This window comes from Lissotriton vulgaris, chromosome 7 (genome assembly GCF_964263255.1).
Source record: "Lissotriton vulgaris chromosome 7, aLisVul1.2, whole genome shotgun sequence".
Lineage (NCBI taxonomy): Eukaryota > Metazoa > Chordata > Amphibia > Caudata > Salamandridae > Lissotriton > Lissotriton vulgaris.
Genome location: NC_141695.1, coordinates 1,644,516,597 through 1,644,588,685, shown reverse-complemented (window position 1 = coordinate 1,644,588,685; position 72,089 = coordinate 1,644,516,597). Strand labels below are relative to the sequence as shown.

General features: G+C 43.4%; 1 long non-coding RNA gene and 8 other non-coding genes across 9 annotated transcripts; all 9 read right to left on the bottom strand.

The window, feature by feature from the left end:
- Nucleotides 1-50,433: 50,433 nt before the first annotated feature.
- Nucleotides 50,434-62,916, bottom strand: LOC147706189 (uncharacterized). The gene is made up of 11 exons (XR_015297621.1): nucleotides 62,867-62,916; nucleotides 60,388-60,480; nucleotides 59,965-60,049; nucleotides 57,818-57,928; nucleotides 56,855-56,985; nucleotides 56,117-56,200; nucleotides 55,684-55,764; nucleotides 52,737-52,848; nucleotides 51,867-51,997; nucleotides 51,063-51,157; nucleotides 50,434-50,555 (listed from the first exon to the last, which is right to left on the bottom strand). It is a non-coding gene; the product is annotated as an uncharacterized LOC147706189 (long non-coding RNA).
- Nucleotides 50,664-50,754, bottom strand: LOC147706197 (small nucleolar SNORD12/SNORD106). Its single transcript, XR_015298755.1, has one exon. It is a non-coding gene; the product is annotated as a small nucleolar SNORD12/SNORD106 (small nucleolar RNA).
- Nucleotides 51,236-51,325, bottom strand: LOC147706196 (small nucleolar SNORD12/SNORD106). Its single transcript, XR_015298754.1, has one exon. It is a non-coding gene; the product is annotated as a small nucleolar SNORD12/SNORD106 (small nucleolar RNA).
- Nucleotides 52,179-52,268, bottom strand: LOC147706195 (small nucleolar SNORD12/SNORD106). Its single transcript, XR_015298750.1, has one exon. It is a non-coding gene; the product is annotated as a small nucleolar SNORD12/SNORD106 (small nucleolar RNA).
- On the bottom strand, nucleotides 52,917-53,006 carry LOC147706194 (small nucleolar SNORD12/SNORD106). Its single transcript, XR_015298748.1, has one exon. It is a non-coding gene; the product is annotated as a small nucleolar SNORD12/SNORD106 (small nucleolar RNA).
- Nucleotides 55,845-55,937, bottom strand: LOC147706193 (small nucleolar SNORD12/SNORD106). Its single transcript, XR_015298749.1, has one exon. It is a non-coding gene; the product is annotated as a small nucleolar SNORD12/SNORD106 (small nucleolar RNA).
- On the bottom strand, nucleotides 57,164-57,254 carry LOC147706192 (small nucleolar SNORD12/SNORD106). The gene has a single exon (XR_015298753.1). It is a non-coding gene; the product is annotated as a small nucleolar SNORD12/SNORD106 (small nucleolar RNA).
- Nucleotides 57,999-58,092, bottom strand: LOC147706191 (small nucleolar SNORD12/SNORD106). Its single transcript, XR_015298747.1, has one exon. It is a non-coding gene; the product is annotated as a small nucleolar SNORD12/SNORD106 (small nucleolar RNA).
- LOC147706190 (small nucleolar SNORD12/SNORD106) lies at nucleotides 60,128-60,220 on the bottom strand. The gene has a single exon (XR_015298751.1). It is a non-coding gene; the product is annotated as a small nucleolar SNORD12/SNORD106 (small nucleolar RNA).
- Nucleotides 62,917-72,089: the final 9,173 nt, after the last annotated feature.

Sequence of the window (72,089 nt, the reverse complement as noted above, 5' to 3'; positions counted from 1 at the left end):
GTTTAATGCGTGAAAGTGGCACATATTTACATTTCCATGAAAAGCCACGTGGCTTTGCATGGCCTTGTGAACATGCTGTGGCACTTTACGCAACCGGAATGTTGAAACCATGACATCACAGTGTTGCAAGAGTGCCACTAGGATAATCGAGGAACTCCCACAATTCATCCTTAGGAAAGTCAACGAAGCCATGGACCTTATGCCATTGCAGCTAGGAGCAGCAAGGAGACAACCACCACCACTCCTGACATGCATCGCTCACCTGGACAACTGCTTCGTTCTCTTTGAGTGACGACTAGACCTGATCCCTCTAAGGGGGTGTGACACAACTGCAGCAATGTGTGACTTTAGCGCTGACAGATAACTCAGGATTCCAGAAGTATCTGTCATTGTTTGCCACATGGAGAGCAATACAGCAAATATGGAGCAGCCATGGTGTAGAAAGGAGGGCGCAATGAAAAGTGCCAAATCGCTGTTTGATCGAAGTCATGCGACACTTTTCATAAATGGGGCCCTTTTCTTTTGGCGCAAGGCAGTGTAGCAATATTTCTTGCAGCGCTGTCCAGAGCCCAGACATCTTATATATGGGCCCAAGTGTTTGCACCAATGTTAAGGCCAGCTATTTTCTTGTCTTGAAAAACTGCCTCTAATTTGAGTTAACAGCAGTTTTGGGGGGTTATTGACGTACTGGAATTTCATTGTAAATATCGAGAAGTGTGGTTAGCAGCAGTTTTTTCACAGAAACACCTACCTTGCATCTCGTTTTTGTTAAGTCCTGCTAACAGAAGTGGTGATCTTGAAAATTCACTTTTATGCTGGAAAAGTGCCACTAACTGCAGTTAGCGGCACTTTGTAAATAAGGCAATAAAATAAAGCTGACATAACATCAGAATGTTAATGCTATAGGGACGTTAACTTCTTGTAAATATGCACCATAGGGGTTTTTTTTAACCAACAGTTTTTTTCCTCCCTGGGTCTCATTCTTGTGGGCAGCTCACTGCTCCATGCCTCTTAGTATCAGCAGCTTCATGACTACTGGAGGTAGTCACCCATACCTCTGGCAGTCCGAAAGTAAGGAGTTGGGCCAAGGTAGACGGCATCATAATCCCAACCTTGACACCCATTTAGAGTGATTGTATTCCACTGAAAACCACAGTTGGTCTCACCCAAACTGGTGAGGGGATTCTAATCTTAGACTTCATTCAAGAAAACACTGAAACATTTTTCTATTCTAGCATCCTAGCTTTGCTAGTTATTTGAAGGTTTCCAGTAACACTTCCAAGTCCTACCAAATACATTCTTTTTTTACCTCATTTCTAGGGTTCCTAGCAAAGGCTGTTACCCCCTCTTGCAAGTTAAGATATCAGACACCTTTGAGGTCTGCAATTGGAATCAGCCCTTCTGCTTCCTTTTCATCCAAAGAACAGGCAGGTCATGTGCCTGCCACTGAGAAAACAAGTACAATAATGGCCATACATAAACTGCATTCTATAGTATGCAATTTTGTAGTCCTAAAAAAGCACTACTAACATACTACAAAATGCTATTCACGAACCTGTGGCAGGAGTCCTGTCTTTCTCTGCAGAGATCTTGGCTATGTTGGCGGAGTTGTGCACACAGTGAGACATAATGTAATAGCTGTAAAATGGGAAATACTTTCTACTAAATGGGAGTGGTTTAAGAAATTGGGGGGGTTCGAGTGGGACTTGCTAACAGAAGACATACCCACAAAAGAGTAAGTAAGACCTTTGCTATTCACAAACTACACTTCTAAAGTTATTGCAGTCCCAAAGGTGTCAAAAAGACGTAAATGTACTCCAGCTTAGACAAACACCACACATGGCCACGCACAGGTACTGCAACACTCACATAGAATACAATACAGGCAGGTAAATAAAATAACACGCCATAGAACTACTACTGTCAAAAAAGAAAGAATATTAAGTTCAGCACCACACATGCCCAACCACTGATACTGCAACAACCTCCCAATGAAATCAATGTAAATCAATTGCAATCCCACTGAAATCAATGGTTCATGAAATAATTTTAAATTAAAATAAAATATTTGAAACCGTTCCCAATATGGATAAATACAATTAACACCTTGCCTGCGGCGCCGATTCTCCCCCGGTGCTGAACATTCCATTTGCGGGTGTGGTCATGATGGAACGGTTCCGTCATGAGCACAGCGCGACCGATGCTCATGACGGAACCGTTCTGTCATGAGCATCGAAGGGGTTAAACAAAAAATATAATAAAACATTATTGTAATATAAATATTTTACCTTTTTTTACATAAAAAATTAATGTAAAATTAAATTTAATTAAATTGCCTCTTATGCTGTGCACAACACTTACAATTATAGTGTACAACAAATAAATGTATTTTTTTTTACTTTAGATGGGAGATAGTTTTTTAATTTAGACTTGTGAAAAATAATTTTAATGTAATGCAATATATTTTAAATTAATGTATTTTTAATTCAAAATTAAGGTAGTTTTGTAGCACTTTTTCTTATTTTTTGCATTCAATATACATTTATATAATTAATATATATGAATATTTAACATAAAAATACATTTACTAATTTTTTCAATGTTTAATAATCGTTTTACATTTTCCCTATACTTTTTCATATGGAGATCTCTATCAATAGGGTGGAGCTCTCCCTAGGTTAAAGTATAGATAAATGTCTATACTTTAGGGAGATCCTTGCCCAGACTGCGGAGTACCCCTATGGCAGAGGTCTTCAATATGTGGGGCACGACCCCCAGGGGGGCCTTGTAGTCCTGAAAAGGTGGTCGCGCATTCCCCAGCTTCATTTATGACTGTAATCAAAAACATTTGGTTTTATTTTGGAAAAAGACAGCTGTCTGGGACGGCTAATTTAGATCGTTATCAGCTGAAGTTTTACCAACTGAGTCGCTAGTGCTGGAAAAGCCTGCATGCCAGTGTACCTGCATGTCTGAATGAAATGCAAATGTGCCTATCAGTTAATCTGCAAGTGTAAAAGGTGCATGGGAGTCAGGTCCAGATTTAATCGTCCAAATCACTCCAAGCTTTGTGATGACAAAGATTTGTTTTTTGAGTGGTAATGCAAAGAGTTAACAACTGGGCTGTGAAGTGCTTGCTTTTAATTTTAAATGTGTTTACACACCCTTTAGTACTGCTAATAGGGTGTTGAATGGACAGTTATGTAAAAAAAATACTTTACTTTATATTCTGGTATTACTGAAATCTACATTTTAGAAGCACTATTTTATTGTAAAACTATTTACACATTTTGCAGCACTCTATCTTACACTGTGTGTAATGCAAGTATAAAATAATTACTTACATATTCCCAGTGCTTTCTGCGATAGGCTGTGACCTCATAGCAGTAAAAATATACGTCACTATTCTCCACTGCACCAATCAAGGTTTCATTCTGTGGCTCTCTGGTTAAGCATAGACCTCTGCAGTGCATTAACTAATAAAATCTTCATAATGTCCTTAAGTGCATTTCCCACTAAGTACCAACTTTTTAAATTTCTTTTTCATTAAGTTGCCCATTATTGATGCTGAAAGACCAAAAAAAAGTACTGAATATTTTAGGGCTTATTTATGAAAGTCTTGCATCGCCAGAGGAAGCATCTCAACCACACCTATGAGACGTTGCAGAGTCACCCTGCATAGCTTTGCAAGGCCTCATAGATATGGAGTAAGACATAGCAGTACGAGTCATTGCATTGACTTACTCAGCGCCAAGGAGGTGTTCCGTGAGCTTTGCGTGGGGTTCCCACGCAACAGCTATGGATTTTTAAGCTGCTCCATATTTACAATATCAAGTAATCCTGGGGCAGCTCCAAAAACCGGCTCCTCCCCAGGGGAGGCATACTGGGGAGAAATTCTTTCATTTTTTCTTATTCTTTCCTCTTTCCATGTGTGCGGCATTCTGCAGCTCAAACAGAAAGAAGAAAACAACGCTTGGGGTTGTTTTTGTGAAGGAAGGTGCCCCTGTGCCTGTGTTGGTGCTAGACAGCAATCTGAGTGCCAACGCAAGGGAAAAGGACAGGAATGCACTGTATTTCGTAAATATGGTTAATTCCTGCGCTCTTTCATTGGCATAGAGCAGCGCCGTTTAATATAATTTCCCTACGTTAACATCTATTTGGTGTGGGAATTTGGGGCGTTTATGATAGTTGTCGATGATGAGGAGTACCAGGTTCTAGAAAGTTTTATCAGAAGGGGGTCCTTACGCCTAACAAGATTTGACAAGGGGTCTGAGCATCAAAAAGTTTGAAGACCACTGCCCTATGGTAAAGTATAGGGAAAAGTATAAAAGTGTATTCAATTTGAAAAAAATAGTTTAAAAAAATGTCATAAATTAACACTTCTTTAAAGAATACTACACCATGACAAAGTAACATTCCAATTCCACTTTGAAAAAGCAGCTTCCCCTACAATCATTTACTGACTTTATCTCTGGCTACTCGGACTCTGTGCAGAGCTATGTTGCCATTCGGCTAGGTTCACCCACATTAATGCAACTTAAACACATAGCTAGCGAAGCAGCTGCGAAACTATTCTGTAGTGTAAAGCAAGCACATTAAGGGAACACAAAGTGAAAGACATTGTACGCAATTGTTTCATCAATGATTTCATCATGATTTGGTTTAACATCTAGGAGAGGGTGTAGCCTAACAGCCAGAGCTGCAGAACCAAGTTCGAGTCTCGGCTTCGGCCCAACAATCTGCGATTCTGGGCAAATCTCTTAATCTCACCAAGACAACAAAAAAAATGAATGTGATATAAAAACTGCACACAAAAAAACTATGGAAAATACCTTTAACATAAGCATATCTTTAACCTTCTACGGCAGCAAAGCAGCAGTTGCCCGGGCTCATAAATGCTAATACCCGGCTTCACGTTGTCGGTGGTGACTTCTGTCGCCGCCAGAGCCTGAATCGAAACGAAAATGATGAGCAGCCCGTGGGGCACTGAATGTTTGATGCGAAAAAATCATGAAGGAGAAAATAGATTGACTCAGAGGATTATATACTCCACAAACAAGTCTGACAGAGAGGATTTGATAACTATTTGCGCACAGCGCCACCTGCAGGCAAACAATGGCATATAAGTCGCCCAGAAGAAAGATTGTTTTAAAACAAGATTAGCATTTGTCAAAAAATGTTTTAAAAACAGCGTTGGCAGTGCGTCAAAAGTATGGAGCATGTGATTCTGAAACCAATAGAGCGAGGGCATTGGGTGTCAGGAAGGGGCCATAGACGTAGCATAATAACCAATACTTTCTGTAACTATTTTGTTTTTCAGTCAGGTGATGGCATTTAAAATAATAACGCAAACTCTTTAAATGAAAAATAATCTAATGGATGGCAAAGCACTGCTTATTAATCCAGTTTGGTTGCTTATTATTCGTTATTGGTATTTGTCTGGTACACTCTAGCAACTTCATGCATTTCCTCCAGTTTCTTTGCGGTAGATTACATTAATATGATTTAGGTGTGATCCTAAGCGGGGAGAGGGGTTTGTTAAAGCTGATGGTTGGTGGGGTTTCTAGAGGACATTAGGTGGTGGTCCCCCTATATATACGCATCCAGGAGTACAACGTAGGACCACTACATCACATTTACCTCTACAGCAAAGTTACAATGCGGTAAGTTATAGTGCATTACATGTATGAAGCAAATAAGATTTTAAGGGCCATGGGTGAGTAATTAGTGGTGTTGAAAGGGGTTTTATGTTGGGGAATGGGTGGTAGTTAGGGTGTTTGGGGTTCCAGGATGGGTAGTGTTAAGGGGGTAGTAAGGGAGTTTAGAGTTCAGAGCTAGGTAGTGGTAAGGCGTATTAAGTGGTTTTGGAGTTTAGGGATACGCAGTGTTAAGTGGACGTAAAGTTTTTAGGGTTTAGAAATGGGTAGTGAAAATTTTACGATTCAGGGATGGATAGTGGTAAGAGGTAGATAAGAAGTTTTTAGAGTTCAGGGATGGGTACTGGTAAAGCCTACAAAGGAAAGGAAGAGGAGTGAGGTTGGGGGTGTAGCCTCTTCCTTCCAGAAAGTAAAACTAAAAGATTAAGGTTGGGGGGGATTTACCCACCAAAAAGGGACGGAAAAATGTGGGGGGGGGGGGGGGTCAGGGTTGAGAAGTGCATCTCCTTCAAATCATTTTTGTGTTCTGGGATAATTTAATTTTGGTACTCTGGGTGGGTATTCAGTTTTTACAGGCTTGAGCATTGATTGTAAATTTTATCTTTGTCTAAAACAAAGTAGTTAAATTTCTAGGATCAAGATGTACGGGTGATGGGTCCCCGAGTTAGGAGTTAGTTACTTTTAGGTATTTCACTTTGGAGAGGCAGATTTCATTTGTGTTCAGAGTCAATTTAATTTAGTGGTTCATGGTGGGTATTTATTTTCAAATAGTAATATACATTTTAGGAGGTGGGCTGTAAGGGTGATAAGGGCCTTGAATGGGAGTGTATGATTTTTTGGGTATTTATTTTGGGTTGAGGGCATTCTTTTTGTTTTCAAAGTTAATTAAAATTTAGTGGTTCACGGTTGGTATTATGGTGTGGGTATTTTAGGTTTTTAAATTAGTTTTTAAGTTTAGATTTTAGGAGGCAGGGTCTGTTGGTGCAAATTGTAGGTATCAAAATATGGGCTATTAAAAATATATATACTATTTTAGTTGAACTAAAATTTGAGAAATTTAAATATATATTCTTAATAATGTAAGTTATTGGCTTTTAAACCAATGTTATTTTTACATCAAATGTTAACTATGTGTAAATTAAAATTGTTTAATTGTCTTTGCAGTTGCTGTATAAGCTTTCTTGTGGTCTCCTCAGCAGTGAGACACTCTTATGCATCTGACCACTTTTTATAGTTTCTGTAATAATAAACTTTTAAAAAAGGGTTTAATGAATGCATTTTGCCTTGAGTAGCCATGAAAGTAAGTATTTTATTTATGGTCTTTAAAGTTCATTCATGTCATTATTTTGGAAGCCGAGATGGCCCAGGTAGCCATAATGGTGCCAGCATTTCGATTGTCCTTTGTCGCAATGTAATCGTTTTTGCTGTCCCTTGGTAATGTATCAAATATTCTTTTTACAACAGATTTTAAGTTTAAAATATAGGATATTGTGTTGTGGTTTTCTTTGCAGTTGTATTATTAATACTAAAACGGAAATGCAATGTAGTGGTAAGTATGGTAAAGCTGGTGTTGTAAAAGTGTATGTGGTAGTTTCTTAGATTGTATTAACTTACAATTGTATAGGTATTAGGACTATGATATTCAAAGAAAGGTTGCGATCTTGGAAGGGATTTGCAGAAATACAATAATAGAAATGAAGGCAAACATACATATGACTTAAGAGTAGGTTGTGCCCGGAGAGAGGAGGCATGCTGATGGTGCAAGGAGAGGGCCATTCGAAAGTAAAAAGGAGAAGCAACAATCGAAAGGTCATAGTTTCACAAAGGGTTTTAGGAATTTAGAGGATGCTTTCTTATAGCAACAGACGAGGATGCAAAACTGTAGAAACTACAATATGTCCATGTGAAATATGGCTATATTAGGTATTTATGAATCCTAATGGTAAAACAATAAATATGAATAAATACAGACTAAAATTTAAAAAATGCATCACTATAAAATCAGTAGCCCGATGTATGATAGACACTAGAATGCGAACAATGGGGCATATTATCAAGAAAGGGCGTTACATTATCGCCGATTTTATCGGCAGGAAACTGCCGATAAAGCGTCGATAATGGGCTTGATAATATGCTCTATGAATTCCAATCGAAGCCCATGTTAGATGTGAAGACATCTAACATGGGCTTCGATTGGAATTCCATAGAGCATATTATCAAGCCCATTATTGCCGCTTTATCGGCAGTTTCCTGCCGATAAAAGCGGCGATAATGTAATGCCGTTTCTTGATAATATGCCCCAATGTCTTCTGCTAGGCTACTACTAAACCAGCACTCCGAACAGGTCAGCTAGTTAGCTCAGGGGATGGAAGCATAAAGTAATTGCTGGGCGCATATATAGGGAAACATTGACTGCTTTAAATTTGAGTATTCATAGTGCTACAAGTTCATAGCCTGTCACAGACAATATTGTGTTTAGGCTAAAACAAGCACTTTTAAAATATATTTTTAGTAATACACATACTGCACCTAAATCCCAAAAAATGATAGGTGCCATTTAAAAACACTCATTCCAGAATGTAGATTGTAACACACATACATTACTCCTCATAAAGAATAACTGTCACTGTGAATCTTCAAGTTAATCCATCAATTAAAGCCTGTGCTAGAACCTAAGCAGCATTTGATTACGGTTTAACCACATTTACATTTCTTTCAGGCAGGAAGCATCATGGAGAATGGGCTTGTTTTCTCTTTAGATCTCTCCACCTTCACGGGCTTCACAGCACAGGAGACTGCCCACCCTTCAATTTCAGCAGGAGGAAACTTCAGGTTGGCGTTAACCATTCAGGGTGGCTGTATTTTTTTTTTAAAGTATGGGAGCAGTTTTTGTAAAAATTAAAGCATGTGCACATTGTCCCCCGAAGATCTTACCCACTTCGACTACTGTTTAACGCCATGCAAGCAACTGAGAGCTTACTACTGGCACCCTCCAACAAAGAAAAGAAAAATCTTTGTTAGCGATGAAGGCTGCTTAAAATCATCAATAGGCATTCCCCGAATATTCATATGTTTTTGGGAAGGCTGCTTGGCCTGCAGGACCTAGAGTGACATTCGAGGGGTCTCTTTCAGGGGCAGCTCCTCCATTACGGCAGAGGAGCGTCGCCCCACTACTGAAACTAGCATGAAAAATACAAGGACAATAAAACTATTTTATAATTTAATTTTTCACCCTTTTGGGACATAATACACAAACATCTTCAATTGATTTTTAACCTCCGGTTTCAGCTTTCTTTCCCCATGATTATGTTAGGTCCACTTGCATCTCGTACTCCACTACCCTTAGATTCCCAACTACTAGATTTGTTATTAACTATTGCAGTGAAAGTAATTCTTATGGAATGGAAATCTTTTTCTTCGATCTCTTATCACACTTGGTGGGCTTGGGTCTCTTTCTTAAGAGGTGCACACACCTCAGTTGAGGATGCTCATCTCTCTCCTTCAATTTCTAAAGGGGTCTGGAAAACTTTAGACTCATATATGGATCTATCTTCTAAGGGTTTGGTTGCTCAATATCCATTTGATTCGGCTGTGTGAATTTTGTCCTTCTGTATGAATGTAGCTCCCCAGAAGATCTTTTCCTTCTTCTTCTTCCTCTTCTTTCCCTACTCTTCTTCCTCTCTTTTTCTTTAACCTCCTTTCTGTTTCTCCTTCTTTTCTTCCTTTTTCTCTCTGCTTTCTTCTTTTTCTCTATATTTTTCTTTCTTTGATAACCTATGGTGATGCCATTGTTTTGGTTCCCGGTTTTTTAGATTTCATTTTATATTTTATCTCAGATATCAACTTATGATGTATTCATACTTTTTATTTTCTCTTATGTATCACCTCTATGCTATTCAAATGTTTATATACTCTTTTAAATTCTAATAAACTTATTGAACAGAAAAAACATGTATCAAGGTCTAATACGGACATCTCTGGCAGCATCACGCAAGAAATATAACTTAGAAACTGAAAAAAGAAAAAAAATAATAATAATAATTTCATTTTTCACTTAGCCGAGTCGAGGCAGCGGCGGGGTCATGCTCTGCATCAGCAAACAGGGAGGACTGGTAGGTGCACTACGAGTGCGCATGTCTGTTTGGCCAGCTGTCTTAGAATGGCCAAACAGACATGCACACTCACATTCATTCAACCCAGCTGCCTTACACAGCTGGTTGGGAGAAGAGGTACAGGCTCCATTGCCCTAACTGAGCAGAATTTCCACCAGCTCTGACCAATCCCAGCACTTGGAGTGGCGGGTACTTTTAAAAAAATTATCATTACCCCCTCAGTGCGCACTGCCCCATCATGTTTTAGGGACGGCAGCAGCCTCTGGTCTCTTTAAAATATGATCGATCACTCTTATTTTCCAAACAGTGCTCAATTGTAACATGTCGGAGAGCACAACATTGGACACGGTCTAAGAAAGCAGCCATATAATGGAACATTAATAGCACCTATGTTTTTATTCAACAGTAAGTTCCATTAACTGTGCGACCCAACAAGTTAGTAGTCAGGAAATGATCCCCTCATTTGAAATAATCTATTTAAGGACATTGAGCAAGCAACCCCTACTCTTCCTAGAAGAGATTAAGAGTCTCCCAACAAAACAACTTCTACAAAAGACAAAAAGTCACATTTTACAGCAATTTGGCCTCACACTAAGGGCCTTATTACGGTGTCGGGCAGATGTTAAGGATCATGTTCCCATCCAAGGCTGCTCCAAAGCCATGCTCCCAGTCTTCATGGTCTTGATAAGGTCCGCAGCATAAGTCAGGTTGGTGTCCACCAAAGTCTTCCAAGGATGAGCAGTTGACAGCGGAGTTTGCAGGCACCCCTAGCTCTTCACACAGGTTCTTCTTCACATACGGTCCCATCAGTCCGTGTATGGTATCTATACAGATACTTAATCAATGCTGTCCAGAAAAAAAGCTCTTTAAGTGCACTGAAGTCGAAGATGTTTCTCAGCAGGTTAGCATATGCTTCCAAGAAATCCACAATTTCAACTGTAAATGGTTGGAACTTGTTTGCCAAATCAAACTGCTGCTTTCCAGTTGTGCTATGATCCTCTCGTAGGTCTGGACAGATGGCATATTCTTCAATGGTTTAGCTAAGCTGGAAGATCTGATCTGGGATCGCTTCAGGGGCAGGGTCTCCATTGGAAGTATTGAACTCAATTCCAAGGTCACCACTGGCTCCACCAGGGTTGTGGCTGGCTGTTAGGATTCCACCAATAGCCTTTATTTTTCTAATGAGGCGCAAACCAGCAGGAGTAGAGACACTCCCATTCTGCCCAATGACCAGGTGACCAATCCCATTGGCAGCCGCAATCTGCGCGATGAGCTGGACGGCCTCCTTCATGAGGTAGCAGCAGCCATCGCCCACCAACGGCATGCAGTTCGGCTGCTCATTGGGGGCCAAGGTGGAGATGAATGCAGGCTTCTCGAACGAGTGTCTCATGAGCTACCCGTAGCTCTCTAGCTACCTTCAAGTAGCTCTCCTTTGTTCAGGCCAGTGTATTTAGTTAGAAGCTTTTGCTTGGTTGTATTAGGTATATGTATGCCGAAATTGAAACATGCATCTTCGAAATTAAAATGTGATTTTAAGAATTCATAAGCCAATGTTTAAAGGAAAAAGGTTGTATTTCCAAAATATTTTCAAAGCTTATATTTCAGCTATAAAAAAATCGAACTAATTTTATTAACTTGGTGCTAAAAAGCCATTGCCGCAATAGTAGTATGCATTAGCCATGTAGAAGCACTCCACATTGACAATTTATTTTTTCCCTAACTCCTGGCAACTACGCCGGAAGCACAAAGGTGATCCCTACTGTATTCATGCATATGGTGACCACTTTCCAGATGTGGTAACTACTGCATAGCTAATATTAGTAGCTCAGGAACTTTTTCACTGATCAGTAGCTCTTATTAAAGAAAAGGTTGGAGACCCCTTCTCTACAGTATCTGTAAGCCTCACATTAAGCAAAAGAGCGCAACATTATGCCAGGTCACCCCAAATGCCTAGAATGTTCACAGTAAGCCAAAGAGTGCCACTACAAAATGTAGAAAAGAAAAAAAAACAATCTCCACCACCTCACTCTTTGTTTCTTGTTCATCATTCACTAATTTTTAGTAAAAAAAAGAAACACCTGTCAGTTTGACACCCTCTTATTCCTAGTTTCTTTTAGCCTGAATCACCAATATTCTCCCTCTTAACTCTGAATTTCCCGTTTCCTATGGTAACTTTTTCCCTCTTGGTATTACTATTATTTCGATTTTATTTTTTTCCTTCTTTCTTTTGTTTTTACTTTGATTCTTTTCGGTTCGTTCTTTTATTCCTTACTTCCCTGCTTGCCTTCCCTCTTTTCTTTCCAACCTAATTATCTTGCTATTTTCCCCTGATCATTTTTTCACCCTACCAAACTTTTCTTTTCTCCTTCACACACACCTAGTTGTCCGACTATTTTCATCAATGCTATTTTCTGTTACCTAACATGGTTTCTTTGGCAGGACTTGACTCCAACCCCCATCCCCCCCCCCCCACCTCCCTATTCTTACTGTACCATGTTCTGTATGAGCATCTGTCACAAAACAGGAATATCTACAACAAACGCTCTCCCTTCGTTATGAAGCAACACTCCATGAAGGTTGGCGGTAACGCCAATTCATTAACTGAGGGCTTGGATGGTTTAAAAAAAGCTGGTGAAATAAGTCAGTTTTTTAGGACTTCTGGATGCTGACGAAGGCTTACGCAGTAGACCTGGCATGCTGTGACCTACACACACATGGGCACAACCTCTTCCAACATGAATGCTGTTCGGACACATTTAACTTGCTCTATGCAGGACAGTGTCACAGCGTGATATCCCCCACACACCTAGAGTACAGCTAGCCTTCTTAGTATTGATGGATTTTGTGGCAAAGATGAGAATAAATAAGAGTGTCTGCAGGAATAACTATTTAGGAGCCCTGATCAAATAGGACAATCCACCTTGTGTGGATAGACTCATTGCTAAATAGTTATAGTCTGTATTCACAGGAGTTAAGAATCTGTATTGCCGTACTAGGCTGGAAAACCCTGCATCAGTATTAACGTAGGTTTCAGCTCATGGGGAAATTGGAGCATTTCTTAAAGTAAATCCGTTTGCCGTTTCTCACATCTTCAGTATATTGAAATTAAATTGGGATATGCTAGGTTTTGTTTTACTATTACAAAATCTCCAACATGCCCTTGAAAGAGGACCTTTTCTTGTATAAGGATTGGCTACTAGGTGACCCCACAGAGCAAACTAATTGAAACTTGTGTAATGTCATTTAAGTTTAAAGTTATGTAGTGTTTATTTACACTTTCTCTTCAAAATTATCTCTCGATTTCATTTGTAATTTGTAAATGGCATCTTGTAGTAGGCACTTAGGCGAGAGTCAATTTTATCCAGACATTGAAATACAGGGCCACATGTCCGCTTCTGAAGGGAGTGAAGAACCGGGTTTTCAAGTACCCAGCAGCGTCAGGGACATGCCCGAAGTCCTCTAGGTTCCCTTGCCTTGGTATACAGAGACACGGAATACTTCTAGGTGGCGTCAGAGATCAAATTTATTAGCTGCAGCTAGTAGCAGAAATCCCAGCAATACAACACGGTGTACAACTCAAGAAACTGCTCAATTTTACTAAGGCGAGACATCCCTATTTATACACAAAATGGTACATTTAAAATGCACGCCCCTGCACCAAAATTCAACCAATAGAAAGTACATGACATCACACAGCATCATACAGTAAAGCTCATTTTACAGTGTCCCAACCCACAAGTTAATATTTAGGCATATCTAAATAATAATCTGGAAGGCCCGAACAAACCCTTAATTGAAAGCGTAACCCATGAAATGAAGAAACAGTCAAGAAAAGTAGTTTCAGATAATGTGCCAGATAACAGACACGTAAAGAAACTTAAAAGTTAACAAATGTCTTGAATAGTGGTTGGAAAAAGTAATTAACGATCTTGCAGGGAAATTGGCTTGGCAGGGTCAATTCCAGAATAAAGGACAGCTTCTGAAATTAACTCCAGCGCACGAAGAAATCCTTGGTTAATGTATATATAGATGATTCACAATAGGTCAGACTGCTTTGCTCACAGACTAACTTCTGAGGCCTACATAAAAAGTAACACCAGATGGCAGTCACGACACATGGCAAAAACCCATGTTTCAGAAAAGAACGTTTTAAGGAAAGAAACCATTTAGATATTGTTAAGGATAAAATATGCGCACGGAAACTAAAGGTTAACAAGGTCCTGAACAGTGATTGAAAAACTCAGACAATGATCAGCTAGCGAAACTGGTTTTGCAAAAGGTCAGTTTCAGGTGAAAAGGGTTACTCTCTCTGCAGTGCATTCAGAGTCAGAGAAACCCAAATTAATATATGCACGAACTCAGAAGGCAAAGCCACTTGTTCGTTGGGCCTACTTCACTGGCCTACGTGAGGGCAAGACTAAAATGCAGTCAGGTTTGAGAATTACAGAACCACAGGAGTCAGGGTGTTTTTTACATGGAGCCCTATATACAATAGATGTAATATATAGTCTAATCAAAGAGTTTCAACCATACAAAATTATATTAAAGGGACAAATTAGAATGGACATTAAATAAAGAGTGCAATTCAACACTCAAGAGTATATGCAGACACAAAAGATAAAAATTGAATTCTCTAAAAGAAAATGATAGAATAAGCATCAGAGCTAGGCAACTATGCAAACAATTCTACCAGGAACAATGCATTGTGCTACTTTTTTGGACTGAAGATTAAGAGAAAGATGAGAAACATGTAGTTTGTACAAATGTCACATTTAAAATGTAAAGAGAATCTGCAAATAAAAGCACTCTTTACCTGCTGTAGTTTTGTGCTCTGGTGCCCCCATCCCAACTTAAATGTTGAGGAGAAAGACATCACCCATTTTGACAAAAATGTTGTATATACACACAAGTATAGGTTTCTTATAAAATAAATACACAATAGCATATGTATATAGATTTCCCACAGAAACGGTGCTATACATTTATTAAGAGTGAAGAAAAACGTTGAGTAACAATACTCAACACATTTTCATTTTATTTTAATTGCATTTATATATCACTTACTACCCCTGACGCAGTGTTAAATGCTTTTTCAGAAAGTAGCAGGCTACTCCGGAGCCCATAAAGAATTAGTGATGAATTAGTAAAGTAAAATATAAAATTAATTTTAATAGCGGCTATGTTAGTCATTTATTTGGGCTGAGAAGGATAATGTAGGGCTAGAAGAGGGGAAAAAATTTGCATTTATAAAGCGCTTGCTACCCCTTATGAGGTGAAGCACATTTTCCGCGAGTGAGCTTTAAAATATATTGTTAAGCTCAAAGGGACTACAAACCAAATATGTGAGGGTGCATTTATATATGGATAACTTGTTTTAAAATCTAGACATTGAAATATAGCATGTTTTTTCCAATGTTTGCAACAATATTGAGAGCTAAGTGGTGAGTGGAGGAAGATATGTTTTTGTTTTAGATATTTAATTATATAACCGCCCGCTCCATCCATTAGATAATGTAAACACAACAGGCAATAAATATCTTACCAAAGTATGGCACATATTATTGCATCAGTAGTCCTGAAATTAGCATTAAGGAAATAGACCTGCTGCTTAGGATGCATTTTGCCCGATGAGCAATATAATTAATGCATAAAGGAAAAAGCAAGGAGTTAGAATATTTGTCACTCATTCAACCAGGGTACAGTAAAGTATGTTTTTGCAATCGCTCCATTGGGGCCTTCTACAGCAAGGTGATGCCCCTACCTGCCAGAATGTGGGGCCATTTCAGGAAAAGGCAAAGGAACAAGGGCCTATGTTCTGTTTGAGCTCTAACTGCTCCAAGCCAGGGCACAAGTTACAAGAAATCAGAGACTGTACAAAAAGTGAGGAAGGAAAATCAAGTTGCACCAGTGTACAGAAGGGAACACCCTTTACTTTTGATTAAATGGCTTCACCTTAACCCCTTCACTGCGGCGGCTATTCCGCCGCAGTGCTAAGGGGGTGGGGCAGCCGCATGCTGGTGATGGAACCGCTCCGTCACCAGCGACGGAGCGGTTCCGTCATCAGCAGGCAACGGGTTAATAGCTTACAGCAGTAGCCATCTTGCCGCCTCGCCCCCCCCCCATACTCCTTTAAGGCTTAAATCTATTGGAATCTTCAAATTTAACTACACAAATATGTGTTCTAATCAACTGTTGACTCGCAGTAGGCAAGCTGCCTCATGGTTGAGGCGTGATCACCTACTTTCCGCTGGATTGTCTGCATATCTGAGTCTTCTCACTGATGCTGCTTAGCCAGTCCGCTTTCCTGGAGTCTCCATAAAACAGCCATTAGGAAGGGAACAGAAAACGGGGATATGGTGCAATTAGTGATAAAAGTCCTCAAAATTCACCTAGTTATCCATTCCAAGCAGCCCAGAAGCAAACATCCAAGCAATCAAATTTCTCAGGCCCCAACATTTGTTAAATTTTTTCTTGCATTCTTCCCCACTACTCCAACCTCACTGGACATGCAGAATTTTACCTCCGATAGCGTGCATACAGCCCCAGACATCTAAGGGCATCACAGACCTGTTATTCGGACTGATATAATAATGTAATTCAATAGACAGCTCAAACCATCACACTATACTCCTTAAAAAAGATTTTCAATGATAAACAAAGCCCTCCAACATGGATTTTTTTATATATTTTATTAAGCAGCATTAACAAAACAAAATAACTATATAAGGAAATAAAAACCTAAATAGATTTTATTTCACCTATTAAAGGACATCACTGACCAAGAAGCATGTGCTCAGCTCATACCTTTGAGTTTTGAAAAGGTCTGAAAGTATATCCATATCTTGGATGTAATCTTTTAGCCTGTAAAGTTCATATCACTGCCACATTAAATGCTAGGTGTGGAGTGGTTTCATTCTCATGTAACCCAGTCTTGCATTTGATAAAGCAACAAAAGTAAAGGTTTCTGCCTTACAAGAAATATTCTCATTTACCAACATTTTAGTACGGCTTGTTATATCCATGAATATACATTTTGCAGTATAATTTACATGTTCAGTCTTAAATTGTTGCAAGTGAAGGTTATCAGTTATAAAATTCGTATTTTCCAAGGTCAGTCAGTCAGTCAAAACACTTTATTCGATTACTTAAAATCATAAAAGCATATACAAATACATAATTCCATATCCATGCAATCATAAATTCCAATTATCATACAATATACACAATTAATAACATTTCATTCTAAAAAGTTGTATACTATCTTACAAAAGTATAGCATCAGACAGGGGAATTACGGGCAGCTGTTCTTTTAGCATTGTTCCGTACAGCAGCAACCAAGAAACTAGCAACACCAAATATCACACAAGTACTATTTAACAATTGCAAATAGCTGAGTGCGGGTCTGACTTGTAAAAACCCTGCCTCTCTTCGTAACGGTACTAAAAACTTTTTCCTAATATTGGTGTAATGCTCACAGAACATAATAAAGTGCACTGTGTCTTGGTTCGAAATATTATCACAGCTACAAGGGATTGAAGTTTCAGGTTTGCCCCAGACTGGAAAATAACCCAGAGACATACGAATTATATTAAACCTAAATCTGATTAAAAGTTGACGATGGAAAGGGATTGTAACAGTTTTTAAATATGGCTCAAGTGACAATGAGGTTGATAAAACATAATTCGCTCTGACACATGGTTTCATCAGCTCCCGTTCCTCACGATCCAGAGATAGCATACCCAAAAAAAAATTATTTGTCCAAGTTAAATCCTCTTTCTTAATAAGATCAGTTGACAAGTAAATTTCTGGGCGTCCGAGTTTTAAAAACATGCCTTTAATATAAACTAACCAGGGCACCCTATCAACCTTCTCCGGGGACGTACAATTTCTTCAAATAAGGTGATTCAATGTAATCTCTTGGTTCAACCAGGTCTTTATCCAGCATATCAATGGGGCAATTTTCCGTTTATCTATAACATAACCCAACCCCAATTCGGAGTGCAAAGAAAATGTGGGGGTGGGGTTGGGGAACCGCCAAGAGGGATCTTAAAAATGTATTTTCTGCAACCTGTATCTTTTCTTGGGGTAAAAAGCCCCATATTGAGGCACCATATGAGGCTATGGCCAAACATTAGATTTGTAAACATTTAGGATTGCTCCATGGGTCTGGCCCCCAACCGCTTCGCAAAGCCCATTAGCGCCGCCGTTGACCTAGCTACGGCGTTGCATTTAATCTTCTGTTGAGGTCCCCAAGTACCTTTCTCATCAAATACGACCCAAAGGTATGTAAAAACAGGTACCCTTGAAACTTCTGCGCCGTTGCATTTGAAGCGTTTTAATTTTAGGCCCCTAGGTCGTCTACCCGCCACCATGACATGAGACTTTTTGTTATTGATCTGCAGATCTAAAGATTTCCATAAAGTCCCCAAAGGAATCAAGCAACCTCTGGAGACCCATGCCAGTTCGGGCCAATAACACTGCGTCATCCGCATAAAGGAGAACCGGAATTACGGAACCTACTTCACGCGGAACATCCAATGAGGCCCCCTCTAACAACTTATCAAGTGCGTTGATTTATAATGTAAAAAGAAGGGGTGCCAGGATGCAACCCTGCCTAACACCCCTCTTGGAGCTAAAGTGACTTGTGCAATCCCCCTCCCTGGTAACCCTGACTGATGCTAAAATCCCCTGATGAAGAGCAGCAAAAAAATTAACTAGAGATTGGTCTATCCCTATGCTCAGTAAAATCGACCATAGCTTTGCCCGGTTAACCAGGTCAGGCCGAGGAAAGGTCCATAAATCCCATATAAAGTACCCCTTTCTTGGCCTGAGTATATTTACTTATTAAAAGATGCAGATTTAGGCATTGATCTAGGGTACTTCTCTGCTCCCTGAACCCATATTGAAGATTGGAAAGGACCCCTCTCTCCTCCAGCCAATCCCTAAATTTATGCAAGATGACTCTGCCCAAGATTTTAACAGCTGAGTCAATTGGTGTGTAGCAGGAGGGGTCATCCCTTAGGCCCTTTTTAAAAACTGGGATTATTATAGAAGTAGCCCAAGATGCCAGAAACCCATTTCTGCTGGACGCATTAAAAACATTAGTTAAAATCTTTGCCCAGAATTTCGGTAAGGTACCATATAGGTCCACTGGGACACCATCCAGTCCGGGGGCTTTATGTTCGTACATCTCCAGTATCGCTCTGTGAACATCGTCCTCACTAAATATAAGAGGTGGAGCTGGGTACATAGGTATGTGATCAATCTCTTGGCAGGCACTACCCTCATTGCCATAGATCTCACTAAAATGTGAGAGCCATTTTTCATCTGGGATTACACAGTCTAAAATTGTAGTCTTTTTGACCTGAAAAAAGGGATGATTAAAGGTTGCCCAAAACCTGCTACTATCTCTTAGAACATCTGCTGATAGAAGATTGTTCCAGGCCTCAGTTTTAATATCCTTTTTCCGGTTAGCAATTGCCAATTTATAGGTCTTCCTTAAATTAGCAACTTGCCCTCTGTCTCTAGGTTTTTGTTTTAATGCTTGCAGAAGAGCACCGTGGGCTTTTGAGCAACTATCGTCAAACCATCTATACAATTTATTTGATTTCCCTTTATTGTTTACCTTCAGGTCCTCCATAAACGCTTCTGGGATCACCCTAGCCCAGTTAAGCCTCCTACCTTGATCTTTTGGTGTTAGATGATTAACCTCAGTAGTTCACCTATTCCTAATATCAGTAACCTCCCTCAGACCCAATTCCAGGGTTACCGGGTTATGGTCGCTATACACAGAGACAACAACTTCATAGAGAGTTGCCCGCGCTAATACACCAGTCGATACAAAAATAAAGTCAATGGCAGTGTCAGATTCTTTGCCCTTGAATGTGGCAGCCCTCTCCTCTCCCAGATCACGTGATACCTCAAAGAGGTTCATGTTAGCCAGGAGGTCCTCCAGGACCTCTCCCTGCCTAGTATGTTCGAAATGCGGGACCACAGAGCCTGGAGGCCCTTGATTGCTATCTAAAACACAATTCCAAATACAGGGATGGATATTAAAATCACCCATAAAAATGATTTCGAATAAAGTGTCATGTGCTAATTTATAATCCGTCAAAAATTCAGCCAGGGGGGAGGAGCTACGACAGCAAGCAAGATGGCCGCATAGCTTCCCGGCTCCGCTGACCCCCGTCTCTCGCTCGAAGATCCTGTCGTATATCCTGATTTCTCGCCCCATATTCGGGTGCATGAACTACTCTGCGAACTGATGGTGCAATCCCGAGGATTTTCGGACATGGTGGAGTGGAGTTATGTCGAGGTTTAATTTGAGGCCTAGCCCAGTCTGGAAGCCGGGGTCTCAAGTGTTGGTCTAGCCGGGTCCTAGTTGAACAACAACGGACCGGAGAGAGCGGCAGGGTCCGGTCCATGGAACTTCTGACATCTTCATGATTGACTTGCTGCCGATCTGTCACCTGGAACTGTACCGGAGGTGCGGAGACGAGTGATCCCCGAGGTGGTGTGTGTGGGAGTCTGAGACCCGGGGGCCTGGCGTTCGTAGCGCCTGGGCCATTGGATCGGAGACTTGGTGCGCACTAACGCCTACTAACGATCGGTCCCTCACGGCTCATTCCTGCTCCGCCTAATCTTACCCCGGGGACAGCGCCTCTCCGTGGGAGTCAATATGCTTGATGCTATGAGAAACCCGGCGGAGCGGGTCCAGTGCGGCCCGTCATTGCGTCAGTGATGGCGACCCTTGAGGCACTTCAGGCGACTATGAAGACCCAGGCCTGGAATCTGATGTTGGCGGCGGACGGAATTAGAGGATCGGGACCAGACTCTGATTTGCTGCCCGAGACCCGTGGCCTGTTCCTTTTCCTATTGCTACCCCAGCGATGCCGTTTGACCCGGTGCCTGGAGCTTTCCATGCCCCTGCAGAAGTGGAGCGGTTCGAACATGTAGAGATTGGCGATGCACCTACAAAGTCGGAATCTTTGGAACTGCAATTGGCGGAACATTTCACTGCTTTTCCCGATTTGGAGACATTTGCTCGTAATTGTGATCTGTGTGGGACTGTGTCGCACCCCCTTCCCAGCTGGCCCATCAAGATGGCGGATGGGATAGTGCCTGGTCTTAGAGTTGGGAAGGGGCATCGTTGGATTGGAGCGTCTACTTTGGGACTTGCCATCCTCTCTTCGACTTATAGACTATGTTTCGACAACTTCTGTTTGACCTTCGACAATTTTACGGTGGGGTGCTCTTTATCGGAGGGGATCAGCAAATTTGATCGACGGGGCCAAGGCTGAGACTGTTGTTTGAGGTTTCACAATATTGATTTATCGGTAACGGGACTGCTTTATTTGGTTAACGGAGTTCGGGGCGAGATCTCTGGTTTCCTCTGATGTACTGTTTTATTGTGCTCTGCTTGATTGTGTTCACACTGCGGGGGATTCTTCGTTAAGTCGGGGGGGGGGAGAGTCCGGGAATGCGTCTGAAATAGCCCTCCTCCATTTCTCCTTTTTGGGCAGGGTTTTAGTCCCTTCTTTCTTTCCCTTTTTCCCTTTGTTCTTCTATATTTCGGGTTCATTTTTGGGGCAACAGGCACGCTGCTAGGGGGGGGTAGGCCGTAGTCATCTGCAGGGGTGGGGGGTTGGAGGGGGGGGGATTTTGTTTTTACTATTTGTTTCTATGGCCTTTTTTCTTCTTATCTTTCTTCGCCTTTTCTTTTGTTTCCTCTTTTTCGGGTCAGCATAGTGGGTCTCTTTTTTGTCAATAGTCAACTTTTTATCTATGCCTATACTTTCACGGTACTTCAGTACCATCGGGCGGGCGCTCCATTGGTGCGAAAATTAATTGTATGCTTGTTGATCCTGAATCGTATGCCTCGGCGCCACTGTTTTGAATGATATCGACCTAACTGTGGACCTCCTACCGTTATGCCCGCCCTTTATGCACCTTTGTGATATTGTATGGCACCTGATCCTTCTATCTTTATATTATAAAATGGAACCTTTATTATCCTGCTATTCGTACAGTATGCTATGCTGCCAGTTTTAATTGAAGTCGTGCTGTATTCGCCTCCCGGAGGGCCGAGTCTGGCTCTAATTGCTTGATTGAACTGATTTTGATTAGCGGCCAGCCCTGGTGGTTGTAGGCCCATACTTGTAACTGGTTGAAGTATCAATAAAGGTTTTAAAATAAAAAAAATTCAGCCAGGGAACCTAGATGTTGGTTCATCAGATCCTTCTCACTGGCATTATAAAAAATGTATAAAATAGTAGGAAGATCTGGGTAAGCCCACTCAAGAATTAATGTATTGTTAGACCCTAAATCCAGCATTTTTAAAGAACCACTTAGTTTCAGCGACATGAGCAAAATTAAACCTCCTTTTGGTCTGCCCCCTAATCCAGGGATTGCTCCAATAAAGCTGGAATACCCACCTAGGCTAAAACTTTTAGACCCATCCCATGTTTCTTGCAGGGCAATAATAGTGAACTGTATAACAAAGTCAACCCAGATGTCATTTCGTTATGGTCTAATTCCAGCCAAATTCCAGTTAAGAATTTTACAAGTAGGCACACTGCCTAACACCCTGGCAGAAACCGCTAGTTGTAGGTTTGTGTCCTGTAGTCAATCATTATCCTCCATATTAGCTAATGGGGAGAAATGATGTGCCAGAGCTATATCAGGGACTTAATCAGTTAGTAGATTGCCGGGAAGACAAGGGGGGTCAATACTAATCTCTCTTCTCTCTGAACGGGCCCTCTTCCTACAATACTTTGGGAAGCATGGAACGGCTGATTAGACCTAGGGGCTAAGTTATTCTGTGCAGACAATAACTGTTGTGTCGGGTACCGGTGGACAAAAGAAACCTAGTGGAAGTGGCCTAATGCCAGACACTCCAATATCCGAGGCATCCCAGAACAATCTATTTGCAACATTGGGTCTATTAAAATTAACCACCACACAATCCCCAGAAATGCACTTAATACGCCACCCGTCGCGCCATAATAATATGAGGCGAAATGTCTGTGCCCCCACTGCTAAGCTGGGTACACTAAATTTAGACTTCCTCACAAGATCTTGAGTAGACTCTACCATATTGCTAGTTAAGGAGGGCACCCTTGTTAAAACAGGCACCAAGGGAGCGGCATCTGGTGGCTGGTGGGTGATCCAAAGTAAATCCCCTAGATTGGAATAGGCCTATTACTGCTAGGGCGTGTCCTTGACTGATTAGCTGCCCCGGTATCCCTAGATGTAGTTTCATCCATATTATTGTTTGGGAGCAAGCTACCCTTTGTTTTATAGGTAAACCCCCCCCCCCCCGTGCCCACAGGATTGGCTCTGACGGGAACGACCACAGATAGTGTGATTTCCGTGGAGGCCTGATACCTCCTTCTAACCCCATTGCAGTTAGGCTCCTCACCTACTTGTATGACCCTAGAAGATTGATCCCTATAGCCGTTGAGAAATTTATCAATAAATTAACATTTCTTCAGTAGGCTAGCAACACAAGTGTTGAGTGGGTCCACAATGTTCTTGGCTATCCCTGTAAGAAGAGGCTCCAGCCGTAATTCAAACATTTCTTCCACGAGTGCCGCCAGTTGGTCAGGGAGAATAGGGTCAATGGGTTGTGTTGCAGCTCCTGCTTTTGGCCTTTTAGTGATCTTCTAAGGCCTCCTCGTTTCCCCTCAATGCACACCAGACCTTTACCTACTTGGCCCGGGGGATATCCCCCTTTATCACCAATCGGCTCTACCAATGCATCTATACCACTGTTGCGTGTTTATCTAGGTTCCTGATCGATACTGTGACCTTATGCCCCTATTCGGCTATAAATCCATTTATTCCCTATATTGGCATAACCGTTCAAGTGCGATTTTCTGAAAAGTCATCTCTGGCCTCACACGAACAGAGCCACATTCCAGCATAGTTCCCTCTGCCACTTCCTTTGCGACCAATTAGTGCAATGACAGAGCAGTAGTCACTATCTGATATTCCTAGATAACACTCCGAGTTCTTCAACAAGATAACAACTCAGCAAACCTGGAAATCCCCGCTTGCTATGTTTTGATTAGTAATGGAACTCTAATGAGCAACTGATAACTATCACTTCCTAGTGACATCTTTAATTGACGTCTTATGTCCAGCAAACTTGCGTCAAACCCGGCACCTGTCAGGTATAAATATTACCAACGTTGCCTTAAGCAATGCCTGTTGTACGAGCTACTGAAGCCAGCTGCCTGCACGACCCCGTGTTGGTAAATCTAGCACTCTGTCGCTGCAGCCTGCTATCCTGTGGTGGTGAAGCTGCTGATACCATTATCGCCGCTAAAGCGCGACCTATGGTGCAGTACGCTTAAGGAGCTGAACAGCCGTCCTCTGCGAAGACATCCAGCAGATTCCAGCTGCCCACGGACGCTGTCCCCCTTCCTTCCTCGACGCGCTGAAGAGAAGCCGCTGCCTTTCTCGTGCAGAGAAATCCAGCCACGGCGTTTCCGGTTTACCCTCGCGGGTGACTGGGACATCGAGAGAGACCCCTGAAGGAGATACCAATCCTCCATCATTCTATTCAGAGGTATGGTGTTGACTAAACCCTTAGACGAGAATTCTTGAAACAAACCTTGGCAAAACCAACTTAACTTAAAGCTACTTACTTACTCCCCTTTCACGTGTTAGGCTTAGGTCAGGCACACTGGGGTAGGCTTAGTTAGAAGCACCAGTTGAGTATGTTAGCCTAATGTATATATGACTGTATATATGTTTTATTACTTTTAAACCATTGTATGGCTAAGAAACCATATCAATGCTTTTACAGTTCTATTTCGCAATACTTATCTTACTGTACGTACTTTTTATAATAACAATTATTGCAATTGTGGCAATACATTTCTCTTGTACGAGAAGAAAGACTGTTCAATAAATGTTAACCCTTTATTGACAAACGCCCGTCTCTCTATTCTCTACATCTCGTGAAAGTAAACTGCACTAGACAGACCCCCCAGGATATTGCGGCATGAATTAGCAAATTTAGCGGCACAAATCTGGCAATTTAGCGGCACAAATCTGGAAATTTAGCGGCATTTTTGCAGCACTTTCTTTTGCAATTTTTCCAACAACAAACACAGATATCTTATTTTTTTGTTATTTTATAACATGAAGCTATGTATATTCGGTTTATTTACAATTTAGACAATTTGTTTTTGGAGCTGACTAGCTACAAGCGATGGAATTGCATGAAAACGTCAATGGGGACAAAAAAATTCGGGAACCACACTACACAACATTACATTAGTGGTCTTTAGAATGCAGGAGCCACAGTCCCAGGTAATCAGGTGACAAAAGCGTGTGGTACTTGGTAGGAATAGGGGGTCAAGTGTGCAATGCAGGATGAAGAGGCCTTATGTGCTTGGTAGGAATTAGAGACCTAGAGCATGGCGTTGAAGTCTAGTAGAAGGGATCTGCTGGGCAGTGTAGATGGGACAGGGGGGGTCTGATCTCTGGTGTAGGAAAAGGAGTCCTGATGTGATCTGCTGGAAGAGGGTGATGATGCCTGAAATGCTCTTTTATAGGAGGAGCAATGGGGTGCTGTGTGCTGTCCAGGGCTTTAAGTGGGCCGGGTCTCACCAGTGCTGAGCACCAGCAGTTTTTTAAAAGGGACCTCAAATCGGGTCTCTATTGGGCTCTCTTTTGTGCCCTGGCACAGGCGGTCTATTTTTTTCCAGACTGCATCCATGTGTGCATGCTCACACTGCTCACTTCTCACTAGTGGAGAAGTAGCAGCATGACGTCATGCCAGGGGAACGTTGTAGGGGAAGGGAAATCCTTTATAGAGTCATTTTCTCTCTGGATTTCTCTTCTCTTGTTGAAACTCAGGAGCAGCAACATTGTCGTGGTGTCACCAGGGCTTTAAGTGGAAGCTTTTTCAATATTCTATACAAGCCATAGTTGCTGCTTATTTATGTTATGTAACTAACAACCATTGACAAAGCCAATAGTCCTGACTTGTTATAGGTAGGATGTTACTTGCTGTATCATAAATCTGGATGAAATGACAGAAAAAGCAAAATACAAATCGGGCGGCACACTGTGCTCAGCACAGATTTTTAGCTTGTGTTTTTAAGACACGTACTTAGTTACATTGGCCACGCCCCTTGGAGACACCAACCCCCCGTGTTTTTCCATCCCACTTAAAGCCTTGGTACTATCCATGTAAGAAAGCGCTTCATGGCCTCAGATAGGAGTTATGAGCGTTCTAAAAATGTTTCAATGCAATACGATAAAATGAAGCGGGGGGTGTTTTGTGTGCCGTGTTGTGCTGCAGTGAGAGTCCTGGTGAACTTTGAAGAGTAGGAGGCGGTGGTCTGCTGTTTAGGAATAGAAAGGAGGGCTGATGTGCAGCGTTCAAAGTGGAGCCCTTGTGTTGGGCAGTCGGAACAAGCATACCCTTCCTGCGTGTCCTGAAAATGTTCTAATTTTGGGTTTGAACTCGGCCTGTGCAGCTTTGACGGGATGTGCGGCCCCGGCACGAAGCAGCTCTCCCAAAGCCTTGCCATGGGACAGCGCGCCCGGCTAGCACAGGTCCTGGCACATGACACGAACCCCGGTTGCTCCGACAGGCGGCCTGCTGAGTGCCGGGGTACAGGAGTCCACACCTTCCGCGAGGCAGGGACCTCAACGCGCCCTCTGACAGAAGACCGCCCAGAAACCAGGAGGGCTGTGAAGGTACATTTACAGTCTCAAAACGAGAGTTTAGGGTGAGAGCCACAGGGCCAATAGAAAGGGTCCACCTGCATCCCTTGTATTTCGCGGGCACTTTAGAAAAAATCGCGGCATTTACACAAAACTGCCGATTTCGCGATTTTATTGCAAATCGCGAAATCGCGAAATCCTGGAGGGTCTGACTAGACTGACTGAGTGAAATACGTGTCTATTGTTTCACACGACCCTAGAGATTGACTCTTAATCTGAGGAGCAAAGTTGTCATGTTGCACGGTTGTTGGAAAGCTGAATCCCTTCTTGTCTGTGCCAAGGAAGCTGATCACTTCCTATGCAGAGAAGAAAGTTTCCAGTGACCTCTGAGCTAGTTGGTAACACAACCCAATTAAGTTTAGCATAGTCAGTGGAGGCCTGGAATATCCGCAGTTCCACGTCGATACTACTGTTTGTGTTATTCCAATGCGCAGGGCCTAGTGGGAAACTAGGAACTACACTACATGGCGCCCAACGTTTGGTAAGGCGATAAACTAACGCAAGGCAGTTAGAGTAACTCAGTCGTGCATATTTCACACCCCTTTCTCCCGTAAATACTCCAATAGACGTCTGGAGTGGGTGAAAGGTTAAAATTCGCCCGACCTTAGTAGGAAGAGATTCCTATGTAAAGCTCTGGTTTATTCAACGTTGAAGGATACAGTGTTCCAAAATATTGTGCACCTAATCTTGTTCTCCTTGGAGACCTACTCTGCAAACCTCGCATTTTTACAATGCCAGGAGAAAATAACGGAACCACTGGGGCCGCAGCAGATGCGACTCAGCAAGGTCCCGAATACACAGACCCGGATGCAATAATCATCCCGGCACAGTTAAGAAAATCTATAACTTCAAAACTTATAGTAAACGGACTAACACCTCAAGGTGGTACAGTAATTTTCGTGATAGAGGCTCACGAGTATCGGCAGACAGAGGTATTCTATTCATGGATAAACTTTCCAGCGGTAAACGCTATAACAAAAGAGTTTCACTATTACAAAATAGAGAAATCTCCGGAAGAGTACGCTCCTTTCGAGGAGATTGAAATTCCACTTAAATTTCAAGAGCACCTGCTCTGGTTTAATGGCGCCCTAAAACACAATGATCACATAACTAGGCTCGGTCCACTAGGTAGACCAGGAGCAACGTGGCCGGTTCTAGCCAGCTACACACCACATCCTGACATTGTAAAAATGTCTAGAGAAGAGCTGTTAGTACAGCTAAACACATTAATAAAAATACATAGGCAATTAGTCCAATATGTAATGCGGACTGCAACAGTCCAGCCAGCTGTTAATACACCACAGCTGACCCCTCATCAGGGGAACACAAATAAAATTACACCACAGAACATACAGTCATGTCTTGGTAAAACACCCGTAAAACGGGAACAAATTCCTTTCTGGTTAGCCCAGAAAATCACTCAAATAGAGGCAGTATTTCCTGATACTACCCCTATTGAGAAACACAGAATCTTGACCATATGCCTTCCTATGGGAATCGCACCACACGTGGAGGACTGTGATACTTGGGGTACAGTCTTTGCTTCCATTTACACAAAAACACACGGTGTTCCGTCTATGGCGGTAATACCAGAAGTGCTAAAACAGATTCAAAATGAATTCGGTCCAGAGCCCGCTTTAAATCTAGGTATGAAATTACTGAAAGACTTCAAGCAGGTCACAGCTATATTATTAGCCAACATTAGAGGAGAAGCAGCATCTGTGGCGATCCGCCAGAAGTTGAAGGAAACAGATATAAAAGATCCTGTTGAGCTTGCAAAAATCATAGAAAAATGCTATGAAGAATTAGGTAGAGACAGCTTGGGTGGAAAACCGGTAAAGCCCCAACTGCTCGAAAATCCAGAAAAATTATTTATTAAAAATAATTTAAATACTCCTAAAAAGAGCTGGGATGGAAATAAACAATCCACTCCCAAGGAAAAAGTTTTCCAGTCCAGAGGAAGGTCTCCTCGACGGAGGGAAAGAACTCCGACTCGAGAACGCCAGTCTCCCCAGAGGGAGCCCTCTGAGAAAAGATATAACCTTAGAAATAGGGATAATCTGAAAAAACCTGATAGATATCAAAGTATTGATACACGTCCCTCTCGATGTTTTCCACAGAATTCGGAAAGAAGAGGACGGTCAGACCCAGGAGAGCACACCAAGTCCAAAGACAAGGAACCTGCTCAAAATAAAAAATCTCAATTTCAGAAAAAGAAGGTAGCCAGTATTAGAGTAATCAACCATGCCGAGAATACTGAGGACACAGTTGAAAAACGGGGAGTGGGCATTGACAATGTTGGACAGTGCAGCAGAAATCAGTATAGCGCGCAAGATCTTGATGAGTCATCTGGAGACAGTGGACACGAATGAATACATTCAGGTTGAAACTGCCGACGCCAGACTTAGCGAGCCCCATAAAATATACGAAATAACATTGCGTATAGAGGGTGATAAGACTAGGAAAATTAAGGGTCTATTTTGGGATAAGCTCTCAAAAGGCTATGATATTCTGTTAGCTGAAAAAGATTGGCCCCCGGAGTTTGTCAGGGAGTGCCCTCGTGGCGAAGAAGTGATTATGCCTGCCTTCTCGAATCACATACCGATTCACAAAAAATATACATATGCAAGGAAATGGGCGGTAGCCCAGGCACCTGCATTATATAAAAATCATGTAGGATGGGATGAGGATTCACCGCCTCACAAAATCCAATTAAAAAGTGAACCAACTGCCCAACGGCAGTATCCCATAAAGCAAGAAGCTAAAAAACAAGTCAGGGAGATCTTAGATCAACTTGAGTACCAGGGGGTGATTGAAACATGCACCTCTCAAATGAACAATCCTTTGTTTCCTGTCTCCAAGCCAGACAATTCATATCGTCTAGTTTTGGACTACAGACATCTTAATACATGTTGCAAAACTTTTGCAGTACAAAACTCGCATAGTGCAGCCCTAATGAATAACATAGTTAGGAAAAAATATAAAACGACATTAGACATTTCTAATGGTTTCTTTTGTCAAAACATTGCACCAGAAAGCAGATATTTGACCGCTTTCTCCGCATTTGGGTCACAGAAAAAATTCTGTCGACTCCCACAGGGGTTCAAGAACAGCCCAGGACTATTCTCAGCTAGGGTAACAGAGTTACTACAAATCTATGATGATGAAGCATTGTCTTACGTAGATGATATTTATCTCACAGACGACGACTTGGATACTCACTTGAAAAGAGTGAACACCATTATACTTGGGTTCGCAGCAGAGGGTTACAAATTCAACTTTAAAAAGTCCCGAATTGCCCATCTGACAGTCCTATTTTTAGGGTACGAATTATCAAGTGAAGGGAAAAGCCTAGCGGACAACTTCTTAGAGAAGTGCGCTGTACTCCAAGCTCCAAAAACGCTGAAGAATTTACAATCCATATTAGGTTTTCTGAATTTCGGAAGAACTTACATTCTTAATTACGCAGAGAGGGTTAAACCTCTCTACGAACTAATTAAACCTGATTTTAAACAAATCAATTGGACTCAAAAACACACAGAAATTTTGAGATCACTGCAAACAGACATGTTAGCAAAAACTAAATTAGATACACGTGACAACACACGTGATCTTGTAATCCGAGTCATCCCAGGAAGATGCGGATTCACATACCTAACCTCTAATGAGGGAGAAAAAGTACCAATAGCTTACAAATCACATTTGTACACAAAGGCTGAAATAAAATTCAGTTCAACGGAGAAAATTCTAACTGCGGTTCAGACTGCTGTAGCGAAAGAAAGGCCCCTAGCACAAGGTAAACGAATAATAATCGTAACTCCTATACCGGCTTTAGAAGCGGTAACTAAAGCAAGCATTCCTAATGCTAAAGCTTTGCATCCGAGATGGATTCAGTGGGTTAATTCTCTTGCTGCAACAGACGTAATTTACGAATTTGATCCTAACTTAAAAACACAGGAATTTTTACTATATGAATATGAATGTCCTCTGCCAATTGAAATCCTGCCTCTCGAAGAATACGGAAGTATTATATATACTGACGGATCAGCACAACCCGCAGTTGGGGGTAAGCAAGCTTACAGTGCTGCGTGCGCGATTGTAAAAGGTCGCTGGCACAAAGGAAAATTCAGACCACTGGTCACTAAAACTCAATCTCTAGGAGATTGCTCGGCTCAACGAGCTGAATTAGTAGCATTTAAGATGGCGCTAGAAAATACCGATCGTGAATTCCCCACACTAATAGTGTGCGATTCTTTTTATTGCGTACAATCTTATAATGAATACTTGCAGAATTGGGTGGAAAATGGTTTCAAAGATGCAAAAGGTGGCACAATAAAGCATAAAATGCTTTGGGAACAGGTAGTTCTTTTACAGAAAGAACTACAAAAGACTCACGTGATACATACACTGAGTCATCAACGTGATGGCGTTCACGTTGCAGGGAATTCATTGGCTGATGAAGCCGCGAAGGCAGCTTTGCAAACTGCTTCCGTAGCTGCGATAACTCGGTCACAAACAAAAATAGACAGCGATATTCTACAAGCTGTCAGTGCGTCAGTAAAAAATGATAAGAAAACACTCCCAAAAGGCTTTCCTGAAAAGTATGTGTACTTAACGGATACAAATAATGTTCCTTTTGCTCGAATCCCTGGAGTGGGGGATAGAGTAATTCCAAACAGGGAACACAGACTAGGACTAATCAAAGCGGCACACGAAGGGCTTGCTTCTGCACACGCTTGCGTTTCCGCAACAATATCACTATTAAAACAGAGATATTGGTGGCCTTGCTTGAGAATACAAACTAAAACGTATGTATTAGAATGCGACATATGCCAAAGGATAAAAGTATCAACAGTGAAACGACCAGCGCAGACACCCCTTCTCATCTCGGATAAACCATTTGCATGCGTTTACCTGGACCACTGTGGTCCCCTACAAAGGGACGGTAACTATAGATATATCATGGTAGCAGTGGATTCCTGTACGAGGTTCATATGGATGTGGCCCCAGCGCTCGGCTGACGCTAGAACGGTTATAAAAGATTTGCGAGTCTTTATCGGCACATACGCAATTACCACGTTCCATTCTGACCAGGGTCCTGCTTTCAGCTCTTGAGCTTATAGGGAGGCCATGGCTAGCATGGGAATTGGGTTGCGGTATTCTTGTCCGTCGCACCCCGAAGGGAATAGTGTGGTAGAATGAAAAAACCGTGACATAAAGCAATCTATAACAGCGAAGGTATTAGGTTCAGGCGCTGGGTGGGTCAAACATTTAATAAGTGTCCAGACTAGTCTTAACAACATGCCAAGAAATTCTCTAAAAGGTTTCAGCCCATACGAACTATTGTTCGGAATTAGAATGCGAGTTCAGGACCTCGATAGTCAGATGTCAGTGGTACAAGAAGAAACAACGCACTTTGATGTAAAAGATCGTTTGGCTGTTTTACAGGAACTGAATGAAACAAGAAAATCCTTAAGCAACATAAAGTTAAAGCAACAGCCAAGTACCACTGACGAGGCACCACCCGCAACAGCCCCAGCAAGGCCTGTCTGGATTCCAAAGATTGGGGATCTAGTCAGAGAAAAGATCGCGGTTAAGAAGGAATTTGGGCCTTCTTACAGAAAAGCAGTACCTGTCTTGGCAGTCACCGGAACAAGATCAGTTGTGCTACCGCCCCTTGCTGGTAAAAAGGAGAACAGAGTCGTGTCTATCGATCTGGTAAAACCACAAGCATGTGGCCTATAATCAACAGTAGGCCCAGTGGACTCCCAAGAAACAACAGAATACCCAAACTTGCAACAATCCAAGAGGTTCAAACTGAAAGACTAATCACATTCGATCAGCCTGCAGTGCACAATGAAAGACTATGCAATAATGCCATGGAACTCGTGCCTCTTGAAACACAGATTGAAACAGTTCGTCAAGAAACAACACCAGTCTACAATGATGTGGCATCAGAAAGTGCTACCGAGAGACAGATTGAAAGAACAATCCCATCAATTGACAGAACTGCCTCTGGTTATTTCATCAACTTCGACAACTTCTCTGAAGATTTAAACGACTCCGAAGTGATGCCAGAAACAAAAAAGACTTAAAGAAAAAGCAACGGAACTCTTTCATCAACTGCAGGAAATCTACCTAATTTCCCCTTGGCTAGAGTTCTGGTTCGGTCTAGGTGTATTTTTCCTCCTGCTTTGGCTCATCATGGTACTATGTTTGGGAAAATTCATTGAAGGAAAATATATTACAACGGACACAGCAAGTCAGAACATCAACCTAGTCCTGAAACCACACAGATCAGCCCACGTGAAGAAAAGAGAACTGTCAACAGTAAATGTCACAGCAATTCCAATACCTGGTGGGGTAGTATGGGAGAAAACAGACTATGAGATATATGGTCCGGTAGAAATCCTGAAGTATCCTCATCAACTAAAGGTTTCCTTAAGTGACTTTGTGACACCTAGTACATTCTCTGATGATTGGGACTTTAACAGTATTAATGACATGATGTCTGATTTAGTAATGTCAGCTAGATTCACAGATCATGATTATTTACAAGGTTCATCTAGTTATGAGCAGTTATTCTGTTACACCCACTATGGGGATCATTACTTGCATAAATCTGCACAGCCTAGAAATGTTTTTATGTATAATCAATGGGAACATTGTTCTACACCACCTAAAAGCAGTTCTAAAGCATTTTTTGAGAAATTCAAATACTTCTCAGGGTTTAACACCAGTGATGCAGAAACCTTTTATTACAAACTGTTAGATAAAACAGGAATGAAAACAATGCTGACAAATTCTAAATTGATATATTCAGAAGCATTTTATGACAAAATGATGACATTTGGTTTTGATTATTGGAAAAATAATATTGAAACGAAAACAATTTGGGGTACAAAAGATTGGCAGGTGCAAGGCATAGAAGTACTATTTAGAACCTGCATGATACCAGAACAAATGTTATTTTTAAATGACACCAAACATCTTGTCTTGGCCTAGCTAAGATCAAAGACCTTAAAACACAGTCTATTCCGAAGCCAATACCTGAGAATACAACCACAGATATTGAGTTAGACGTGTCACAAATTTTACATTTCAACAGAACACATCCTGATTGGAAAAAGTGGTTAATCTGGCCTACAGACACAAATAGCTGTCAAGATAGATTCCTGAATAAAACACAGGGGTTAAAAATGACCAGTTTAGACCCTAGATATTCCCAGAGACAACATCCAGGGATTATAACAACATACAGTGTAGGGAAACTCTGCCTTGAATGGCTAACCTCGTCCACACTGGCTGAAATTAAGCAACACTTGTCTTTATTAAAAGATGGTGCTGATTTGCGCGATTTCATTCTTGGACCACGCAAACAGCGTCAAAAGCGTTTCATAGCGACCAGTATCTATGCTGCTTACAACGAGGCTTGGAAAGTAAAGCAAATTGAAACTGCTGAAAAAATACGAGAAATTGATCGTATTAATTTGGAGAAATCACTTTCTGTGGTAGACAATGGGTTAACGACTCTGTCTTCCAGAATATATTCGTTGGACAATATTGTATCCTCTGCCTTTGATGTGATAGACAGAGATTTGCTAATGTTACAACATGGCCAATCTCAATTACGCTCTATTATAGAATTAGGCTGTACGCTGCAAAATCTTCGTTCAGGCTATGTGCCTTGGCGTTTAATCAACACAACGTCATTATTTTCCAGTTTTAACCTTACTGATAAACAGATCAGTTTGGCACAGAAAGGAGCAGACTGTACAATCCTGAGCATCGAAAAACTCGAGAGATTACCATTGACAATGTCAGAGAGTCCTGTCATTGAATGGATAATACACGGAATTATCACAATTCCGATAACAACTTTCCGATTTAAAAAGTGCCTTGAGTACATACCTGCTGGCCAATATGAACAATTGGGTAAAGGATATGTAAAATCTGAATGGAAATTACCATACACTCATTCTTGCTATAGTGACAGCGACAAAAATGTATTTCTTAGTGGTGAGAATTGTAAACATTCACTAAGCGGTATACTTTTGTGTCAGGGTATTAATTTACACGGAGCATGTGATGGAAATTCAAACAACCTTTCATGCCACCAGCTAGTCACACCTGCAACTCAGATAGAGCCCTTCTTTATGCAACTCGCGAACGGGAGTTACATTCTTAGAACGGATCACAGATGTGGCCTCACGCCAGGGAAAAGTTACCTAATAGAAGTAACGTCCATGGTCAAATGTTGTATGCAAGCATTGTTTCCGAGTGGGCCTCCAGACATAGTGACTCCCATCTGGCCTCGTCTGAATCTCTATTCTATACGAATTGATACATTAAGCAAAATGAAATCTGTACTTTTACAGACAACAGTGCCTATAACGTCATCTAAAGAGACGTATGATCTTCTAGTTGCAAGGACAGCTACTGAAGTTCATGACCTTTTATCAACAAATTGCCCCGTGCATTTCGTAGAAATGTTCAGCCAACTCCTTAACATGTCTAGTGCAACAAGCATCCCAGGCATATTTAAGACAGTCTTTACGGGACTGCTAACACCCTTCCAGGCAATTTTGGGAATCTTTCCTAATTTTGTGCACTCCATTTTTGACGGCATACCATTATTTTTGGGACTTGTCGCAGGGATTCTATTTTTGACCCTCCTGCTACCTTATGGCAAGCCTCGGCTCAGACATAGCTCCCATGGGAATGGAAGAGACAATCCTAGCAATGCGCTACCGGGACAGGATAACTAACGTCCTCGGATTGGCCAGGCTGAGAGATCTAAACATGACCTGGTTCCTTTCATTCAGACCGATATGGCAAAATTGCATTTTACCTGTGCTACGGTGTATGCTTTGCGGTGAATGCGTGTTGGACATCTGTCTTTCACTTCCATCAGCAGTACCAATGGACGTCGATACTTTGCTCAGTCCAATAACGGCTCACGCATTGTGTTGTCCCCAGCGGCTACCAATCCTGATGACGGCATTCGTGGAGACTCCTGTGCTACAACCAAGTGGTAACAGTGGAGCGAGTGACAAAAGCAACATCATCCAGGTACAACGTTCTGTGAGCATTGCTGGTCCTGCCTTCGATGACAGCAATCATTCTCACACCTGCCAAGTTACAGCGCGATCTAATTTGGTTGAACTATCACCTGATTTTGTAGACCAATTCTTTGAGAGCCTGTCTGATACGATGTTCTCACCCATAGAGAAACAATAACTTTTTGAGAAGCTTTCCGACACACAGCGTTCCCATGAACTCTGAATTCGGCCTTCAGTTTTGATCAACAAAAACTGCCAAGAGCTTTGGAAATCTATTTTTCCCCGTTCAAGCAATAATTCTTTGATTTGGACAATTTTTCTAATATTGACCCTTTTTTGGCACGAACAATTCTTTGCTTAACGTAAAAACTATTCTTAGAGAACAGAAGCTTCACACTTCTATTTCTAAACACATCTAGAGACATAACAACATTACACCAGCCTCTAGCACACGTTATTACAATGCATTTTTATGTGATGATTTATCTCGCTTTTCTTCTGTCAGAGATACTTCATGTGTAATTCTTTTGCATAATCGTTCATTGATTTCATATGCAATAATTTTTTGAATGATTACTATGCTTTAAAAAACGTACAGTACCTAAATTCATGTATTACAAGTACGCCTATTTCGAATGCATTTATGTATTTTGGGGTGGGCAATGTTACACATGCATCTAATTGCTTTAGTTTTAGTAATTTTGATGGACATTAACCCGTGGAGTGGGTGTTGCGTGTTTATCTAGGTTCCTGATCGATACTGTGACCTTATGCCCCTATTTGGCTATAAATCCATTTATTCCCTATATTGGCATAACCGTTCAAGTGCGATTTTCTGAAAAGTCATCTCTGGCCTCACACGAACAGAGCCACATTCCAGTATAGTTCCCTCTGCCACTTCCTTTGCGACCAATTAGTGCAATGACAGAGCAGTAGTCACTATCTGATATTCCTAGATAACACTCCGAGTTCTTCAACAAGATAAAAACTCAGCAAACCTGGAAATCCCCGCTTGCTATGTTTTGATTAGTAATGGAACTCTAATGAGCAACTGATAACTATCACTTCCTAGTGACATCTTTAATTGACGTCTTATGTCCAGCAAACTTGCGTCAAACCCGGCACCTGTGAGGTATAAATATTACCAACGTTGCCTTAAGCAATGCCTGTTGTACGAGCTACTGAAGCCAGCTGCCTGCACGACCCCGTGTTGGTAAATCTAGCACTCTGTCGCTGCAGCCTGCTATCCTGTGGTGGTGAAGCTGCTGATACCATTATCGCCGCTAAAGCGCGACCTATGGTGCAGTACGCTTAAGGAGCTGAACAGCCGTCCTCTGCGAAGACATCCAGCAGATTCCAGCTGCCCGCGGATGCTGTCCCCCCTCCTTCCTCGACGCGCTGAAGAGAAGCCGCTGCCTTTCTCGTGCAGAGAAATCCAGCCACGGCGTTTCCGGTTTACCCTCACGGGTGACTGGGATATCGAGAGAGACCCCTGAAGGAGATACCAATCCTCCATCATTCTATTCAGAGGTATGGTGTTGACTAAACCCTTAGACGAGAATTCTTGAAACAAACCTTGGCAAAACCAACTTAACTTAAAGCTACTTACTTACTCCCCTTTCACGTGTTAGGCTTAGGTCAGGCACACTGGGGTAGGCTTAGTTAGAAGCACCAGTTGAGTATGTTAGCCTAAATGTATATATGACTGTATATATGTTTTATTACTTTTAAACCATTGTATGGCTAAGAAACCATATCAATGCTTTTACAGTTCTATTTCGCAATACTTATCTTACTGTACGTACTTTTTATAATAACAATTATTGTAATTGTGGCAATACATTTCTCTTGTACGAGAAGAAAGACTGTTCAATAAATGTTAACCCTTTATTGACAAACGCCCGTCTCTCTATTCTCTACATCTCGTGAAAGTAAACTGCACTAGACTGACTGAGTGAAATACGTGTCTATTGTTTCACACGACCCTAGAGATTGACTCTTGATCTGAGGAGCAAAGTTGTCATGTTGCACGGTTGTTGGAAAGCTGAATCCCTTCTTGTCTGTGCCAAGGAAGCTGATCACTTCCTATGCAGAGAAGAAAGTTTCCAGTGACCTCTGAGCTAGTTGGTAACACAACCCAATTAAGTTTAGCATAGTCAGTGGAGGCCTGGAATATCCGCAGTTCCACGTCGATACTACTGTTTATGTTATTCCAATGCGCAGGGCCTAGTGGGAAACTAGGAACTACACTACATTATATTAGACACATGTGGTGGGTTCTTAATCAACACTACAGGATCCAAAGAGAAGCTAGAAGTCGGAACCAGTACAGTCACACTTAATGGGTCATCAGGTATGTTAGCAGGGATAGCAGGAATAATCAGTCCAAGTTCCTTCTCTGCATTGGCTATTGAAACACTTAAAACCCCCACCGCCGATGTCAAATACAAAATAATACTGATTTTCTCCGAACCTTGGTCTTCTTCCCACCCCCATCGCTATCCTGTTTTCGCTTACCCATCACTGAAGCAAAGGGGGGTGGCCCAGCCCATCCTCTTCTGGCCCCTGGGCTTAGCCCGGCACGTTCCACTGTTAAGTAGCACCTCCGGGCGCAGGCTGTATCGTCACCAGTGAGCGGTGGTCCCTGGGGCACCTGGGGGATGTAGTCTTCTGCCGTTACCCTCACGGCACTGGGAAATCACGGTGCTGCCCCACCGCCGTTTCCCTCACGGACGGAGCTTCAGTGGTTTAAATTTCGGCTTCCTTGCCGCCGACTCCCAGAGCGCTCAGCGCTCCACTGTTAAGTAACGCCTCCGGGCACAGGCTGTGGCGTCACTGGTGCGCCGGTGGTCCCTGGGGCACCTGGGGGATGTAGTCTTCTGCAGTTTCCCTCACGGCGCTGGGAAATCACGGTGCTGCCCCACCGCCGTTTCCCTCACGGACGGAGCTTGTGGTTTAAATTTCGGCTTCCTTGGCCCCCGGCCCCCCTCCTCCAAGGTCAATAACTTTTCCAACGCTCTATAGCGATACCTAATTTTCTAATCCATTTGACAAAATCAGATCAGTTAGAATTTACAAAAATGTATAGGTTTGTTCCAAACTTTTTTTTATGAAACAAAGGGGGTCAATAAGCGTGTTCTTTTCAATGGTTATGCCATAATTTAAGAAAATCTAAAACGTGCAAATATTTTTTTACACAAGTGCAGCAGCAAATTTAAAACTTCTTGTAAATTCAGAATACTTGCTCCCTATACAGTTGTCAAAGAATTTTTTTTATGTTGAAAGGCAAGTTTGATTTAAAAAACAAAAAACATCTTTGAAAATATTGGCAAGCAGTAAGCGACCCCAGGAGGGCATATTGATTAATAAAATATTAAAACATTACCAATTAGGCCATAAAGTATGTGCAGGCATAACCTTAAATCTAAGCAAGGGAGTGGAGGAGGGGGCGTTGTCACAGAACTTAGTGTGGAGGAACTTAAGACCATAAACCCAAACATTAAATGTGGCATTGTCCAGTTTCTAGCTTGCCACATTTGCTCTGTTTATCGCCACACTTACTTGCTGCTGCTATCCCCGCCCAGGGGGGCTACTGACATCCGCCTCTACTTGCCACGAACAGTGCAGGGGTACCGCAACCTCCAGCCTGCTGTGCGCGGCGCTCAGATCATCATCGCAGAAGCGCCAGGAGGTGCTTCATAAGCAGCCGCAGGGTCCCCCGGCACAGGGCGTGCCGGGCAAAGGGTGGGCCAGTCTGCGCCCGTCAGTAGCCAGAGGAAGCTGGGCTAGGTCACTTTCATCTGGTACACTGGACATGCATGGACCTTTACTTGGTTTTTGGGCCTGGAAACCGCGTTCTAGGAACTACGGTACGCGGCTAAGTCATTATATTGCTGTGTGGTGTAATCTTGTTAAGAGGATAAATGGCGCAGAAACTAGCAGCAAAAAGAAAGTCAATAACAGGCCAAGGCGGTGGGACACTGGATGCCTTTCTTTTAAGGGCAGTAATCCATTATCCACAAAAATCGCTCTTCCCAAGCGCAGATCGTCATTAGAACCACAACCCCATGTCAGACAGCCTATACTGCACGACCCCCCCAGACCACTAATTCCAGCTGTAGCGCTTCCTCTATTAATACATTGTCTAACGAGACCCCTATATCGGCTAATACCTCGCAGATTTTGGATACAGGCACTAGACCCAAAGTACTTACTAGAGGTAAAAAAATGCAGAATCAACCAGGAGAGGGGGGGCGGGGGTAGTCCTCACGCCAGTCCAAAAAAGGAAAGAGCAGAGATCCAATAAGCAATTATATACTACATCAAAGAGGGCGTAGAGGCACTGTGAGGGAGACTGAGGAGGTAGGGAACAACTAAGTGATTGACACCATAACCACTGCTAAATAGTCTCCCCCAGTATCTCAAACCCCCCATGCAGATAGACAGCAGAGAATTTGTTAAAAATGAAGTCATATCTAGTTTGAGCCCACAGATGCAAAAGCTATTCAGGCTGGAAGAGAGCATTGAAATACTAGAAAAGCTTGTAAGCATTTTACATTCAAGCCAGGAGAGTCGGAGCCAACAGTGGTACAAAAGGGGGTGGTAATGGACGGAGCATCTGAACGGATATATGATGTTACAACGCGTCCTTTTACAACGCATACCATGACCACGGATCCATTACAACGCAGGTCATGTTACAACGGATCCCATTACAACGCAATTCACAACAACGCAGGTACTATTACAACGCAATACCATTACATCGTAAGTATAATTACAGGTAAGTAAATAAAATTAATATTTAAAGTAAATAATTATTAATGTATTAATTTAAATTATTTATTATTAAAAAAATAAAACATATATTAATACAATTAATTTTAATTTTTTAAATTGTAAATATATATTAAAAATAACCCTGTTCCCCAAAACCCAACCCCAGCCCTAAAACCTAAAAATACCCCTGTACCCCAAAACCCAAACCCAGCCCTAAAACCTAAAAATACCCCTGTACCCCAAAACCCAAACCCAGCCCTAAAACCTAAAAATACCCCTGTACCCCAAAACCCAACCCTAAAACCTAAAAATACCCCTGTACCCCAAAACGCAAACCCAGCCCTAAAACCTAATACCCCTGTACCCCAAAACGCAAACCCAGCCCTAAAACCTAAAAATACCCCTGTACCCCAAAACCCAAACCCAGCCCTAAAACCTAAAAATACCCTGTACCCCAAAACCCAAACCTAGCCCTAAAACCTAAAAATACCCCTTTACCCCAAAACGCAAACCCAGCCCTAAAACCTAAAAATACCCCTGTACCCCAAAACCCAAACCCAGCCCTAAAACCTAAAAATACCCCTGTACCCAAAAACCCCAAAAAAGATAAACGTACCTATAATTATACTTACGATGTAATGGTATTGCGTTGTAATAGTACCTGGTTGTTGTGAATAGCGTTGTAAAAGGATCCGTTGTAACATGGCCTGCGTTGTAAAAAATCCGTGGTCATGGAATCCGTTGTAAAAAATCAGTGGTAACAGTTGTACACCATCTGAACCAATCAAACACTCACACCCAGTCAAAAGATCTGGGTTTAATCCATCACCGTTCTTTAGCCCACTCTGCCACCCCAGTTCAGACATGGCTATATGCAAATCAGTCTGACCCTGTGCCTCATGGGAACAGTCCAGCCCGAACTGCCAAGCCATGAGTCAGGAGCCAACAACGCCATACGAGAATCAAGCCCAGCAGCTACATTAGGTGTCGTTGTAGCACTCTCCCTAGTACCGCCGATTCTGGCCTAGTTTACGCACCGCTTACAGCCCCATTGGACTCCTACTCAGATAACAGCATTGGGGGAGCAAAAAGGAGGCCAAACGATGTTATATACACAAACTACCATTCAAGAACGGCTTTTAACTATTCAAAAAGCACCACCCTAAAGTATGCCTATTACACGTAGGGTGGAAATGCAACTACACAGCAGTCAAGGACAATCTAGGAAAGCCAGTGAGTGTAATGATAGGTGCCAATACATTTGCCACCAGAAGCAACACTATACACCATAGTGTTGGCTAATGTTCCTATCTTACAACCCGGAGTCACAGAACATTGGACTAAATCGAAGAAATAAATCACTATGAGATAAGTGCACGGACAGGTCGATCGAATGCCCTTTTTACAGGGTTCAAAATGGCGAGACAGGTTAGTTGGTTAGGGGGATCCAAAAAATCTTTAGAAGGCGACTGTATAGTGCTATCATTTGGGTCACTAGATCTGGTCCAAGCAATTCTAGAATGGATGGGCAAGATGTTCATAGAGAAAACTGGGATTAGTATCTTACCCCTTGGTTACTTCTACAAACCGAGCTCCATACAGCCTTTGCTAGGGGGGATCCCAGGGGGAAGGTGGCGACAGCACAGATACACCATCCCTGTGAATAACCACTATGATGGTTTTAACCCCCTAGACGACAAGGACTGTCCTTACTGGATGAATGGCTAGCTGTGGCCATAGGTATTATAAGGGACATCACGACAGTAATAGTATCAAATGATTGCCTGGAGGTCGAGGAGACCGATGATCCTAAATCGTCCCATAGGTTAATTACAGAGGAACCTCTTGAGAAATCCATCACTGTTAGCCCTTACTTAAGACAAAGGCATAACTGCAATACCGATTATAGTTATCGCAGACCTCCTGTATATTGAAAATGAACCAATCCTCGGGCTTCGGCAGGGCAATGATACTGTTGAACAAGCAACAGCTAATCTGCACCCAAGCACAGATATGCTTACTAAAAATACTATTAAGTCCACGCCCTTGATGAAACATCAATTAACATTACGTTCGATCGACACATCCAGCGATAGTGATCTTCCAATTGGTATGAGACCCATAACTAATACTGAGGTAAAGAACACAATATTGTGGGTCCTGGCAGGTATCCACTCTAAACTCCAAGACCCAGATTGGTTTTCCTATATAGAGATAAGTGATTTGTGTCTTCCACGAGACCTGGGCCATAGACAGGGTACATATAAAAGGTTACACCACTTACAGTGTGGAAGCTAACCCGCCCAAGACGACGGGTGGGGCTAGTGGGGGTGCAACTAATATTTGTAAAAAACGTTATCTTGCAAATATAAGCACATACCAATTGACTCGATATTAGGGGGATACAGCTTTTTTTCCGAACTGCTTAATTTTGACCCCGTTTAATGTTTATGCTAAGTTTGAACCATTTAACAGCAATTCCTCTGCACTCACCGCTGGATGATCTGGTTAGAATATATCAATCTAACTTTAAAGTCATTGTCGCTGGGGATTTTAATGCTGCTTTTGAACCATGTATCCTATTGAGCACTCTATTGGAGTAAGAGGATGAGCTATGGGGTATCCCTAATCTGTTTGCTAGCGAACTAGGCCCACACCTATCATAGGTCTTCTTGCAGATTGCTTTGTTAATCATTGGTAGGAGCCAGAAAGCCTGTAATGGGAGATAATCATCTGATTTAGGGAGAAAGGTCCCCTTTAAAAGGGGCGCCTACTCTAGTATCATCGATTATATATTTGTTGACGTAAGAGTGTGGTCACTGGTTGACGATATGAGCATTAAACAAAGGGACAGCGATCACAATTATTTATTATTAAAAATGAGGGGTACTGGGTTGGATAGGAATTTTTGAAGTCAAATCTAAACACGAGGAGCCGAACGTAACTAATAACCGTAGAAGAGTTGCGTGGCCAAAAGTCCAAGCGGATTAGGGCTTATCTATTAGAATATACAAGCTCTTCATATCGTTTTTAACTAATCTGTAACAGTGTGGGAAGTGCACAACCCCCGGAACCAAGTCACATTGAATAGGTGCATCATAAATTCTGAGGCATTACAAACTTTAGTAAAAAAAAAAGCCCTGGCAGAAGATCGTAGCACTGGGGTAAACTAGTGGTTCAACAATGTCTGTAAGAAAGCCAAGAATGCTCTGCAACTAGCAGTTAGAGCACTCTAGAACTGAAGAAATTCGGGCTCGCAACAGTTACAAAGTAGCGTTAAATAAAGCTAAGCGAGACACCACCGACAAAAACTGAAAAGAACTGGTCCTGGCTGCCCAATGTAGGCGCAGTTGCCTTTGTTGGCACATTGTTTCAAAGGGGAGCAAGGAGAATGCTTTCACACTTAGCTATAACATCCAACCGGAGACCTGGGCGGACCATTTAAAAAAATGATATTCCGGGAGGGGTTCAGGACACCTATAGGGCCGAACATAACCCAGCTATCACTACCCTTGCGGCGAATGCTAATAACCCAGCATTGGCCTTCAGCCTCGAAGACACTGTCAGCAATCAGCAGACTAAAGGCAGGGAAAGCCCGAAACCCCGATTTGATCCCGGGTGATCTGTACAAATCAGAACGAACGATATGGGCCCCGTACATAAATCTTTTGTCTAATTGTATATTGGCTGGTGGGGACATTCCAGAATCCTGGAGGGGAGCAGATATAATTACCATCTACAAAAAGGGTGCTACTGCTATCCCCTCCAATTACAGACCCATCAGCCTGATAGACCATTTAATAGATTTTTTCAAGGCAAGTCCTAGGTCAACTGCAATGTTGGATGGATGATCACACGATATAGTCACCATACCAGGCAGGTTTCAGTTCCAAAATAAGCATTTGATCAAGCTTTTAGATTCACTTTACTCACCTGGTAATATGTGCTACTTAGGAAGCCGAAGCTTTATGTAGCATTTGTGGATCTGCGAGCCACGTTTGATCTGGTACCGCATGAGTTGTTATGGAAGACTATGCTCTATCAGGCTGCTCTCCCCCCCGACATGGTAACTGATAGCACGACTCTATATGTCTAAATTTGCCCAAGTCAGATGGGGCAAAAATGGTGAACAGGAGATACAGAGTGGGGTCCTACAAGGGTGCACTCTCACCCCCACGCCGTTTTCTCAGTTTATCAATGATTTGGCCGAGTCGCTTAATGGTCAGTGGGAACGATGCACCAGGGGCGCCCCCGCAGGCCCCGCGGTGCGGAGGGGGGTCCACTCTCAGTTAATGAAGGGGGCCCCGGCCCCCATCAGCTCTTCTGATAGCTGTGAGAGGCTTGGCTGAAGCCAGCCTCTCTCCCTCTGAAGAAGGTGCAGGTGTTCTGAGAATCATTGTATCCCCGTGAGTGGCTGCCCCCCCTACGTCACGGGCGGAGAAGGGCAGAGAGCGGCCGCGGGGTCCTTGTGCCAACATCGTTCAGAGCCTCGAGCCGCCAGCAGCCCGAGGCGGTTTACGAGGCTGGAACACTTCAAAATCAATTTTATTTAATGCCAATTAAATCTCCATCTATCTGATGGAGATTTGATTACAGAAGGAAAGGGAGAGGGGTGTGAGAAGAAGTCAGAGTGACGCCGATCAGATGGACATAGCAAGGAACGGCTAAAGAATTGAGGACACTTACTGGGGATACGCTGAGAGCTGTCAGAAATGTATTGTGTTAAACATGTACATTTTTAATACATATGTACCAGCTTTAATGCGGGGCAATACCGGCCTGCAGGTGGGGTGTACGGAGACGGGCTGTGTATAGAGGTTGGCACAAGGACCCCGCGGGCGCTTTCTGCCCGAGACGCGAGCCATGTTCAAATAGAGCATGCGCAATGGTGATGTCACGGAATGATGGTGGGCGTGGTACCACGTCATCAGCGGTAATATGCGCATGCGCAAAACAGGGGGGGGGGCACTGCCTCACGGGGGTCAGCGGATTATGGAACACAGGCTGTCTGCAGCCTGCTCTGAGCCCCTCACCCCTCCCTCTGACTGAAGTGAAACAAAGTATCAACATTGTTTCACTCCAGTCAGAGCCAGAGGCAGGCCCGGGACAAGGGTGAGGGCCCCAAAGACAGCAGTTTCCACTGCTCCTCTGAGGCAGCACAGAGCAGGGACCCTGACAAGGGGGAGGGGGGTGGCGCTGGGGGCCCCAGAGAGCATGAGGCAGCACAGAGCAGGAAGAGAGGGGGGGGGACTGGGACTGGGGACCCCAGAGAGCAGGAGGCAGCACAGAGCAGGGACCCCGACAAGGAGAGAGAGGTGGGGGCTAGGGGCCCCCCAAGAGCAGGGGGCAGCACAAAGCAGGGACCCTGACAAGGAGAGGGGGGCTGGGGGACCAAGAGAGCAGGAGGCAGCCCAAAGCAGGGACCCTGACAAGGAGCGGGGGCTGGGGGACCCAGAGAGCAGGAGGCAGCCCAGAGCAGGGACCCTGACAAGGAGAGGGGGGGGCTGGGGGTCCCAGAGAGCAGGAGGCAGCACAGAGCACTGCTCGGGACCCTGACAAGGACGGGGGCTTGGGGCCCCAGAGAGCAGGAGGCAGCACAGAGCACTGCTTGGGACCCTGACAAGGACGGGGGCTTGGGGCCCCAGAGCAGGAGGCAGCACAGAGCACTGCTTGGGACCCTGACAAGGACGGGGGCTTGGGGCCCCAGAGAGCAGGAGGCAGCACAGAGCACTGCTTGGGACCCTGACAAGGACGGGGGCTTGGGGCCCCAGAGAGCAGGAGGCAGCACAGAGCACTGCTCGGGACCCTGACAAGGACGGGGGGCTGGGGGCCCCCAGAGAGCATTCTCCAGGGCAAAGCTCATATGAGAAGGGATGAGGTAGCAAAATGGTGCCCTCAGGTAAGCACTCGTTAGAAGCACCATGTGGGCGTCCGCGGGGGTGGGGAAAAGGGGGGGGGGTCGAGAAGGGTGCAAGGCAGAGGGGAGAAGGGTCAAGGCAGAGGGGAGAAGGGTCAAGGCAGAGGGGAGAAGGGTCAAGGCAGAGGGGAGAAGGGTCAAGGCAGAGAGGAGAAGGGTCAAGGCAGAGGGGAGAAGGGTCAAGGCAGAGGGGAGAAGGGTCAAGGCAGAGGGGAGAAGGGTCAAGGCAGAGGGGAGAAGGGTGCAAGGGAGAAGAGTGCAAGGGGGATGGTGATGAAGTAAAAGATGTGCCTCCACCCTGGAAACATTTCTGCGGACGCCCATGGCAACGCACACTACTTTGTGAGAGAGAGTGGACCAAGAGAGAGAGTGGTCCAAGAGAGAGAGTGGACCAAGAGAGAGAGTGGACCAAGAGAGAGAGTGGACCAAGAGAGAGAGTGGACCAAGAGAGAGAGTGGACCAAGAGAGAGAGTGGACCAGGGGAGAGTAGAGCGAGAGGGGAGAGTAGAGAGCCAGTGTAGAGAGAATGGAGAGAGTAGAGTACAGAGACAGTGGAGAGAGAGTGGAGAGAGAGTGGAGAGGGAGAGAGGAGAGTGGAGAGGGAGAGAGAGTGGAGAGAGGGGAGAGTGGAGAGTGGAGAGAGAGGGGAGAGAGAGGGGAGAGAGTGTGCAGCGAGTGGAGAGAGGTCCATTCATTACAGGGTCCCTGCCATCAGTACGCCAGGGAAATTTGCCCTATTTTAGGTGGGGTTCCTGAAGCAGACTCCTGTCATGATATACAACATCGGGCCCACTCATCTTCCAGTTGACAAAAGTGCATCCACTGCTTCTCGTTTCCGTTTTAAAACATTAGACAATGCGACAATGCAGTATTTCAAAAGCAGATGTAACTACAAGGAGCAGATTTTGAGAATACATTTTTATTATTAGACAATAGCAATCTTAAGAGGCATTGTATAGCTTCATGCACACTTTGACCCCTATTCCATCATAGTCTCCCTCAGTCAGTCATTCTATCTCCCTCTGTCAGTGTCTCCATCTCCCTCTGTCAGTGTCTCCATCTCCCTCTGTCAGTGTCTCCATCTCCCTCTGTCAGTGTCTCCATCTCCCTCTGTCAGTGTCTCCATCTCCCTCTGTCAGTGTCTCCATCTCCCTCTGAGGTACTGGGTTTTTCAGAACTGGTACTGATCCGGTAACCCAGCGGTGTCAGGGGCAACACCCAAAGACCTAGAGTTCTTTCCTGATTCAGACCACAGAAACACGAGTCTTCTAGTTTAAGTCAGAGATCGAATTTATTGGCTGCAACCAAGTAACAAGCGTCCTAGAAGTACAGCAACACGGTGTGTATATTCTCAGGAGACTGCTCAACCTTACAAAGCCAGGCTTCTCTTTTTATACAAAATATTAAGCTTCAGGCAAACATTCTTTACGTTTTAGTACACTATTCACATGTTTTCACTACAAAGAAAAAGCTGAGTCATGAGGACAAGCCCATATTTCAGTGTGTCCAGTTTGTAATAAATTACCCGGCAAGGCCCAACATTTATCAGATATCGGTGTATTCCCAATAAAACCGGGCTCCTCCTCATCATAAAGCAAGAAGAGAAAAGAGCAGGGACAGGTGTGAGCAAGATTTGGGCAGGGTGTGTGCAATGAAAAACGGTTTACGGCCTGTTGTGCTTTGATGCGATCTCGTTCGGCCACTGGGAGAGGAACTGACCGAACAGGTTTGGCCTGGGACAATGGTTCCAGCTTGGCCAGGTCACAGAAAAGTCAATTGAGGTGCATGTGTTCTTGATATCGAATTCGGCTGTAGTTACAAGCCTATGTGAAGGGCAACTCACAAAATGGCTGCCGTACATAAAATGGGGGCCAAGGGTTCAGAACGAAAAGTGGCGATTTAGAGGCAAATTCGCCATTCGAATATGACGAAAATGTTTGTACATAGTGTACTAGCCATTATCGGTCGTTTGATATAAAAATCGTCATGTTACGACAAAGTTTGTTGCACGAGTCCAGAATTTTCAGAACCACACCTGTCAGTCTCTATCTCCCTCTGTCAGTTTCTCAGCCAGTCTGTGTCTCCCTCCACTGTCCCTCTCCTAAGCCCAACCTTTAACTCCACCATCCAGAGTTACTTATAATGGCTGTATTGGTGACAGTGGCGAAACAATCGCCCCACATCCCCTGCATATGGTGGGTCACTGGCCTGAGAGATCTAGACTGGCACGGAGGATGGGAGGGGGCCCCCCTCCATGTAGTTTGCAGGGGGCCCCCTCAAGTTTCGTTACGCCACTGAGACGCACCTTCTCTGAACGGGGAAAAAGTCCCTACCCTGCACTTTGCAGAGTACTCATTATATCGAAGACACCAATGGGTTTGCAAATACTATTGGATAGATTTTTAGAATTTTGTAGAGATCGGACCTAAAGATGAAATATAGGGTGCTGGGAAAGTACAGGGTGGCCTTCGGGAGATCAAGATTACACACTAGCCCCTTGAGCGGATAAAATATTTTGATTATCTAGGCATAGGTCTGAGTGAGTCACTCAATTGGGAATACCAGCTAAACAAGTTACAAAATCCTAGGTCAAAGGTCTAAATCTATATTAAGATTAAATAAAATCTCACTCAACCACTATCCCCAGCAATGGAAATATATTGTGCAAAAGCCCAAAGCGGAGCCCTGTACAGAGCAGAGATTTGGGGCATATACCACCTTCAATAAATTAACGACTTGCAAAAACATCTTTGTTAGATCCCTTATTTCGATACCAATTACAACTCCTCTCATACCCCTCTTCTGTGACCGTGGGCTAAAAACAATTGGGTATTTGGCTGCTCTGAAACCCTTAACCTACTGGCTGCGCCAATTTATCGATTGAAATTCTCTCCAGGTTAGGATTAAAGGTGCAAAAAGCTTACCATGGTTCAAGCACATTGCAGACTGGTGCAAGTGATGGGAGTATGGAGGACCTGTGGGAATATCCGGATGGAGCTACAAGAGATGATTTATTGAGATTAAAAGCCAAATATTGGGAGGTCGTGGGCGTTAACCATACTGAACTTGACCAATGGTCAGTGACACATTTTTAGCTGTAAAGTCACGCCCACAATTGGAACCCTTTCTGGACCGAATCTCTCCCCCTCTTGCAATAAGTCTGAGATTTAAATATGGCAATCTGCTCCTGACCTAGTACTGGATTTATCTCCTGCCTGTACTACTGTCAGAGAAAACGAAGAACAAGTTTTGTTTTTCTGCCCTAGATATCAGATACATATGCAGGAGGTGGAGAAGACCAATTTGCCTCAAGTTAGGAGCTAGGCAGTATCAGATTGCGTACAGAATTTTAAAATCAGATGTATCTGAACCAATGGTTTTTTCAGTCGCTTTTTATTTGCCTTCTGGATAATCCGACAGAAGCTTTTATTATAGATTGCACTGTATATTATCTTGTAAAATATGTACTTCTGTATTGTGAACTTTAGGAGCACTCCTCCCATTTCTTCAGGGACATGCAAGCTGCATGCCTCCTAGCAGGAAGCATGCCCCACAGCTGTTCATTAATGTATTCTAATGTATGTTTGGCTGTCCATTTCTAGTGGTTTTTAATAAGCTATGGAAATGTACCTGTTTTTATATTCCTAAAATGCCCGAATAGTTTTTCAACCTTTGTTAATGATTGTGAAATGCTGCTGCTGTTTGTCCCAAAGGAATGAAGGCACAGCTGTGCTGAAAACGAGACTTCTAGCAACCAGATTGCTTACTTCGAAAAGTCACATATCTAAACAGGGAAACTGTGCAGCGAGTGCACTTTAGTTTCATGTGCCTAGTTAATACACACAGACACAAGGGCAAGAAATGCATTCACTGTACCATACCTCTCATGCCTCTTATCTCCTGGCAAGCTCACTGAGCCAAAAGAGTTTCAAATACTTCAGCGCCCCCCCCCCCCCTCCCCAATAGGGCCAGTAAGGGCTATATAAATCAAACTGATTACATTTTCGTAATTGTTTTGTACAGTTAGAGCACCCACCAAAATCAAAGTGTGAAAACAGCACCCAGGTGCCGGTGGCAAAGAATCTACCCACATCAGGTTCTAAGGTATGATCATATGTATGAATCAAATTTGTGCAACCCAAAAAAAAAAAAACACGATGACATTGAAATTCCAAATCAGAAAATTTTTATTGCCATTTATCCAACAGTGGACACTGAAAACAATTGAGATAATGCACCAAATCTTCCCATCTTCAGGTTGTCAGCAAAAGTAGACTTTCTTAATCTGAAAAGACATATTGGCAATTAAGTACAAAATGTACTTTAACGTAAACAAGTGTACACACAGAAATCTAGCACATACATTAAGCGACTGATGGAAATCATGGTAGATGCTGGTTTATCAGACAAAACTGGCCTTTAAGCTTTAATCAACTCAACATTGCCGATCTGACGGGGAAAGAGTAGTCATCACTTAAACCAGCAGCTCAGCGCTTTACTTGATGGCAGGGGTTACTTGTTTTTACTTGCTTTACTGGTGGACTAATTTGCTACTGTTTACAATGCACAAAAAGGTCAGAAAAATGTTACTATATTCAATCTATAGTTCATACTGTACATGTAAGAAAGTGGACAGAATAAGCACATTGTGTGCAAGGTTACTGTTGGGACAGCATAGAAGGTAATTGAAAGCAGAAGGAACCTTCCGGCACCAGACCCCTGAAGTGTGACCTTCAAAAACCTATATATAAGAAAAAAAATGTTTTACATTGTAAAGAAAAAGTCTGCATACCAAGTAGATTGAGATATTTATCGCAAGAGGTCAACCAGTTTCTTAATACTGCACACATTCCAGTGATGCGCACCACCAGCTGCTTTGCTTCAGTACTGTGGGAGACATGTAAAAACAAAAAAACTTCAGATTTAAGGGAAAGCATGACGGAAGCGATACTATCAGAGCCATGGACTGGTTTATCAGACAAAACTGGCTTTAAGCAATAATCACATCAACATTGCCGATCTGACGGGGAAAGAGAAGTCATCACTTAAACCAATGGCTCATTCAAACTGTTTTTCCTTCTCTACACAAGTATCATACATTAAATTTCTGACGTCGGTTGTGTCAGATTTTTGCAGCAACTAGAACTATGCACCACTTGGTGAACAACTGGGCGTGAACTCTGACGAGTAGGACCCGGCGTTCAGGGGAGAAGCCCCTACTTACTACTAGTTTTCAAAAGTCTCGATCTGGGGGTAAATCCTTTCCTACATGCCCCCCTCCCCCCGTTCAGGAAACCCTGTCTAAAGTGTGGAGATCTTTCCCCTTTGGGAATCTTCTTAAACCAACCTTTTCGGCAAGTATTCTCTGATGACACCAACCTTTTCGGCAAGTATTCTCCGATGACGTGCTAATCTGCCTACCAGCACGGAAATGCACCTTCAGGGAGGGGATTTCAGCACTTTATAAATTATAAACTAAAGATTGATCGTAATGGACTCCTTGCTTGGGAAAGTCTATCCCTTCCTCAGAGGAGTCAATCTCCAACTCATGCCACTGAGTTTGTTCACCTAGTCTCTTCTGACCCCTCAAACGTACCCAGTCGTTGTTCCTCCTCGTGGGTTTCTTCCTTCTCCTGCGGTTCAGGTGTCATAGGAGGTCAAAAATCCAACAAAAGTTCATGCCGCACGCATTCTTCTTGAAGTGCACAAGCTGCTTTCCTTCAGTACCTATAGAGACATTAAAAGAAAAATACCTTTAGATTGAGGAGAAAAGCAAACGATTGAAGCACACATTCTTGTGATGCGCACCACCAGCTGCTTTGCTTCAGTACTGTGGGAGAAATGTAAAAACAAAAAACTTCAGATTGGAGGGAAAGCATAACGGAAGCGATACTATTAAGAGCCATGGACTGGTTTATCAGACAAAACTGGCTATTAAGCATAATCAAATCAACATTGCCGATCTGACGGGGAAAGAGAAGTCATCACTTAAACCAATGGCTCATTCAAACTGTTTTTCCTTCTCTACACAAGTATCATACATTCAATTTCTGATGTCGGTTGTGTCAGATTTGTGCAGCAACTAGAACTATGCACCAACACTGCAAATGTCAGGAGGCAAATCTGGCAGCTGCTGATCTCCTTGTAGAGGTACTGTCAAGAGGTGATGGTATCCGTAATACAGGAGCAAACAAACTTTGACAAGCCAATAGGTCTGGCCCAGACAAGCATGCAACATTCCTTTAAAACCTAGGACTCCTTTTTACTTGGCTGTAAATGTGTGATCCCACAAAATGACGTCAAATCAAAGTGGAACCACTCCCCTAAACTAACGTGCAGCTGGCGAAAACAATGTGAATTAAAATTAAACAGACCAAGGGATAAGGTGAGCTGGCATGTATACAAAGTAAGAAAAATCTTCAGGCTAAACAGTTACAGGCTTCTACATGTGGTCTTATACATTTACCTGCGACAGGTTGATGAGAAAAGGCCAATGTGAGTCGACACCTTGTTTTTAGCCCTCCTATCGCATGCTGCATCTCAATACAGATTGCGAGCTAACTGCGCTTCTGCAGGACCTAAAAGTGAAAAAAGTTAGTTTTGAACGAGAATTGGAAACATAAATCATCTTAAAATCAAAATATCTGCTGGTTTATCAGACAAAACTGGCTGTTGAGCTTAAACAAAACATAGTCGATCTGATGGGGAAAAAAGTTCAGTCATCATTTAAACCAACAACTTTAAAACACAGCAGAAAAAGCAGCTCCAGTGAATATAGTTTCTAAATGAGTATTTGCACAAATGGGCCAAGCAGGATTCAAGCATACTCTGTGGTTGATTGTTATAAGGTATTAAGCTATGAAGAATATCCAGTACAAAAGCCTTTCGCCAACTATGCAGATCAAAGTGAAAAGGTGAAATGCCCCCTCTCCCTTAAGTGAACAAGTGTGTCCCTGCTAATAAAATGTCAAACCTCCACTTTGAACTGTAGCCCCCCCATTACAAGCGACAGTAAAATTATCTTAAAGTGGCAGTACCATTATTGGGAAGAGAGGCCAGGATCAGGCAAAGCCAACAGGTACTACTTTTGTGAGATACTTTGCTGACAAATGCTTTAACCAAAATGCTTTGATGCTGTACAACATAGGTTGAGGTAATGGCCACCACAAACCCCAACTTCCAGGAGAGAAACTGAAGGGGACTTGAATGTAGGGATTCAGGCGCCATCAGCCCGGTGAGGACTAATTAAGACCAGTAGGCACTCTAAGCGGTATAGCTCTTGACACCCTCCGTGAAAGCCTTCACAACCCAACTCTAAAGAGGGAGGGGTGTTCCCAATTTTGCAGTAGCCAGACTGCTGCCAAGTGCTACACTTTCTTTTGCAAGAATCAACCAATACGGCCATGTATATATAGTAGGCTTTAGAGGGCCCAGAGTTTCGTATAGACTGGTGAGGAAATCTTTTTCGTTGAGGTAAAATGGACATTTATTGGCAAGGGGTACCCGAAATCTAGGACCTGCAGTGCAAAAACACATGGTTTAGCAGACTGATATCCAAATGTCCAACTTGGCCTTGCCTCTGGGTGAGATCTGTCTAAGCAGCAGCCACTAGTGAGTGCTGAGTCCAGGAGAATATCAGAGCTGTCTGAACGGTGGTTATAGAACATGGAGGCGAAGTTTGGTCATTTTACAATAAGGTGAACACTTATGAGGCACTCAAAAGCTAAAAGTACCTGTAAATATATCTCAGGGAGGAGTCCACTGAAAGATTAGTTGAGGACTCTTGCTAAGCATGTTTTTCCCTGAGCTGGGACAGCTCTGGGGGCACAATACACCCTGTTTTTAGGTCTTGCCTATGCAGTGCGCACGCTTGGAATCAATTTGCTTTTTCGCCCAAAAACAAGCACTTTGCATTGCTTTTAATGGCAACGCATGCACATTTGGCGATTCCTTTGCGGGAGCGAGCTTTGGCGACATCCGTTTGCAATTAACTTTTAAACAGATAGTGCCCCTGCTCGCTTCCGCAAGGGAAAAGCTTAGTTTTTTGCTAGTTATTTATTTCCTCTGGCTTATTTGCCTCGGTTTTAGATTCACTTTTAGGCGATCTTTGGTCGACGTTTTAAGAACTCCGCATCTCCTGCTCGCTACAAGATTGCTGTGCTTTATCTACATTTACTTTGCTGAGGATGAACACTTCCCAGCAGTGTTTGTTTGGTTTCATTTTAAACACTCGCCCGCTCCACGATCTTGCTTAATTTATTTTAATGGTAAGGATCGAGTAGGTGATCCATTTTCAAAACATATTGGCGTTATGAACCCTCCCAGTAATTGATATGAAAAGGAACAAATGCATAGCGGTATGTTTAATGTTGACACGTTTGCGGTGCAGGTAAGTAACATTCTGAAAACTGCTCTGTGGCCTTTGTGTGCTTCCTTTATTCAGCTGATTATTTCACTGTGCTTGAGAATGCGGCTTGAAATACCCCAGCAGGATGACTAAATAAATGTAACTAGCCAAGTTACACCCCGTAAACTCTGCTGATGTATATTGAGTGTATTGTGGTTAGGAAATTAGTCACAATGCCTCCTGAACAAATAGTTAATCACCTGCCGCATCTAATCCCATTCATTCTCCACAATTTTTAAGTGACTGAGGAACAATTTATGTCAAATACAATTGTGAACATATTACTAACTACAAGCTGTAGGAAAATGCTGGCAATATAAATTGCTTCGTTTTTGGCGAGTCTCAACACATTTTTTTGTATCTTGCCCTCACCATTTGTTAACTAGTTATTTTTTTCTATCTGCCTTTTAGAAACGCGGCAACTGAAGCACTATGCTCGACATTGCTGTGTTTCCTGCTCAGGTTCTCATGTTTGCTTAGCCTGGAATGCAGGACCTCAAAGCAGAATGCAAGCCTTTAGAAGCATAGCGTTTGAATGCTACTTGACGCGGATTTAATCCTCAGCAGTATTGTTTTATTTTTCCTTTCTGATGAAATATTCAACTGAGTCATGGGCATAGCCAATAGGTATCGCCTTTGGGACCTTACAAGTGTTTAGCCAAAGGCGAGACCTATTGGCTATGTCAATCAGTCATAAGGACTGCCTTGATGAGGACTATCTTCATAGACAAGGTAAATGCTTCCAAAGAAAAAGCTGGTGTGTGAATGGTGGTCATTTAGCGAGTGAAGCTAAACCAGCCACAAATTAAATGCTTTTCCATTTTTGCAACCACTCCATGACATGTTCTTTAGGGGCTACAGTCATGACACCAAAAGATAGTGGCCTCCCAACATAAAATTCCAAGCATAGCTCCAAACCCATTTTGATATTGCTCTACATAATTAGCACGAACTGGCAGACATGGACAATGACAGGTAAAAATAACAAGGTCACATGCAGTTTTACCTTGCACATCATGGATGGGCACATTCCATGCACGAAACTGGCGAAGCAGTAGCCCTCCATGACATGCTCTTTGCCATAGACCTGGGAAGAGTTGATTGTAAGAGTTAATAAGCAGAATTTAAAAAACTGCTACACAGTATGCACAGCACATGGGTAACGTTGTTGCTGTTTCAGACACAACTGGCAAAAATGCTTCCTTAATCAACAGAGTCGATCTGATGGGGAAAAAAGTTCAGTCATCATGAACAGACAGCAAAGGAACCCAAGACAACAGAACCTTCCATGCATTCAAGTGACAGAAAGGCATGACGGGAGTTATACATGAGGCACATTGAAGAGTATTCGTAGGGCTGCTACGAGCTATGGAATAAGTGGGGAAAAAAATAACACTTCTGAATTTGTAATTGGGCTCTTGAAGCCTGATATTACCCACCTGCACTACAGGAACAGTAATGCGGCCTTGGACTCCATCACGCTCATCTTCTAGTGATAGGCAATGAGAAGCATCTGTCGACGCCTAAAAAGGGGGAGAAAAATATATAATAAGTAATATGAAAAGCAGATAAGTGGATAGACTAACATCTTTAAGGATTTTCAAGTTTATTGAACACAACTACTTTAACCACTAAAACAATAGCGATCTTATGGGAAAATAAGTTCTCATCAAACACGGACAACACAAACAGCAAACATGAACAACTACACGTCTGCGTAGTCTGAATCAGTGTGAAAAGTATGAACGGTAGTTAACACATTTGGTGAACTGGGGGTAAATCCTTTCCTACCTGCCCCCACCCCCTCCTCCCGTTCAAGTGTGTAGATCTTTACCCTTTGGGAAACTTCTTAAAACCAAACTTTTCGGCAAGTATTCTCTGATTACCTGCTATTCTGCCTTCCAGCACTTTATAAATTATGAACTAAAAATTGATAGTAATGGACTCCTTGCTTGGGATAGTCTCAGTTCCCAGCAAAAAGCATAGCTGATCTTTCCTCCTCAAGCTGCACTCCATACACGATTGAAGCCTTCTTTTATGACATGATTGTACCTTCAATGTCATCCGGAGGCGAAGGTCTCGGCGGATAACAAGTCTATCCCTTCCTCAGGGGAGTCAGTCTCCAACTCATGCCACTGAGTGTGTTCACCTAGTCTCTTCCGACCCCTGAAACGTACCCAGTCCTGGTTCCTCTTTATGGGTTTCTTCCTTCTCCTGAGGTTCAGGTGTCATAGGAGGTTAAAAATCCAACAAAAGTTCATGCCGCACGCATTCTTCTTGAAGTGCACAAGCTGCTTCCCTTCAGTACCTATGGAGACATTAAAAGAAAAATACCTTTAGATGGAGGAGAAAAGCATACGATTGAAGCACACATTCTTGTGATGCGCACCACCAGCTTCTTTGCTTCAGTACTGTGGGAGACATGTGAAAAAAAAACTTCAGGTTGAAGGGAAAGCATGACGGAAGCCATACTATCAGAGCCATGGACTGGTTTATCAGACAAAACTGGCTATTAAGCAATAATCAAATCAACATTGCCGATCTGACGGGGAAAGAGAAGTCATCACTTAAACCAATGGCTCATGCAAACGGTTTATCTTTCTCTACAAAAGTATCATACATTCAATTTCTGAAGTCGGTTGTGTCAGATTCCAAGAGTAAATATTTAGCTACTAAAGCATTGCACCAATATCGCGACTGGCAATCGAGAGGCAAATCTGGCGACCTCCTGTAGGGTTAGGATTGGTCTCAGTGAGCATGTCCATTTAACTGGGGGTAAAAATGTGAGGGCCCGGAAAGGGTGCAGGAGTCTATGCATGTTAGAAATGGGTACAGTCAAGAGGTGATGGATCAGTGAGTAATACAATAGTAAACAAACATTGAAAGGCCAATAGGTCTGGCCCCGGCAACCACGAGACACTTTCAGAACATAGGACTCCTTTTCACATGTGATCTGAAAAAATGCCATCAAATCACAACTGAACCACTTCCCCTCACCAACATATGACTGGCAAAAAAAAATGTGAATTCAAATTAAAACAAACCAAGGGATGAGGAGCGCTGACAAATATTTACACATTTTAACATAGTCAGGCTACACTACCACAATCACAGGCTTCTAAGTGGGGTTTTATACATACCTTTGACAGATTTAATTGTCAACAGGTCAATGTGAGTAGACTCGTTTATACCTCCCCATCGCATGACAACCTAATACAGAGGATGGAGAGCTCCCTGCGCCTCTGCAGGACCTGAAAAGGGGGAAAACTGGTCAGTTTTGAACAAAAATTGGAATCTGGTAATCTTAAAATCAAAATATCTGCTGGTTTATCAGACAAAACTGGCTGTTGAGCTTAAACAAAATCAACATAGTCGATCTGATGGGGAAAAAAGTTCAGTCATCATTTAAACCAACAACTTTGGAACAAATAGTAAACATTCACGGATTTTTCTCTTACATGCAATGACAAATGTGGCATTCAATCATTGGTGGGGGAGCTATTCCCTAGCTTTTCAGGATTTAAAGGGTAGACTCTTTCAGATAGTGAGTTGACGCATGGCAAGATGCACCGAAATCACATCTTTACTACCATTGATGGGTACAATGCAATCAGTCAGAAAAGTTGCACTCAGAGTGGCCATAGCTGCTGTACTTTATACTGGTGTGATGTTGACTAAGTGGCTACTAAGGGCCCATTCGACGCCTGGTGGGCTCATCGGATCCCTGCCCTCACCACATCTTCTACAGAGCTACCTTCGCACCAGAGCAACGATGTGCCATCACCTGCTCCATCGAGACGCCACCTTCCCTGACAACTGGACACACACCGACATAAACTCCCTGTGGACCCCCGGGACCTCAAGAACTTCAGGACCATCTCCTTGCTCTCCTTCCCAGCCAAGGTAATCGAAAAAGTCATCAACGCCCAGCTTGCTGATTTCATTTAAACAAACCACGTACTGGACTTCTCCCAATCTGGTTTCCAAAGCAAATCTGGTTTCCGAAGCAACCTCAGCACTGAGGCGTCTTACTCGCCGCCACCAATATCCACTCCCCCTCCTCGACCAAGGCAAAACTTGAGCTCTTATCCTCCGGGCAGTCTCTGCAGCCTTCGACACACCCCACTGTACCTTAAGCAGAAGACTCCACAACTGCAGCATCTGCGACAAAGCCCCGATCTGGATCTGCCCCTTCACAGACCGAACACAGCAGTTCAGATACCACCATACATCCCAGAACCTACAGAGATCAGCTGCAGAGTACCCAAGGTCTCCTCCCTGAGCCCCACTCGTAAACTGCTACATGGCATCACATGCAGCAAACGTTAGGAACCGCTGACTCAAGTTTCCAACACCGGGGCTTATCCTCTCCCGCACCAACTAATCCAGTCGCCAAGAACTACCACAAAGTTATGAAAGCAGTCACCACCTGGATATACGAGAGCTTCCTGAAGATCAACTCAGACAAGACTGAAGTCCTCATCCTGGGATCCACACCCTTCTGCTTGGAACTCCTGGTGGGCAGCATCACTAAACACACACGGACCAAGCACAAAACCGTGGAATCATACTGTACACCTTGTTCATAATGAGCCAACAGATCAACGATGTTTCCTCGTCATGCTTCAACACGCTTCGCCTGCTCCACAAGACCTTCAGATGGATCCCATCTGAATCCAGGGAGACTGTCAACCAAGCCCTCAGCAGCGGACTACTACTGTAACGACCTCTACACCAGGGTTTAAAAGCTCAGTTGCCATGGCAGCGCTTGTTAGAAGGGGCACATTCTTTAGTCATGTTATGGAGATGTGTACCCCATCCCTTGAGAGGAATTTGTGATAAGTTACCTGTAGTACTGGACCTGCAGAGAGCAGTAAGCCTTTGCTTGCATCAACACCATATCCCCCCCAGTGACCCTCTGGCTTGGACCAATAATAGTTAATCACTCTAGCTAGGTGTGAATATCAAGCCTCGTATGGGGGCCAATGGCATTACAGAACGTGTATGTGAACATCAGGCACAAGAGGATTTAAATTTTCACTCCACTTAATGGGAGAAGCTAAATCAACCACAAATTAAATGTGAGCCTATTTTAGAAACCACTCCTTAACTGGTCCTTTAGGGGCTACAATCATGACAGCCAAAAGATAGTGGCCTCCCAAAAATAAGATTCCAGGCAAACCTGCTTCAAACCCATTTTTAAATTGCACTACATAATTAGCATGTACTGGCAAACAGAGGGCCAATCCCAGATAAAAATAACCCAAGGTCACACATCCAGTTTTACCTTGTACATCATGGATACTTGGCACATTCAATGGGCGAAACTGGCGAAGCAGTAGCCCTTCATTACATCATGCTCGCGCCGAGACCTAGGAAGAGAGTAGATTGTAAGAGTTAATAAGCAGAATACAACAAATGCACAGTAGGCACAGCATATGGGTAACGTTGTTGCTGTTTCAGATAAAACTGGCAAAAGTGCTTCCAAACTCAACAGAGTCGATCTGATGGGGAAAAAAGTTCAGTCATCATGAACAAACAGCAAAGGAACCCAAGACAACAGAACCTTCCATGCATTTAATTGGCATAGGCGTGATGAGAGGTATACATGAAGCACACTGACGAGCTCTCGAATAAGTGGGAGAAAATACTTCTGCATTGGTAATGGATCTCTTGAAGTCGGATACAGATTTAACAAGACATTACACACCTGTACATCTGCACTACAGGCACAGTATTGTGGGTCTTGGACTCCATCGCGTGCATCTTCTAGTGATCCGTAACAAGAAGCTTCTGTCGATGCCTAAAAGGGGGAAATATTAAAAATATATGTATAAATTAAAGGAAATATACAAGTGGACAAACTAACATCTTTAGGTATATTTTAAAGCTTATCAAACAACTATTGTACCAATAAAACAATAGAGATCTTATGAGAAAAAAGTTCACTCAAACCCGGACAAAACCAGCAAACAACAACAACTACTATTAATATGGTCTGCATATTCTGAAAACATTGTAATTTAACTTTGGGAATAGGGTACATTTTTCTTAAGAAATATTGGTGTGACATGGCCTTTTTGCAAGCCGTCAGTCATTTATAAGTTAGTAACTCGTTTTACTAATAAAAAGGGTAAAGAACCCCAAGCCCCAATCAAGGTCGAACAGTATACTGGCATTTGGCCCATCTTCCAACAGGACCATCGCCATAATAACGCGAGAAGGAGCTATAAAACGTAGGTTGTGTAACCGCAAAACCACCCACTGAGAACAAATGTGCATGGGGGAGAGACTATCAAAAAACATGGTTTTAGGATTATTTTTGAAAGTAATCCGACACAAAACGTATTGATATTGTGTGCATTTGCCTCAGGCAAATATTATGTATGTGTTTAACAAAATAGTAAATATTAAATTATTAGATCTAGAGCAAGGGGGTTCAAACCTTCTCTGTTCAGAAATCTACTTTTGTTCAATGAAACGCACTGAGAGCTACGAACATTCGTGTTGTATTCTCAAATTTTCTATATGAATATTGATTCAATCAAGCAAAAGCTTTCTAATTTAATAAGTTAGGCCGCACACATGTGTGCTACTCCGAGGTAGCTAGAGTAGCTCACGAGCTACCGGCTGGAGACCACTGATCTAGAGTCACGGGTGCACATTGTATTGTAGAATGAAAAATACCCCTACGTTGCCTGAATATTGAGGGGGTCGAACAGATTTCCTGCAGGTTTTTAATCTCTTTAGTCTCCAGCATTGCAATGGCTTCGAAGAATATCAACACTGACGGAATCACACGAGGGCTGTTGCATCCATCACAGGAAGGTTTGACTGAGGTGCTAATCAATTGTCGCTCAGTGAAACAACATTTCGGAATGGATAAGTCGTGTGCGGTGTCGAAAAGGGAGCCAAAACGCGAGGACAAACATTTTAACTTCCGGGTTCCGATAATAGAACCCAACGCTTATGCACCAGCAATTCTAGGGTTATAAGAACACTATGCAAAGCTTCGACTTACCACGCCTACGCAAGACTACAATAACGTGTTTCCTGCACGGCTTCGTTTTTTTGCATCAGGTAAGCAAATACAAGGCCTGGACCATCCACCTCATCCGGTTGAATCTCTCATGCACCATCACTCTTTAACCAAAAGGGGCAAGTAAAGATCCCAGTTATAAACTAAGCAAATGTGGTTTTTATTTAGGACTCATAACTGAAAGCTTTTACAAGCGTAACTGGTTGAGGCGTTCTCTTAACCTAATACGTTTAATGCAAATTAACCAAGTCTCCTTGAGGCATGCTCGTTTTAAAGACATTTGAAGATATTAACTGAAGGGATGAGAGTTTGACCAGTCCCCAGATGAATCACGGGAATGATGAATCGGCATTCTCGTTTGAACTTTGCAGGCGCAGCTGACCTCTAACTCACAGAAAACTGAGCTCGTGCGGGCCTTTGAAATGACCTTTGTGTTACCGGAAGCGCCCCACCCAGCCTGAACAAATAACCCCAATGAGGAGGTTGAGATGGACTCCGCTGGCCTCAGCATACACCCTGCAGCAATCAACAGCAGTGCAGAGAAACTAAAAGTGATACAAATGTCTATGGCCTCTGCCAGCAACTACGTTTACAAATGTCATAGATGGTGGAGCTCGTTTGAAAGACCGCCTTAAAAAAATGTTACACGTGGAAGTACAATTTCCCAACTAAACGTTAACAGTGCGCATCACTGTTCTAGTTTGCACAATTTTAGAACATGTTATGGTAAAACCGTGCATTAACGTACAGAGCAGAGCGCCCACGTGCTGGGTTGGGTGTAGGGGAGGAAAATTGCAAAAAAGTTATGGGTATAGGGGAGGGGCCGACCTCGGCGGGGGGTTTTAAACGGTAACAATCATAACACAGAAAAAAACTGTCAGACAAACAGAAATTGCAGGTTACAGTATGAATGAAAAGCATCAAATGCGACATAGGCACGTACAGGCTGCCAACAATGGGTGTTCACCAACCCAGGTCTCTTACCGACCGGCACGTTCCGCAGAGTTCAAAATATCCCATTAATAAAATCAAAACTACACACCCCCAAGCAAAAAGGTTACGGTTCGAAAGTGTCTAAACAATAGTCGAATTGCCCAAACTACGCTTAAAACAGAAGGATGGCTTGGGATTAAAAGTGGAGAACACTCACCATGCATCCGCCTTCGACCACAGCCTTGCACAAAAGACTGAGGATGACGCTCAACCGGAAGTTACGCCAAGGGGCGATACAAAGCGCAACATCTGAAAAAAGAGTCCAAAACGAGGACAACCTACACAAAGACGGTGATAGGTAACTCAATGTAAATTTCGAGCCGAATCAGTTCAATACAATATAAATAGTTTAAACTATGCAATACTTTCATAACATGCATTTCCAGCGAAATAGGATGGTTGTTGTCTAAAACTAAGTGACAAGGAATTTTAATATAGTTTGTCCAACCCAGGGCTTTCAGTGGGATGAAAAACATGGGGTCTCGAAAAGGGAAGTGGTCTATGTCATCAAGAACGTGGCTTCAAATACCTAAACTAACATCCTAAGCTTCCCAAAGTCTGCCACATGATCAGCATATTGCGTTAAGTCTCTGCGGACTTCTGTTAACGCTGAAACACATATAACACTGTAATGTTAGTTAATGACCACAGACTGCAGGTAAGTAAGGTTCAACTCTGCTTTATTATTAAGTAAATAAAGCTACTCCGAGGAGCGCCGGCCGGCGCTGCCGTCAGTACAATTCTCGGCGCGCTAATGCCCTTGCGCGCGCATCGCCGCCAACATGGCCGCCGCACGTCACGTCTGCGTGACGTGCATAAACTAGAACGCTACATATCTCCCCCTTTTACTGAACCTTAAGCAGTCACTTACACATCATTGTCCAATTCAAAGTCTCGGAATCGGGAGGGCCTTACCACCTGCCTTCCGCTCCTGGTAACCCTGACGGGGTTCCCCAGAGTCCCTTGGTATTGCATTCCAGTTCCTTCCATCTCTTCACTCGCCACTCCATCATCATTCATGCTTCTCCCTGGCTGGTCCATCTCACCCCTTAGACTTTCGCTCGCTTCTTCACCTTCTCGCTCCTTCTCTGCACTTGCACCGCCACTCTGCTCGCTTCTGCCTTGTCCCCCTTCCGTATTCAATTCGTCCACTTCTTCCCATTCCATTCCAGGTTGTTCCCATCTCAATACCTTGTTGCACCGGGCCATGCGGTCCTGAGACCACACGTTGCCGTCGCTCAGCAGGGCCGCTCGATCATACACTTCTTTGACTTGCATGGGCTTGCTATACTTGCTGTCTCCTTTCTTCTGTAGAGTGGCTAGCTTTACTCTCACCCACTCTCCCTTTTCCAAACCTGTCCCTTTCACGTTCCTTCGTTTGTTGTAGTGGTTGGTGTAGATTGTTTGTGCTCTTTCCAGGTTGGCCCGTACCACTGCAGGGGACCACTCGCTGGTGATGACCTTTTCCTTCCAGATCCTGTTGTCATGCGTGAAGGGTTCTCTCCCTCTCAGTATTTGAAACGGGCTGTACCCCATGCCGGTGGGGGTTATTCTGTAGGCCCACACCATGTTCTCTAGTGCTTTCTCCCAGTCTTTGTTGCTGGATATGGCGACTTGTATGGCTCCCATCACTACCCTATTGAAACGCTCCACTAGGCCATTTCCGGCTGGATGGTAAATCGCCGTGTGTTTGATGGTGATGCCGTTTCTTTGCATAAACTGGTTCCACCTTTCCAACGTGAACTGGGGGCCATTATCGCTCAGAATGGACTTGGGGATTCCTTCTCTTGTGAATGTCTCTGACAGAAACTTTAAGATGTTCTCTGTGTCCATGGACTCGTCCACTCTCAGCTCCGGCCACTTAGAGTATCGATTCATGAGTACACACTGTGTGGCCTGGTCATCTAGGACTGGTCCCAAAATATCTATGGATAGTTCTTCCCACGGATTTAAGGGGGGGTCGAACTTCCCTAACGCAGGCCTCAAAGGTTTTAGGGTCTTGTCCGCTCCTTGACATTGTGGACACTCCCTGACATGCCTTTCCGCCCTTATGTCCATGCCTGGCCACCAGTAGTTTTGTTTAGCTCTAGCCTTGAGTTTCCCTATACCTAAGTGGCCCTCGTGCAGCAGGTCCAAGAGCTTGGTGGTGAGGTTCCTTGGGGGGATCACCTTGTCTCCTCTGTAGATGAATACCCCCTCATCTCCTAGCGACAGTTCTTCCCTCACCTCGTAGAATGGCTTCATGCTCTCACTCACGTTCCTTTTGTCTGGCCATCCTTGTACAGTGTGCATTTTCACTTCCTTCATATTCGTGTCCTCCTCATATGCCTCTGTCCATTCTTGCAGGCTGATTAGTTTCTCCTGGTCTTCTACGAGAGCTACCAGCTCCCCTCTGCCTGCAGGGTCTTCCTCCCCTGGTTCCATGGCGGCCGCCCTACTCAAATAGTCAGCTACTCGGTTCCTATTCCCGGGGATGTACTCCACATCATACCTGAACTCGAGTAATTTTAGAGTCATTTTCGATATCCGGGGAGTGGCGCTGGCATGTCCACTGGACGTTAGTACCTTTACCAGCGGCTTGTGATCTGTCCTTATTAGAAATCGGGTGCCCCACAGGAATTGCCGGAATCTTGTCATGGCCCATACCACCGCCAGCATCTCCTTCTCAATCACGCTGTATTTGCTCTCGGTGTCCGTCAATGCCCTGGATGCAAAGCTGATTGTCTCCATCTCACCTCTTCCTCGGTCTTGCATGAGCACGGCCCCCAGGCCCTTGTCACTAGCGTCGGTCGTGAGTACCGTGGCGCCTTGTGGGTCGTATCCTTTAAGTGGGACAGCTCCTGCGACGTCCTTCTTGATAATCTCAAACTCAGTTTGCGCTTCCGGTGACCATTGGAACGCTGTGCTCTCCCTGGTCAGCAACCTCATGTGGTGGGTCTTCGATGCAAAGTGTACCACAAACTTGCTGTAGTACTCCGCCATCCCCAAGAACGACCTGACCTCTTCCTTGTTCTTGGGGGGGAGCTTCTGCAATTGCTTTTACGTTTTCAGCCTTGGGTGTGATGCCCTGTACTCCGATTTCATGTCCTAGGTACGTCACCGATTCCAGGCCCAATCGGCACTTGGACCACTCTGCCGTGAGGCCTTTGTTCTCCAACGTCTGTAGCACTCTTCCCAGCTTCTGGTCGTGGTCCAGTCTGTCACGACCCATCACCAGAATGTCGTCCTGGAAATACTGGACGCCTTTGATGTCTCTGAACAGCTGGTGCATCATTTTCTGAAAGACTGCAGCCGCAGAGGCCAGTCCGAACGGCATGCGGCAGAACCGGTAGCACCCGAACGGGGTGATGAAGGATGTAAGGCTTTTGCTGTCCGGGTGTAGTGCTATCTGATGGTAGGCTGAGGTCAAGTCGATAGTGGAGTACCACCTGACTCCCCTGGTCTTTGCCAACATCTCCTCGATTCTAGGGAGGGGAAACTTCTCCACGACAATGTTCTTGTTCAGTTCTCTCAAATCCACACAGAGCCTGACCTTCCCGTTGGGTTTCATGACTACCACTAAGGGCGCCAGCCATTCTGCGCAGGTGATCGGTTCGATTATGCCCTTCCTTTCCAATTCTTGGAGCTCCGTCTGGACTGCCTCTCTTACTGCTATGGGCACGTTCCTCACCTTGTGGACTACAGGGGTGGCTCCTTCCTTGAGCACGATCTTGTGTTGGAATTTTTCCATCTTTCCCACTGTGCCTCCAAACACTCTTGGGAAGTTCTCCTTCCATTTCTTTAGATCGGGCCACTCCTCCGGTTCCGTGAGCAATATTTGTTCCTTCCCTCCTGGGTCCAATTTAATTCCTAGGTCGCCTTGGTCTAGCCACCCCAAGACGGAGGGTCCCTTCTCCGCAATGTACAGCTTGCACCATGCTGATCGGCCCCTGAACTCGAACATCAAGCGTCGGAACCCCACCATCGGGATACGGTCGCCATTGAATGTGACCGGTCTAATGTCTAGCTTTTCCAACTTCGGGCCCAACTTCGGTCTGAACTCTTCCTCCCACACGGCGCGTTGAACAATAGTGTATGGGGATCCTGTGTCCGCCACAACGCTGATGGTGATTCCGCCCATTGACATTTCCAGTACGGGTTTGGTCGACCTCTTCCCTTCCACGCACAGTACCTGGTCGTAGATGCATAAGACGGTGACCACATCTTCCTCCGCGATCTCCTCTAGATCTTCCTCGCCTTGGTCGACACACTCCACCATACTTTTGGATAGCTTCTTCCGGCACACTTTCTCGTAATGACCCGTGATGCCGCAGTGCAGGCACTTGGCCCGGAACGCCGGACATCTTCTATCGTGTGCCTCATGAGACCAGCTTCCGCACCTGTAGCACGTTTTCTTGCTGACGTTGCTTGGTTGCTTTCCTTGCGACCCTGAGTTTCCCTGACATCTGTTGGCTCCTTTGGGAGTTGGATTCTTGACCCTCTGGTCTCTGCGGTGATCTTCCTCTTGTACCCTGTTCACCATTGTTGGGGTCGCTGCCTCTTTCTTGGTTGCGTCCGCGCATCTCCGTGCGAGTTCCGCCCTTTTTACGATGACCAAGACGTCCTTGAGCGTGGTGTCACCCCCGGTGTGTCCTGCCTTGTCCTGGTGATTCGTCTCGTCGGCAGGGCAGTGTAGGGTAAACCTTATCTGGGTCTGGATGGGCCGGCTGGATGTGTCTGGTTCTTTCTTTTTTTCTCTTGTGGCTGCCCACGTGGGGGATCTGCTTTTTTTTTTTTTCTATTGTGGTCGTCTGGATGGTCCCTCCCGACCTCGTCGCCACTGTAATGTTAGTTAATGACCACAGACTGCAGGTAAGTAAGGTTCAACTCTGCTTTATTATTAAGTAAATAAAGCTACTCCGAAGAGCGCCGGCCGGCGCTGCCGTCAGTACAATTCTCGGCACGCTAATGCCCTTGCGCGCGCATCGCCGCCAACATGGCCGCCGCACGTCACGTCTGCGTGACGTGCATAAACTAGAACGCTACAAACACAACAATGACACAAGGCAGAACTATTGGTTCTGGCAATGCTATTAGCTGCATAAGATAATGAGTCAACGATTTAGGTGGGAGACCTCCGATTTTTGAAGCTTTATTTTGTCTGTCTCCCTCTTGAAATTGCCTCTGCTTCCACAGACGTCGAAAAGGGAAATCCATTCTCCCATGTTTTTTATTTTTTTCAATCTCACACTTTCTTCTAAAATGTTGGCATGTATGTCATGTGTTTGTGTAATGAACATGTTTCAATTCTGCAAATATGAGAAGTTTATGAATTAAACATGACTATGGTCTCTATCACTCCCCCTATTTCATTGAGGCGTGTTCCTCTGTAGTCTCTCCATGTTAAACACTTGCACGCTTTTTCTTCCCACATCTTCTTGAAAACCTCCATCTGCATATTTCACACCTCACCTCTTTCTTCTTTAGCTCCCCATTTTCACTCACTCCTGCATGTGTTGTTGTAATACTTTATTTGATACATGTATCATAAAAGTACAAACATAAAAATACATACATACATAATTCCAAGCATTACAGTCGTTAAAAAAGACGTTACATCTTTACAGACGGTTAAAACTAAGGGGAGGATGACATAATTAAAATTCATATTAAGTCATGATCTGTAGACAAATGTGACAAAAGCCTTAACCGAATGATCTAAGCGCTGGCCAAAAACTTGGCGACCCCGCAAACAGTAACCATACAAGTAGTGTTGGAGACAATAATTCGAAGGGCTGATATATAATCCCCGACTCCTAGTTTCCTACAGACTGACTTCAACCATTTATCTCTGGCCTGCTTATATGCTTTGCATGCAAAAAAGAAATGGCCTAGGGATTCTTCCGGGCAGTGGCAACCTGGGCATTTCAAGTCCTCATCCCTCCTAACTTTCCATCCTCCCATGAAGTTTTTAAGAGGGAGAATGCCGTATCTAAGTTTCAGAAATAAAGTTCTGTCTCGAGGGGTCTGTATGAAATCCAAAAAAGGTTCTAGCTTTACAACAAGCTTGTGTGTGAAAAAATTCTCCGTTAATGGACCCCAATTTGGGTTGAGCAAAACCTTGGCCTCTATCCATTCCCAATATAGTTTTTTCACTGTTTGTTTTGGCGGGGGGGATTGAGAGGCCCAGGAATCGCTCAATCCCAAGGATACCACAAGCTTCTTTAGACTGTTTAACCACTTTATTTTGTTTGAAACATTCAGGTTAATTAGTTCATCTAGCACTAGAGCATATTTTGCTAATTCCGGGGTCCTTCTGAGGCGCACCCAAAATAGTAGTGGTCAGAGTTTGACTATATCAGAAATAGATCTCTTACCCAAATCAGCAAATAAAGGTTTTAAAGGGGTTGAGACAGGGAGCGAGACTAGGTCTCGCATAAGCTTGATCTCTGCCACCACCAGTGCTTTAATATTCTCAGCGCCCCAAAGTTCTGATCCATAGACCGCAGAGGCTAACGGCTTTCCCTCATAGACTGCTAGGGCAGGAGCTATTGGTCTACTAACTGTAAGACGTTGATTCTTTAGGATAGCACCGGAAACCCTTTTAAGATTTAAAACCATTTTGCACAAATGGGATTCCCAATTCATTTTGTTGCCAATTCTAACCCCGAGGTAATCAAATTCATCCACTACCTCTAGAGGGGACACATTCAAGGAGAGATAGACCTTCCTATAATTTCTTTTTACGGTCATGACCATTAACTTCGTTTTTGCAGTGTTTACCGTTAACCCACGGTCTTTACAGAACACATTAAAGCGATCAAGAAGTTTTTGCAGGCCTTTGGGGGTTTTGGGCAATAGGAGGGTATCGTCGGCAAAGAGGAGTGTGGATGTTTTCACTCCTGCATGTACTTCCTTGCACCTTTCACTTCTCTCCATCCCCATTACACACATCCACTCACCTGTAAGCACTGCATAGTTTTTAAACTTTGACATACTTGCCAACATTTCAAAACAGAAACGAGGGAGCTAGTGAATGCGAGCCAGGGACTTTATTTTCCCCAATGACTAACATTGCAACAGAGGCAATGTTAGGCGGGAGGCAACAAAAACTAAAATAAATCTATTTTGGTGTTAGGAATCTGGAGCCTCGGTTGGCATGTTTGTTTTCACACTGTCAATATTTAGATAGTGGTGGGTGCACCTCATTCACACACTTTCTTCAATTACAATTGGCACACATAGCTAATGCCCTGAGTTCTTTAGAGATAGGCTAATGAATAGATGAGCATGTATTCTAAACTCGTTTATGACTAGAGCTCCCAGTTTTATGGCATTTTGTTTTTTACATTTTCATCTGTATTTATTTATATTTATTTTGCTAATTGTTTCTGTATTTATCTATATTTATTTTGGGTTTGGTGAAAAAAATATTAATCTTACGCTGGTATATTTCCCCATTTAACCAATAAATATACAGTCATGCGTGAATGGCTGAAGGTTTTAGTGATAAGAACACCTGCAGAAGATAAATCAATGCACTTAAATGAAAAAAGTGCACATTTCAGTATCAACCTTTTGCATATCTGCTCTTGTTTAACTCTCTTTACAAAAATGTCTATCTTTTTTAACCCCGTTACCTATCAATACACACAGTTATTGGTCTGGCAGCCATTGCAGATGGTATTTAGAATCACTCAATAAGCAGCCAATTTCCCTTTTTATTCACATTTACAAATAAATACAGACAAGAATATAAATGTTTTACTGTCTGTGTTTATTAGACCTGGCCCTTTTTGCAGGTTTATCCCCCAACGCTTTGCCTTTTGCCTCCTATTTTTCTGACCCTGTTTTCGTTGGCTATAGGATTCTGGGCACTCCGTTACTGATCAGTGCTAAAGTGCATATGCTCTCTGTGTAAATTGTGAATGTGATTGGTTCTCCATGATTGGCATATTTGATTTACTGGTAAGTCCCTAGTAAAGTACACAGTGTTTGCCTAGGGCCTGTACATCAAATGCTACTAGTGAGATTACGAATCAAGAAGGGCCTTGACTCATTACTCAGAATGGCTGAGTCCAACTAATACTATTAAACAAAACAAGAGCCAATACTGGAGTGTCAATTTCAAGCACTAATAAATTTAAGGTGAAAGCTGCTTTGATTGAAGCAAAAACAACCTATATTCCTTTAACCACAAACAAGTTTATTCTATTTTGTTAAATATACTTTTTTTCTTTTTGAGCACACTATTCGTCGTGCATGGAAAATACAAAATACAAAATACAAAATACACAAGATATTATATACAAAATATACAAACAGATGAATACACAATTTCAAACACACTTGGCCATACATTCATACACAAAGCATTCACAACAACTGTACATAAAGAAACAATGCGTCCGAGCATCGGTCATTCAGTCAGTGGAAAATGTTTCTTTTCATGTTTTTGTGATCTATTATAGTTGTAATTGTCACAAGATGTCTTATTAAACCAAATGAATGCAACAACTGTTACAGAATGAAAATGGTGACCAGATGCGGGACTGAAAACTGGTCGACGCGTTTCAAACCCCTTTCAATTTAGTGGGGGTTCTCCTCAGGACCGGATTGGTTCTGAAAAAATAATAAGAAAGGCTGGCTTAAGCAAATTTGTTCAGGGATTCAATGAGTAGAACAAAGAGGGATCAACTCCCTGTGTCCAACAGCCGCTCCCTACCTTAATCCAATAGTCATAAGAACTCAATCAATGGCAGGCAGGTAAGGATCCAAAGTGAAATTGTATTTCCCAAAAAGAAATGATCACAGCAGCTGTGTGAGGGAAGACAATACAAACGGCTACATTACATATAGTGTCACCCACTCCCCAATCATTCGTTCTGCTCGTGCGTGATGAGGGGGAGGGACAGGGGACGTGTAAACTTACCCGCTGGCGAACAGCTTCGTACTCGCTGCTCCGTCAAATGGTAAACTGGGCAACCGCTCCTGTGCTGCGAAGCGGAGCGAAAAAGGTTGTTAGCTAACTGACGTAGAAAGCGCGGGCATGTTGAATCAAATGAAGGCATAACAACATACCGATGCGGGAGCAAGGCGTCAGTCCTTCTCCTTAGCTGGTGTGCATGGTTCACACTGCTCGAGTCGTCGAGTGAGAGTGCTGCCTCGGTGCTTCCTGGTTGATGATGGAAGCCCGGGGTTGCTGGGACTTGTAGTTCACAGACGGTTTTGCAGAAGCGCAAACCAAATGCTGGAGTGGACTGGTTCAAGCATTAGGCTTATAAATTTCAGATATTTCGTTCAATCCTCGCGTGGCGGTGTTGAATTTCATTATAAGCATTGCTTCACGCTGTGACAATTTGGCATTAGTGTCACCGCCCCTTGGGTCTTTTTCAATTTTG